Source organism: Diuraphis noxia, unplaced genomic scaffold (assembly GCF_037042655.1).
Source record: "Diuraphis noxia isolate RWA-SAM2 unplaced genomic scaffold, SU_Dnox_SAM2 contig0003, whole genome shotgun sequence".
Lineage (NCBI taxonomy): Eukaryota > Metazoa > Arthropoda > Insecta > Hemiptera > Aphididae > Diuraphis > Diuraphis noxia.
The window spans coordinates 16406003-16478091 of NW_028301713.1; the positions used below are offsets into that span (position 1 = coordinate 16406003).

The window sequence follows — 72089 nt, forward strand, 5'->3', positions numbered from 1 at the left end:
CGTTAATGTGAACATGATAAAAATTTTAAGCACAAGTGTTTACAGTTTGTTGTATTATATTTCTACTCTCTGCTATAATTTAAATTAATATCACATCCGTGAAAATATTTTTGAACTTCTAATAGGGGATGTCAATTTTCAAAACTGTCGTAATATTCAACTTTTTCCGATTTTTTTATACGCTACTCAATGCGTTCCTGTACCGTTTTCATTGTCCAAGTTAACAATTGCCGATTCTATTCGTTTAGAACGTGCGGGCAACTTGTCTTTACTAAATACGCTGATTAATTGAGGTATTTTCATTGAACGGGTGATTTTTATAAGTTCGGAATCCTACAACGCTCTACTGGGTAACGTAGATATTAGTTTTTTTTCATTTTGACACGCCCTCCACTTTTAATTGGAGCGATATATAAACCGGAACCAATTTTGTTTGAGTTCCCTTTATACGGTGTTAGATACAGTCCTTTCCCCAAATGAGATGGTGTTAAATTCATCAGCCACTTCATAACGTTGGCCACACCACCAGCCAGCGCTCCCAGAGCTGACAATAAACCGGCAAAAATTGGTATGAGCGGTAACACACCGCCTTTTTTCGGAATCGTTATTGTTCGTGGAACTTTGGTCTTCTTAATTTTGAATGTTTTTCGTGCGAAAGCTACGCATTTTTTACTTAATTTCATCAAGTTTTTTCTCCGACATTTTTCTTGATGACGTTTTTTAGCTGCTTTGATCGCTGCTTTGTATTCACAACCACCACCGATTTTTCGTTTTTCTTTCATGGCAGTAGTCACGCCCCAAACTACAGCTTTTTCTTTTAAACTAGAATCTTTTGACTTGAACCTATCCCAGGATCGCTGCTCTAATATATAATCCGCTTTGTTATGATCTGCGATAGAGTTACTCTGCTCGTACGAAATATCGTGATCTCTACAAGCAGAGTCCAGTGGGCTTATACCTTTATCACCTCGAGCTAATTGTTTTTTTAAATTTGTACCAGATCCACAGTATTTATAACCTACAAAGAAATATTATTATTATGATAATATCGGATTTATTATTCTAGACTTAACAGGCACGTGAACTTCCTTGGGTAATTTATTTACAAGCAACGTAAGATTATTGATAGAAAAATTAAATTTTACGTTGGTGATAACGTTCGTATTAGTACATCTAAAGGCATTTTTACAAAAGGTTATTTGCCTAGAAGGCCTACAGAAATATTTAAAATTGTAAAAATAAACGATACGTTACCCTTTACTTATAAGTCGTAAGATTATACCGGAAAACAATTTACGGGTTGTTTTTATTCGGAAAAAATAATGAAAACAAATTATACGAACGATTATTTAATAGAGAAAATTATACGTAAGAATGGGAATCTAATATTTGTGAAATGGCTCGGTTTAAATTATACATACAATAGCTGGATAAATACAGGTAACATTAGAAAATAACTTCAGTCAAGCTATGGCATGAACGTGTTCGGTAGTTCTCAGTTTGGTGAAACAAAAAAAACTACTTCAAATCTCGAACAGTCGATCAAATCGTATTCGATTAAAAAACAAATAACACTACGAACAATAAAGTAAAATAAAAACAAATAATATGACGTATTGACGTCGAGGAGTTGTTTACAAAATAGTAAAATTGTGTACGGCCTGATAAGGAAAGATTGATAACCACTGATGACTGATGATAACTGGTCGTACTGATGGTGATGTTGAGGTTGGCCTTAGATCATATAATATATTATGATCTAAGAATAATATTTATCTCACGCACGCGCACAACCGGGTGCGGTGGGTGATGAGCGGATCACTGCAGCTAGTTCCAAGTTCCGTACACGGATGCGCGAGCGCTCAAAATCCTACTATCGACATATCTTATCAATAACTGATAAGCAGTTGTCCGAAAACCTACTGCACAAATGCACAATCCGAAATTACAATTATTTACAACATTAATTTTTATTATATTTTTTAAAAAATGTCTCACTATTATTTATTAATTATTATCATTAAGATATTAATTATTAAATAAGTTAATCATCAATAGTTAATCTAGTCATACTAATATAAAACTCACAAAAACACAAATGTTTACAGAATACGATACAAATTCATATTATTATACAGTACTATGATAATAATAATAAATAATAATCTACTTCCACCAGCCCAGTTAAGTTCCTACAAGCTTTCACCGTATTGATTAGTAATACAATACTATAAAAAACTAAGCATTAACTTATTGACAATATAACAATGATTATTATTCATTAAAAGCACTTAATTAAAACTCCTTATTTAATATATTATTTAAAGGTAAAACATTATCAATAGCAACTCTTAAGCTTATTTTTGATTCATTGTAAATTTTTCCAGTGGTTTTTAGATTCTGAGCGGAGCGATGAATGTATTGATTTTACCATGATGTGTGTTTTTTTTTTTTTTTTTTGTGTCTGTCATCACGTTTTGGGGCAGTAAAAGTGCTTCGATTTTTTACATCAGTACCTCGTTCGATCAGAAAGTGAATCTAGTTGGTACTTTGGGGGGTCAAAAGTAAAAAATTCTTAATACTTTTTTAAATAATCGAGAAAAACAAACTAAAAATTAAGGGAAAAACGGGAAATTTTACGCACATTCATTTTTCGACAAAATCGATTTTGGTTTTTGATGTAACTTTAAAACAAATGCCCATGAATACATGACATTTTCACCGAATGCTTATATAAATATATTCTATTCACCATGCAATTTTCAAAAATTTTGGACTTAAGTTGAACTATTCATAGGCATTTGAAGTTTTCGATCATTATTAGTTTTTTTTAAATTAATATCGATAAAAATTTATTTGTTAGGCAGAAAAGCTTGAAAATTGAATACAAGGCTCTTAACTTATTGTTACAATAGCAGTTGAAAAATAAAATAAATTCATTGTCACAATTTTTTTTTATAAGCATTCAAAGTTTGAATTTTGACAAAATACGTAAAAATCACGAAAATTTACAAATTATTTTAAGCTAGAAATGCATTAAAAATTTTCTTTTTAAATCTAAGATTTGAAAATTTATTACAGGTTCCTTAAAAGTCTTTCAATCTTTATCACAAATAAAAAGTCCACCGAAAATTCAAATTAAATTTTTATGAGCATTTGAAATTTAAATGTTCACAACATTGGATTTTCACTTTTAGCGATTTTCTTATTTTGTTGTAACTCTAAAACAAATGACCGCAGATACTTGAAATTTTGGCTGAATGTTTATAGAGGCATTTTCTATATTTGATAAAATTTTCAAAATATTTAGATTTGTTTTGAGCTGTTAACTGACATTTTAATTTTTCAACTTTTTTAGTTTTTTTTTCTATAAATATCGATAAAAATTTATTTTTTAAGTAAAAAAACTTAAAAAAATTTATACAAGGCTTCTAACATATTTTAAAAATAGCAGTTGAAAAATAAAATAAATTCATGGGAATAATTTTTTTTTACAAGGATTCAAAGTTTGAATTTTGAAAACATACGTAAAAATCACGAAAATTCATAAATTATTTCAAACTAGAAGTTCATAAAAAATTTTTAATAATCTATAATATATTCTAGACAGATAAATCGTCTTCGCTCAGAATCGTTTTTCGTATGCAATGATATAATATCATTGGATTCAAGTTTAATTCCATCCGTTACAGTAACCCACTTGTAACCTACTGTGCAGCAGAGTGACATCCATGACTTACCCGCCTTTTTTAATTTGAAGGTCTATAATACAAATATAATAAATTATAAAAAATGTTTTATTAATATTATTTGATATTAATATGACTAGATTAACTATTGACGATTAACTTATTTAATATTTAATGTCTTAAAGATGATAATAAATAAATAACAGTGAGACAATTTTTAAAAATATAATAAAAATTAATATTGTAAATAATCGTAATTTTGGATTGTTCATTTGTGCAGTAAGTTTTTGGACGAGTGCTTATCAGTTATTGATAAGAGATGTTGATGGTAGGATTTTGAGCGCGCGCGCATGCGTGTACGGAACTTGGAACTAGCTGCAGTGAACTGCTCGTGGTGGATGCGGGTGCGGGTGCGGAGGGCCAGGGGGCCAGGGGCTAGGCACAAGAACATACATTTTTATCCTACTATTATATTATATCCAACATGATTTAAAGAAGTAGTGTGATTTTTTTTTTAAATCTGTATACAATTTTCCGAGTTTTATAAAAAAAAACTGTTAGTTATAAACTATTATAATTAAATATTAACCTTAAACTAGGTACGTATTTATAATGTTTAATTCTATGCATGGCCTGATAGTAGAAATATAAGTATAAATTTGTTATAACTAAGAATTCTTTTTCAATTTAAGTTCAAATGATTTTTCTACCCTATTTTTTATGTTTCGAAATTTATATCCTACAGAAAAACTTGAAAATTCATTGCAAACATTTCAAATCAATCACTAGATTTTCCACTTTAGTCATAACATTTGATGAATATTTTATAATTATAAAATGTATTCTACACTTATTAATTATAATCGGGTATTATCTGTCTATTATAGAGCAAAGTAAGTTGATTTAATTTTAAATAATTATATAATATTATACACGGTTTATAATATGCATCTTAAATATCTTTAAAGTTTAATCTTATGTTTATATAATACTAGCTGAAATATATATGACTTAACCTTTGTTAAATGTGTTATCTAATATTCAGTGTATGGTGTTCAAAACTTATCTTAACTTTTCCATTACCTGGAATAAAAATTATGATTTGCAAAAGTATAATATTATCAGATAGGCAATCTACTTGCGGTTGATCGCGGACCTCTGGCCATTACAAAACATTGAAGAATACTGTAACGCATCGTACTAACGATGAATTCACTTATCCGTGTTAATTTATCATTTCGAGCTCTTAATATAATATCTCTTTTAAAAAATTCTTGTCCGATTGAGTCATATTACTACTTCATCAGTTTGAGGAGTATTTTGTTTTTGGTTTTCTGTCAGGCCTATAATAACAATCTTAAATTCAGCTGCACGGCATCAAAACGATTGCACTCTTGAAACTACGAATGTACGAATTATTTCTATGCAACATGCATTGCAAATCATATATTATTTTTTTATCTGTATTGGGAGCAATAGACAAACGCCTTTTCACTTCATTCTCTTAGTCACCCATAAAATATATCTGTAAAAACTTTGGTTCTTCTGTACCAGTGGGTAATAAAGAACCAGCCAAATGATAAACTTTCCCTTGAACTTTAAATGTTGGCATAAAATGTCCATGTTTTATTTCCGTTGCACCAAACGATGTCATTTGGAAAGCCGAATTATAAACATGTATCATGTCAAAAAAATGCTTTGAATTTTCATGAGAAAAATTTAAGAGACTTTTTAATGGTTCGGGTGGATCAGCAATGTCTTCCAAAACAACTTTTCCTCCTGAACAGCAAAAACCTGTCGGCTCTTTGGACCATTTCAATGCACGACAATAATTACATATTAAATTCATATTTCCTATGATAGAGTGAGAATCATTTTTATAATCTATTTGTTTTTTTCATAAGTAAATGCTGAAATTTCACGACGTGGAACACGTGGTTCAACTAAATTTTCGTTGATAGGAAAATCGTGAATATTGTTAATAATATCGACTATATCACTATCATTAAATGCAAAGTTGTTATTAATATTGGTATCGTTAATACTACTAACAGTACTATACAACACTATTGTTAATAGATATATTATTTAAATAATCATCATTATATTTTATTAATACAGTTGAACTCGATTATCCGAACCTCCGTTATACGAACCCTCTATTATCCAAACTATAATTAGCGTATCCGAACGTTCTGTTATCCGAACATGAAAAGTAGGAGTACACCAAAAGTACCAACATCTACTGAAGCATTTCCTACATTTGAAACTGGTCTTAAGTGGTTTGAAAAACAGGCCGAATGTTGTCCAGGTATTTTCCTTTTCATTGTGATAAATTCTAACGCATGTCAGAATATATCGGTCAGTCGGTTCGTCCTTAGTAGCCGTCAGCCGCGGAATGGATTCACCACATACAACACTCGTTAATTTTTAATAATTGAATAATATGAACAATAACAAATAATCGATGTATTCTATTATAATAAATGGTTTGTTTGAAACGATTATAATTCGTGGCAACGATTTATAAACAAAAATTTCGATCTGAATTTTATGAAAATTTATGATAATTGATAACTCCTTTGTTTATTAAGTTAGAAATTCGATCAAATGCATAAACCTTCTACGCAATGAGCTCTTTAATTTAAAAAAAAAAAAAATCATAACGACCGCTTCAGCAGTTGCGGAGAACATATCACTCCAAGGTTTTCATTTTCACATTTCTATATGAAGATTCAACATAATTTAGATAAGAAGTGTGATTTTAGTTTTTAAATATATGCATTCTATTTTCCGAGTTTTTCAAAAAAAATAAGCTTTTAGTTATAATCTATTATAGTAAAATATTATCCTTTAACTACGTGTTTGTAATGTTTAATTCTATACATAGCCTGATATTAGACATATAAGTAAGAATATGTTATAACTAAGAACTATATTTGAAATAAGGTTCTAATGATTTTTCTAGGTACCCTAATTATTATGTTTCGAAATTTATATTCTACCGAAAACATTGAAAATTCATTGGAAACATTTCAAATCAATCACTAGATTTTTCACTTTAGTCATAACATTTGATGAATATTTTATAATAATAAAATATATAATAAACTTATTTATTATTATCGGGTATTCTCTGTCTAATATAGTATTACGTAAGTTGATTTAATTTTAAATGATTATTTAATTGTACACGATTTATATTAAAATGCATCTTAAAAATACCTATTTAAAGTTTAATTATATGTTTAAATTATACCCAACATGATTTAAATAATTAGTATGATTTTTTTTTTTTTTTTTTTAAATCTGTATTCAATTTTCCGAGTTTCTATAAAAAAAAACCTGTTATTTATAATCTATTATAATAAATATTAAACTACGTGTTTGTAATGTTTAATTCTATACATAGCCTGATATTAGACATATAAGTAAGAATATGTTATAACTAAGAACTATATTTCAAACAAGGTAGTAGGATAAAAAGACAGTTCAGAAACCACCGCCCGCATATAAGCATACCATACATTGCTAGAGACCCACAGGAAATCGAGCGCTCTCATTGGCCGTGTTACATTGTGATAACATTCTACAATTATCAATATTCAATGTTTTAAAATTATATGTTTTTTTTGAAACTATATTAATTTGAATATTTTTGATTTATTTAATAAAAAAATAAAAAATATGATTTAAATAAGCATCATTTAAACATGAAATTATCAAAAAAGACAATGTTAATATTATTTTAAGGTGTGATGCTAAATCTATGGAGAATATTAATGTGTGGGTTGCTGAGTTAGGTAAACTTAATTATATACATTGGATCGTTCGTTCAAATTTTCCAAATGGGCAGCGAATTATGTGTTCGTAAGTATTTTAAATTGAATTTACTGAATAATAAAGTATTTATGTCATAGGAATCCTAATTAAAATAAATTGAACATTTTTCAGTAAAAAATATCCATTTATTAAGGTGTTCGCATTATATAATTTAGCTTCAAAGCTAAAAATTCAAATTACTCTTAGAGGTATCTACATACAGTCAGTTTTAAAATTTATACCTATTACATATTATAAAAATAATCTTTTACTGAAAAATGTTCAATTTATTTTAGTTGGGATTCAAATGACATAAATACTTTACTATTCAGTAAATTCAATTTAAAATACTTACGAACACATAATTCGCTGCCCATTTGGAATATTTGAACGAACGATCCAATGTATATAATTAAGTTTACCTAACTCAGCAACCCACACATTAATATCATCCATAAATTTAGCATCACACCTTAAAAAAATATTAACATTTTCTTTTTTAATAATTTCATGTTTAAATGATGCTGGATAAATCGTATTTTTTATTTTTTTATTAAATAAATCAAAACTATTCAAATTAATATAGTTTCAAAAAAAACATATAATTTTAAAACATTGAATATTGATAATTGTAGAATGTTATCACAATGTAACACGGCCAATGAGAGCGCTGGATTTCCTGTTGGTCTCTAGCAATGTATGGTATGCTTATATGCCCACCGCCCGCCACCACCACCAGCGATCGATCGTGCGCGTGCGCGATTCATAATCAACAAATATATTAACATTTGTTATCAGTTATCAATTTCCAGTTATCATTTGTTATCAGATATCAGTTATCATTTGTTATATATTTATTTAACCCAGTGGATCACATGCGTGATTTTTATCATAGTTATACATTATTATTGAAATATGCCATAGCCGTTTCTTCTAGCAAATTAAGCACGTCGGGCGTTGTATTTACAATAAGAGACATTAAGTAGGTATATTTTAGCGCTGTTTCGATTATTTACAATAATAGATATATTAGCCATATTCAATTAAATATTCACACACACCGCCTGGACATTAGTGATTTTTCTTGCCAAATGGTAGTAATAATCACAAATAAATGTCTTCTTAATGTGCCATATCGGTCGCCTGGATCGCCACCGTATTGTCATTACCTGTCATCACTTAAAGGACAATTATTAAAGGATAAATATTCAATTAAATATTCACACACACCACCTGGACTTAGTGATTTTTTCCTGCCAAATGGCAGTAATAATCACAAATAAATGTCTTCTTAATGTGCCCTATCGGTCGTCTGGATGTCGCGGACTCTTAATAGCCGCTAATATATATTGTCCCCACCTATTATAGAGACTCCTGACTAAAAGAGTCGGTCACCGTTTAGTCCGTCTGCTGCCTTAAACTGGTGTACATGTATACGCTCCGTCTTTATAAATTTTAGTGAGTTTAAAAAGTGTTTTTAATATCAAAAATAATTTTTAACATGGCCGGTTCTATCACCAACAACGCTGCGCTATACAAGAAGAAGAACAATTTTACTAATGTACCTCCATCACCAACGACCGAACTTATCGAATCTACATATTTACACACTCGACTTCGTAGCCCGTAAGTTTGTGCATATCGGTATTGACCCGAGCGAACAATTCCAGGTCGTTGTACATTTTTTAACCCCATCGCGGCATGTCAAATTAACACCGGATTTTCTAAAACGTATATTTTCACTGATGGGTAATATGCTGTCATTCGTATTGGAGCAGACACTAACATATAAGCGCACGTTATTTTTGGAAACCGAACTTTATAAAATATCCAGTATGGTGTATGGCGGAGAAAAAGTGATAGTGATAGAATCAAAAACTCAGGACGGGTGCAGAGTACTGTTGAATCGGAAGGACGTTATACTAATTCAGTATTTGGAATGGTGCATATTTGAAACGATTACACAAAAATCAATTATGACACAACCAGTTGTCTTAAAACAATTCGAAATGTTTTTAAACTATATCGATGTTGAATTCACCAAAGTTGATTCACCACCGAAAAATCATGAAGAAATGGTCACATTTATCAAAAATCCACGCGACGAAAGTGTAATTTCAAAAATTCCGAAAAATGGTGTAAATTTCATCAGTCAACTTAAGATGTATGCTTCATCTCAATTAGCCGAACATTGGACGCAACGATGGAGCGGGGAAATGTCGCCAGAGGTAAATCTATATATTATATCACTTTTGAAAATATTTAATGTATAATTATTATTTTATAGTTATTCACCGAATCCGAAATGAGGCTCATATCACCATTGTCGCCTCCTCAATATATAAATATATATTGAAATAATTTAAGTGTTTTAATTTTATAGGCAGCTGACGAGGATCGTTGTATAGATGATTTTTTAAGGCAAATCAACCTTACACAGGCGACATGGGCACCAACCAAGTCATTGGTAACATTTAATTTTCAAAATAATATATATATATATATTAACAAATTATTATTTGTGTAGCCTATTGATGATCCTGGCAGCTTACCACCGGAGATCATAGATAATCATTCTAAAGAACATGATTCGGACAATTTTACGCAGCACCCCCTATGGTACAATAACCATATAAAATCTCCGACGACGAGCCTCGCAGTTGATGAGAACGACGGTCCGACGTCTTTCAACCACTCGCCATCTCATCTTCTCGGCTTAGGTTAGGTTAGGTCTCGACTTCAGAGTTCAAATGTACCTTAAGATTTTTTAGTTGACAGTGATCAAACCGCCCAGCGTCGGTTTCGATATTGTTTTTTCTACTTGTTTGTAATCCAAACAACACAAATCTTGGTTTTTCGAGTAAACTGCTAGACTTTACAGTCCACGAATGAGAAGTGTTTCTAGGGAGCACTGGATACTCACATAGATCCCAGGTCCTGAACGCACACGACAGTGTTTTACGAGAATCTAATACTTTCAATAACTTTAATTTTTCTTTATCATTGACTTTGATAATAGGCATCTTTCAAGTCACCTTAGTCAGTTCAATTGTAATTTTTTTTTTTATCGACGGCGGCTGTTGCGCCTTCGCCCAACACATGTATCGCATCGAGGTTGGTAGATGCGCGATTTAAAATCAATTGCTGATTGCAATTGAGTAATATTTTCTTATAATCTTCGCAAAACCCGAATAAATGTTTTAGTGGAATACATCTAGAAAATACATTGTTGGTCATAAAATTTTTATTATCTTCATTATCCATTGCCGAGTCCCAAGCCACGTTCTCTAGCGCATTCAAATCGTTTGGAGTATACGAGCAGTATGCTTTCAAATTAGACGACACTCCAGGTGATTTCAATTTTTGTATTTCTATTCCGTTTATTTCATATCGCATCTCGGAGAATAAAAATGCCAATCCGTTATTTGAAAAACGAACTTCCCCCGCTGCATCGGCCGGTTTGTTAACTTTACCCTCGATGTAAATATAATTCTCGCACGGCAAAGTGTAAGAATCCATGTTTTGAACATTAATTCTAATTTCCTCATTGTATGATAGAGCTGAGCTTGAATACTGATGGTGAACGAATGGTAACTCTTTTGAGTTATTTTACAATCGTCGACATAGTCGGCCGTCACGTCTAAATATGAGTCATCCATCATTGCAACGAACGGAGAAAATTTAAATTATTTTTCGTGAGCTTGATATTTTTCGGCTTAGGTGTTGATTTCTTAATAGCGGGCGGTATACTGTCAGGTTTTTTGATTGTAGCTCTTTTTATATTAAATTTGAGCGTCATATCCACGGGTTATTTGTAAACGAACTGTTATTGGCTCACCACGTAGATTAATCAGACAATCGTTCTGATCTTTTAGCGCGATATTCACTTTAGTTATTGAAGTCGTATTGATACCATAAAAAGCTAGATGCATAGGTACCTCAACGATTTTATATCCCGCAGGTACAGTAGGATAAAGCTCGTGTATGATCTGGCTCGGTTCTCCGTCACAGAATGAGCCGGTAATTAAATTACACTCTACTTTTATACAGTTTATTGTCATTATGTTGACAATATTTTCAGATTCGTGAGTAGCGCCAGTAGTGTATATCACATTTCTAAAACCTAGCAATTTCGCTATACTATTCTCGACCCCTAAATCGACTTCATGACTACACGATATACTACACTTTAATGTTCTGCTGTTTGCTTGTAACTCAAAAAATCTGACATAGTCAGGCATCATGTTTTGTATAATAGACTCTAACTGATGCAACTCATAAGTGCCTGTAGGTATAATAACGATAACGTTATATATTACGAAATCCGATAGTATTGCAACCAGTTTCTATGTTTGGTATAGAATTATTTTGTCTGTAAACTCAAAAGACATATCTGGGCAGTATTTTCTACTTCCAACGGTGGAAAGATCTCGCCTAACCTAACTCGCTCGAGTTTCCGTTTAACGTTAATGTGAACATGATAAAAACTTTAAACACAAGTGTCCGCAGTTTGTAGTATTATATTTCTGCTCTCTGCTGTAATTGAAATGTATGTCGCATCCGTGAAAATATTGTTGTACTTCAATTGGAGGTGGTAAATTCCCAAAGCTATCAAAGTATTTGACTTTTTTTCCGATTTTTTTATACGCTACCCAATGCGTTCCTGTACCACTTTCAGCGTCCAAGTTAACAATTTCCGATTCTTGACGTTTAGGGCGTTTAGACAACTTATCTCTGGTAAACACTCCGATGAAATGAGGTATTTTCATTAAGCGAGCGATTTTTATGAGTTCGAAATCGTACAACGCTCTTCTGGGTAACGTGGCTATCAGTTTTTTGACTTTATATATTTTTTTGCTTTTGGACCACTTTTATGCGGTGTTTCTATTTTATACGAGTTGCCTTTATATGGTGTGAGATATAGTCCTTTTCCCAAATGAGATGGTGTGTTTCTATTAAATTCATTAGCCACTTTCACAACGTTGGCCACACCACCAGTCATGGCTCCCAGAGCTGACAACCCTGCGAAAATCGGTATGAGTGGTAGCACACCGCCTTTTTTCGGAATATTTATTGTTCGTGGAACTTTGGTCTTCTTAATTTTGAATGTTTTTCGCGCGACGGCTACACATTTTTTACTTAATTTCATCAAGTTTTTTTCACCGACATTTTTCTTGATAACATTTTTAGTGGCTTTAAGTGCTGCTTTAAAACCACAACCACCACCTACTTTACGTTTTGCTTTCATGGCGGTAGTACATGCACACACAGTTGAAAACGTGGATCCTCCTACATCGTTTAAGAAACAAAGACATGGATCGCTTCTACCTAATACGATACGTGCGCTTATCGTGGGCCCTTCTGGCTGTGGGAAAACTAATTTATTATTTACGTTATTAACACATATAAACGGAATAAGATTTCGCAACGTATACATTTATTCAAAAACATTGGATAAACCTAAATATAAAATGCTAAGTGATATATTATCAGATATTGATGGTATAAAATTATTTACATTCTATGAAAACGAACAAGTTATTGAACCTAAGAAAGCTTTACCAAACTCAGTGTTTATCTTCGACGATATTATTACTGAAAACCAAAAGATTGCGAGAACTTACTTCTCTAGAGGTCGTCATAATTTAGTCGATGTTTTCTATCTGGCTCAGAGTTATTCAAAAGTACCAAAACAACTTTTGCGCGATAACGCTAGTTTTATTGTATTATTCAAACAAGATGAGACTACTTTAAAGCATGTATACAATGAGCATTGCTCTGGCGACATGTCATACTCGGAGTTTAAAGACTTTTGCACTTCGTGTTGGCGTCTGGGGAGATTTGAGTTTTTCGTGATAAACAAAGACTGTGAACGTGACAACGGTCGATATCGTCATGGATTCGACACATTCGTCAATATAGAAAGTGTTGTTATTGTGGAAATGCTTCATTCACAGTCATGGCTGCTAGTGGTGAAGTGCTCGGAGAACTGATAAAAGCCAAAGAAAATATCAAGCGAAAGTATACAGCATTAAAACAAGGAAAAGCCGATATTCATTCATTAGTATCAGAAACATTAAGTCCGATTATCGAACCATTAGAAAAAATATAACGTTTCGATCCATCAACATTTCGAGCTCCATCCGTATAACTTAATGAAGACAGCATAGAAAATAGTGTTGGGGATTCTTTCAAAATAAACGACTGGTATAAATCTTACGATAAAGACAAAACGTATGGGCCTTCCACGATACCATACGTGGATTTTTCTCGATTAGAACAATTACTGAACATCATACACAATGCTATATATTTTTTCAATTAATATATAGAGGTCGGAGAATAGCTGAAAGTGAGAGAATGGGTATTATTAACTCCGAAGAAGCCTGACATTCTCGAGTTGATTGGAAGATGAATGTAATTATGATTTTATCGTATTATGACTTGACAGATGATACATTCCAATTTATACTAGAGAGACTAGAACATTTAATTATGTTATAAAATGATTATATGTAAAGTTTTTTCTGAAATTATATTTTTATCTATGTGTATGTTTGTGTTTAAATTTATTATTGATAGCTGATAACAATGATAAAAATCACGCATGTGATCCACTGGGTTAAACATAGACCTATAAACTAATGGACTGCGTGTTCCTCACCACCCAGCCTACAAGATGTGGCGTCGATATAGAGTGAGTGAGAGAGAACTATCTTGGGGGAATCAGGGAATCATGGAGGAGAGTTAGTCATTAAAGTTATTTATTCCATGAAAATATTTAGTTATCACCACAATATAAAATTTAAAAAAACCATAGCTTTGTATCCACATTTTAGTTTTCTACTTTCTGCTTTATTTAATTATTTTAAGTTAACTTAAATAGTTATATTGTTTCAATTTCAAATGCATATTAATACTCACCTAGAAGCCAGGTATTATTGAATAGTCAATATTCTTTTCTCTATAATATAATATAAATATTTTATATATTTCAAAATAAGATTTTAATAGGTACATATTTTTAAATGAAAACAACAAATACATTGAGGTAATTAATTCTTTATTGATGTTGAAACAAAATTATTTTTGTTAATTTGGATCTCACTCTCTTTTTTGGTTGACATAACTGATTATTATAAAAGTGTAATCTAATTTTCATGTATTTTTTAATGATAAATTTAACAATTTGTAATAAATGATTGTTTGGTGGTGATTGTGATAAAATGTGACTATTTAAAGTAGGAAATATATTTTTTATGTTAATTTGAGTTTTTATTATTAAAAAATCTATTGGATTTTCCAAATGTTTAGGAACTCCTTTAATTCTGGAAATAAATACTTGTTCACTTGCCTTACAAAGTGTTATGACGTCAGTTGATGGTTTTATTAGTCCTCTTCTATTTTTTATGTCAATAAGTGCATGTTTTTTTGTCTGATCTACAAGAGCATCACAACAAATATGACAAGTAATAGTTTTTTTTTATTGTTTTACTACAAAACCAGATTTGTTGGGGTTTATTTACACAACAACAGTTTTTAATATTTAAAAAAATTAGAATCTGGCACAATAGTTTTTTTTTCAAATAATGGTCACACTGTATTTCCCCTACAGTCTCTTTTCTCTCTCATACTATATCGACGCCACGTTTCTCTGTCTAAGCGCAGTCCATTAGTTTATAAGTCTATGGAGTTAAATAAATATATAACAAATGATAACTGGAAATTGATAACTGATAACAAATGATAAAATATTTGTTGATTATAAATCGCGCACGCGCACGATCGGGCAGCGGTGGCGGTGGCGGCGGTGGTGGTGGTTTCTAAACTGTCTTTTTTATCCTACTCAAGGTTCTAATGATTTTTCTGCCCTAATTATAATGTTTCGAAATTTATATTCTACCGAAAACCTTGAAAATTCATAGCACGAATTTCAAGGAAATCCCTGGAAGATTATTCCAGTTTAATCATAACATTTGATAAATATTTTATAATTATAAAATATATTATACGCCTATTAATTATTATCGGATATTCTCTGTCTATTAGGTGATCGTAAGTTGATTTAATTTTAAATAATTATTTAATTTTAAACTATTTATAGTATAAATCTTAAATATGTTAAGTTAAATCTGATGTTTATATTATATCCAACATGATTTAAATATGAAGTGTAGTTTTTTTTAAATATCTGCATTCAATTTTCCGAGTTTCTAAAAAAAAAAATTGCTGTTAGTTATAATCTATTATGATTAAATATCAACCTTAAACTACATATTTATAAGGTTTAATTCTATGCATGGCCTTATAGTAGACATAAAGTATGAATATTTTATAACTAAGAACTTTTATTTCAAATTAAGCTCAAATGATATTTCTACACTAATGATTATATTTTGAAATTAAATTCTACCGAAAAACGTTAAAATTCATCGCAAACATTTCAAATAAATCACTTGATTTTTCACTTTAATCATAACATTTGATGAATATTTCATAATTATAAAATATATTATACACTTATTTAATATTATCGGGTATTTTCTGTCTATTATACCTAGTAATAAGTAAGTTTATTTAATTTTAAATCATTATTTAATTTTACACGATTTATAATAAGCATCTTAAATATGTTGAAAGTTTAATCTTATGTCTATATTATATCCAACATGATTTAAATAATTAGTGTGATTTTTTGGATTCTGAACACTCCGATCACTCCGATGAATGTATTGATTTTACAATAATGTTTTTTTTATTGTTTTTTTTTTTATTTGTTTTTGGGTCTGTGTACAGCATAACTAGTCGATATAATGCTTCAATTTCAAACTTTGGGGGTGGGAATTTTTACGCAAAACAAGTTTTTGTTTTTTTTTTATGGTTGTAATTCAAAAACTAATCACTGTAAATACTTGAAATATTCACCAAATGTTTATGTTAGTGTTATCTATATACAGTTTAAGTTTTAGTATAATTTAATTTTTCTGAACATTTTTTTTTTGAAGTGTTGATAAAAATGTTTTGACCATATCAAAATAATTTTTTTGGTAATAATACAAAGTTTATTATAAGTTATTCTTATGTGATTAAAAAATTATAAGAATACAAAGGTAAATTTTTTTTATTAGCATTAGAAGTTCAAATATTGAAAGATTACATTATAGATTACAAGATTCCATACAAATTTGTCAATCTTTATCACAAAAAAAAAAAGCGGGTAAGTCGTAGATGTCGCTCTGCTGTACAGTAGGTTACTGTAATGGTACCGCCGTTTTTCCCGAATCGAATTACCCGAATGAATTTTTTCCCGAATAGTATTTTGTCCGAAAGTCCGAAAACCCGAAACCTATTTTCCAGACGGTTATTGTTCCCGAATTAAAAAAATGTATAAATTTAAAAATTTTGTTACTACTGGCGTATTTTCTATGTGTTATATTTTAAGCCTATAACTATACTACTATAGATACTAAAATAAACCTTAGATACCTTAGATAAAGATAGTATTTACGAAAAAGTATGGGTATTTTGCCTTTATCGCAATTTACTGTCGTTACAACGACATATGTATACTATAATATATACCATTACTATCTTTGCCACAATATGAACATTTAATTGTTTGTATTTTATCATCGCACTCTTGTAATATTATTATGATTATTATCGTTTGTATCGAAATATAGCTAGTTTTTTTTTTTTGTAAAGGTTTTTTTATTATTGGTCAATTTATATGTATCATTACAATAGGTAGTACTTAAATTAATTAATGTTTATATTTTATACGTTTTATAATTTAATTATTTTAAAATATTTTAATATTACACTAGGTACTTGATTTATTATATCATTATTAATTTTATTAATTTTTATTTTTATTTTTATATGTATTATAATTTATATTCGGGAAAAAAAGGTTTCGGGTATTTGGATTTTCGGGTAAAATACCATTCGAGAATTTTGATTCGGGAAAAAATTCATTCGGGAAATTCGATTCAGGCGAAATACCGGTAACCTACTGTAATGGATGGGATTAAATTTAAATGCAATGATAGGTATCATTGTATACGAAAAACAATTCTGAACGGAGATGATTTGTCAGTCTAGGATATATCATATTTAAATATTGTCATATATTCTATTTTGAAACAAATATTTTATTTTTCAATTAAGAGGCATTTTGCATAAGGCATGGTTAATCAATTAGTGTAGTTATCATGTAGTTATCATAATTCATAATACCTTATATTATCATAGATATACGAATACCTGGTTTGAGGATAAATCGTTATCATTACGCGATTTCATACAAATTTAAAACTCAAACGCTCAAAACATTTTTCCTATAATGACGCTTTAAATTTTCTCTATAGCTATTGAAGCAAAACTTATGGAAAACTTGGTGTTAAATTTTATAACCTTAGATATAAATACAAACAATATTATGAATTTTGAACTACAAAATAATTTGCAAATATTTATGGTTTTGACGAATTTTTGTAAATATTTGAAATTCAAATGCTAATAAAAATTTAATTTGAATTTCCGGTGTACATTTTTTTGTGTGATAAACATTGAAAAATTTGTAAGGAATCTTGTATTAAATTTTCAAATCTTAGATATAAAAGGAAAATTTTTTACGAATTTCTAGGATAAAATAATTTACGAATTTTTGTGATTTTTACGTATGTTGTCAAAATTAAAATTTGAATACATGTAAAAAAAAATTGTGGCTATACATTTATTTTACTTTTCAACTGCTATTGTAAAAATATATTATGAGCCTTGTATTAAATTCTCAAATCTTAGAATTAAAAAGAAAAACTTTTATGAATTTCGATCTAAGATAATTTGAAAATTGCCGTAATTTTTACGTATTAAGTCAATATTTGAACTTCAAATATTAATAAAAAAAATCGTGCCTATGTATTTTTATAATTTTTTGATCACTATAAGAATAACTTATGAGGAACTTTGTGTTAAATTTTCAAGTATTTTGATAGGGCCATAAAATTGAAAATTTCAGTTGTTTAAATACCTCAAAAAAACTTATACTTTTTAGATAATAACAAATGTTTAAAATCGTTTGAGGATAAATCGTTATCGTTAAGCTATTTCGTAATAATTTAAAATTTAAATGCACTTAACATTTTTCCTATAATGATGCTTCGAGTTATCTCTATAGTTACTTGAAGAAAAACTTATGGAAAACTTATTTTTGTATTTTTAATCCTTAGTTATAAACGCAAAAAATTTTATGATTTTTCAACTTAAAACTAATTTGCAAATATTCATGGTTTTGACAAATTTCTTCACAATATTTGAACTTCAAATGCTAATAAAAAAATAATTGTGCCTATGTATTCTTATAATTTTTTAATCACTATAAGAATAACCTATAGTTATATAAAACTTAAAATTATATAAATTACATAAAACTTTGTATTAAATTTTCAAGTATTTTGATAGGGCCAAAAAATTGTTATCGACACTCCAAAAAAAAATTTCAGACAAATTGAAAATTTCAGTCGTCTATAAATATCTCAAAAAAATTCAAAATATTTTGAAAATTAAATCTTGTAAAGAAAATGCCAATCTAAATATCTGATAAAATTTTCAAGTATCTACGACTTATACATTTTGAATAATAACAAATATTTAAAATCGCTTGAGGATAAATCGTTATCGTTACGCTATTTCGTAAAAATTTAAAATTCAAACGCACTTAACATTTTTCTTATAATGATGCTTCGAGTTTTCTCTATAGCTACTTGAAGAAAACGTATGGAAAACTTAGTGTTGTGTGTTTAATCCTTAGTTATAAACGCAAAAAATTTTATGATTTTTCAACTTAAAAATTACTTGCAAATTTTCGCGTTTTCGACAGATTTCGTAAAATTTTGAACTGTAAACGCTTATTAAAAAAAAATTGTGACTTACGATTTTTAATTTTTTTTAGCTACATTAAGAAAAACTCATAAGGAACCTTGTATTTAATTTTCAAGTTTTTTTAGTCGTCCAACATCTTTTTACCGACACTTCAAAAAAAAATTCTCAAAAAAATCGAAAATTTCAGTGGTCTATAAATAACTCCAAAAGAGTCGAATATTTTGAAAATTTAACTGTATATAGATATCACTAACATTAACATTTGGTGGAAATTTCAAGTATTGACAGTGATTAGTTTTTGAATTACAAACATATAAATATATCAATTTGGTCGAAAACTGGTTTTGCGTAAAAATACCCGTTTTTCTGTCATTTTTTTGAAAACTGTTGGAAAATGTTTACTTTTGACCTCTATAATGCACCGAGAATATTCACTTTTACATCGGAAACCATCCCCAAAGTTTGAAATCGAAGCTTTATTTCGACTGCTGTACACAGACACAAAAAAAAAACACACATCATTGTAAAATCAATACATTCATCACTTCGTTTAGAATCTAAAAATGTTCACCGGAAATTCAAATTACATTTTTATTTCAAATATTGACAAAAATTCTTCAAAACCATGAATATTTGCAAATTATTTTGTAGTTCAAAATTCATAAAATTGTTTGTATTTATATCTAAGGTAAAAGATTCAACACTAAGTTTTCCATAGATGTTGCTTTAAATAGATATAGAGAAAATTTAAAGCGTCATTATAAGAAAAATGTTTTGACCTTTTGAGTTTTAAATTTTTAAATCGGGTAACGATAACGATTTATCCTCAAACCAGGTATATGAATATCTATGATAATATAAAGTATTATGAATTATAATAACTACTTGCAATATTTTTGGCAGAAAAATTAACGATGCCTTACTCAAAATGCGTCCTAACTAAAAAATAATATATTTGTTTCAAAATAGAATATATGACAATACTTAAATATAATATATCCTAGACTAACAAATCATCTCCGTTCAGAATCGTTTTTCATATACAATGATACCTATCATTGCATTCAAATCTAACCTACCCTAGTTAGAGGTCCACCCCCACCACCTTATGTACAGCAGAGTGACATCCACTTACCCGCTTTTTTTAAATTAAATATCTGTATTCAATTTTCCGAGTTTCTATAAAAAAAAAAAAACTGTTAGTTATAATCTATTTTAATAAATATTAATCTTAAACTATGTAATTATAATGTTTAATTCTATGCATGGCCTAATAGAAGACATATAAGTATGAATATGTAATATGTTATAACTAAGAACTCTTATTTCAATTTAAGTTCAAAAGATTTTTCTACCCTAATTAATATGTTTCGAAATTTATATTCTACCGAAAACTTTAAAAATGTATTGCAAACATTTCAAGTGAATTACTTGATCTTCCAGTTTAATCATACCATTTGATGAATATTTTACAACTATAAAATATATTATACACTTATTAATATTATTATCGGATATTCTCTGTCTATTAGATAATCGTAAGTTGATTTAATTTTACCCGATCTATAATATGCATCTTAAATATTTTTTAAAGTTTAATTTTATGATTATATTATATCCAACATGATTGAAATAAGAAGTGTGATTTTTTTATTTTAAATAACTGCCTTCAATTTTCTGAGATTCTAAAATAATAAAGCTGTTAGTGTTGGATACAAAGTATTTTTATTTTCGCGCGGTCATGCCGCAAGTAATTGCATGCCGTAATGTTGGCACACCAGAGCATTGTCGCCGCCGCGACGCGCAATCCAACCTTTGGACCCCCGATATCGCCGCGACCGAGCTAGCCGTCGCCGGTGCCCCGCCACCGTATGGTGTTGTTGCTTTTCTACCGTCAGCGGGACTGGTCTACAATCCGGTGTCTCGTCGCCGTTTTTACTCCGCCATTGTTTTTGGCCGTCTGAGCTCATCCGAGCTGATCGGCGTTTCGCGTCCTGTCGCGTTCGCGGTCGTAGTGTGGTTTTTGGCTCGCTTGCCACCCAGCATATTGTATTTTGTGTCGTCGCCCGTCCGTTTCTACGCAGCGCGACCCGTGTAGTGCACCCCTTTCAGTTTGTCGCCCGCGACGTCGAGTTCGCCGTGCGAACACGTTAAAACGTATTCAACCTTTTGTCACTTGTGCCGCGGTCTACGCCGTGACTACGGACGCCCACGCGCAACGGTTCGCGTCGTCGAGTTCGCGACCGTTATTTGCTATATGAGCACGCGTCGTCCGGAGGTTTGTATGCTGCTTTGTTCCGTCCATCCTGTTCGAGTGACCTAAGTCACATCCGGACATGTTGTCGTTGACCCGTTTTCGTCGGGATCAACATTGAAGCAATTGTCGCAGATCCAATCAACGTCACCGACGGTTATCATCGACCAGTTATCACGTCATCAACATCAACATCACTGGTTATCAGGTCGTACACGCGAATTATTATTTTGTTATTGTTTGGTCGTCGATTTATTATTCGACGTTGTAATTGTGTACTATTTTTTTTTGTGTATTTCATCGTTTTCCGCCGATCGACTTGTGATCGTGCGCCCCCCTTTTTACTAACCCTAGAATATAAGAGTACTTATTTGCAGAACCGACGCAATAAATTGTATATATATTATAAGTTGTCAAATTCTAGTTTTCTATTTATGTTTAGGGTGCCGTCGCTCATCATTGTTAATTATCTTATTGTCATAGGAGTAATCCAGCCTCCTCATCCTTATTGACCTTTAGTCTTTTTTTTTATTATCTCTTTATACAGTCCACTCTCTACCAGGTTATAGGATCGACAAGACAATCGAACGCACGGCGGGTTGTGTGTTATCACCCGTTCGCACACACACACACGCGTACGCGTATTCCGCCTGTCGGGCTTTCCTTGTGCAGCCCCTAACGCACATTGTTTGGTCCGTTCGAGCCGGATAGTTTTTGTTTTGTTTTGTTTGATTGTCGTTGATTCACATATTTCATCATGGCGCCAAAAGAGTTACCCGACGTAGCTCTTGCGCGAGCGCGCGTCAAGCGTGACTGCGCGTTGAAATCAATCGAAGGTATTCACGCGACAGCTTTGATCGCACTTTCCGATGCCAGCAAACTACCATCGCTAAATATTCGCGCTGAGGATCTCGACAATTTTGTTCGTCAGTTTATTCAACAACAAGATATTATTATTAATGCGTTAATCGACCTCGATCGCGTTACCGAATTTGAAGGGGGGTAAACCACTAGTCAATTTTGTGTACACCAGACTTCCAACCATGTGTACTTCCATGTATTTCCGTATACTTCCGTATACTTCCATGTACTTCCATGTACTTCCAAGTACTTCCATGTACTTCCAAGTACTTCCATGTATTTCCGTATACTTCCAAGTACTTCCATATACTTCCAAGTACTTCCATATAATTCCAAGTATTTCCATACATTACTTTCTAATACTTCTATGTATATTTCTAAATATTTAAATTTACCTATTATTACTTTTCTAAATACTTTCAACATGTTATACATAACATGTTAAAATATTTTAGTACAATTTAATAATTATTATATTAGAAGCTTAAGTAACTGTTTGAAGTATCTATAATTTTACATCAGATAACCCAAAAAACTCTTTAGATTTCATATATTATGTAATTAAAAAGTATTATACTTGATAGGGAAAAAAGCCAAAGAATATTATAGTGTACAAGTACTACTATACTAAAAATACATTGAACCAATGTTCATTGTTCAAGTATAGTTAATCAAAATGTATTTTTATCAGGTTTGAACAAATAAGTTTATTAGTGTTAAATGCAAGTTTTAAGTAAGTACAGATTTAACACTTATATTAAAATGAATAAAATGTAGTTCCTTAAATATTAACAGGTACATTCTTGTGCTATAACTATAACAAAAACAAATTTTGAATACAAAATATTTAGATTCTACAATTCTACATATAACTGAAATAAGAGTAAACAATATGTGCTAATTGAAATGATAATAATAATTATTATTATAGATGAAAGAAATGTATTTTGCCTTTAGTTGTATTTTTTAATACAAAATATAAAAATTCATTACTTGTAACTATATTACTTAATTTTATGTTTAGAACAAGGTATTGATTAATAATTAAATAATGTATAAAAAGAGAAAAACCAAAAACTATTTAAATGAAATAAAAATTATAAATACATATCGTATCAATTTAAAACAAATTTAAAAATTTAAAAATTAAAAATTAAAAAACATTGTAACTATAATAACAATTACTGTAACTAAACAATAATAATTATTTAAATTTTTTGTATAGTTTTATTATATTACATTTATCTGATCTTTTAATATCGAATGGATTACAACCTATCAAAGAAATTGGTCCATAAAATATGTATTTTTGAGGTACTAATTGTAAATCGTCGACTTTAGGCCATTTAAACTTATCCAACTCTGCTTTTAAAAATTTTATTTTACAATTCTTTTCAGTTATTTCGAGAATACGACCAATATACCATCCACTATCGTATATGATAGCATAATATTTTTCAGTTTGAAGTGATATTATACTATCATTTTGACTGCTTTCAGAAGATTCAGTGTCTGGAGAATCTGCATATTTTATTACTTCATTTTGTGAATCTTCTGAAGAATCTTCATCAGTAGTAACTTTTTTCTTTTTGGTCAGTGTATAGACAGGTGGTATTTTATTTTCAGGGCTAGTTTTCGATGATTTTTTGTTCATTCTACATTCGTAATTACTTATAAACCGCCGCAACCGATCACTGCTGACCCGATCTCTTGGTTTTTCTAAAAGCCAACAAAGTGAAGATTTTTTTATAATAGTTGACTTATCATTTGCTAAACTTATTTTCACAAAAGGTGAATCTATAGGAATATCGTTTTTGTTGTCACTGCATGAATATTTGTTTAAAATTTGTTCACTGAAATCTTGAAGATTTAGGGAATTACCACAATTCAATATCTCGCTTATATTATTAACATCTTCAGCAAAATCTAAGTAGTCTGTTTCATTAATTAAATTGCTATGTGATAAATCTGCATCAAGTTCTTCTTCAATTACTTTATCTTTTTCTCTGTTAGTTTTGTTAAAAAATAATGGCTTTTCAAAAACTAAATCTTTGTTTACAATCATTCCAATATGAGTTTCAGCGATTTCCTTTGCATCATTGAAACTTCTTTGTATAATATTTAAAATAGTATTATTAGAAAAATATGAGAAATCTGTTTCTACTGTTTTAGTTGATGTTTTCTCTCGAGTAAATTTAATGTCTATTTTTGAATTTAATAATTCAGCTTTAATCTCGTTTATTGATTCAATACGTTTAAGTCTTGACATAATATCTTTCATAGAAAAGTTAACAACAGTAGAGTAAGTACTTGTAAGTGACCGAGTTGCTCTGAAAAATTGCTCACACGTTTGGCTGCTAAAATTCCATATCGTATACATTTCTGGACTTAAGTTTTTATCTTCTCGAAATCGTATAATAAGGCGTATCAGCGAATGGGCATTTATTTCTATGCAATTCAGACAATTAGTAGTTATAAAATTATTTCCAACATTAAATTCACTTTTATTTTTCAGCCAAATTTTCCAAATTCGTAGAAAAAATACACTGAACCACATTTTATAAATTCGTTCTTCAGTACTTACTTCCTTATTTAAAAAAGCAGTTAAAATATAATTCATTATTTTTAGATAGGCAATTGTTGCATGTGTATTTGGAATATTTTCTAAAATGGTCAATACGTTAGTAGAACACATTTTTTCTGCAGACGAAAAATTCATTTTGTCCTCAGGTTTAAGATCCGACACTGTTAACAAATGCTTGTCTTTGGAAAATGTTCTAGTTAACTCCATAAGATGATCTACCGTTGCAAAATAATTACCCATTGGTATAATAATATTTGATTTAAGAAATCGCGTACGTAATTTTGTCAGAATATGAACTGTGTCTTGAATATATATTTCTTTATTTTGTTCTTGGTTAGGAATAATTGGTGGCTCTCCAATTATAAACCAAGACCAACTGCTTACCTCCGCATTATTCTCTAACATTTCATCATTCATTGTACTAATACTTGTACCAATGCTTTGGAGTAGCATTGCTTTAAGTAATCTAGGATCACCATCTGATGTAAATCCTAATATTTCAATACCTTGTTCAGAAGCAACAGTTTTCATTAACTCCCATCTATTTATTACGTCTTCGTTAGAAAAACGGTTATTAGTTCCAAAAATAGACAAACAAAAGGGCGCGGCAGTGTCGTTTAATGGTTTAGCCATTATAACATAAGCATAGTTGGCTCTACTTTCAGAATTAAAATACTGTGCAATAGTTTTTGCAGAGCTTGCTATGAATGCATTAGGCACTGGACAACCATTCATAAGGGGTAAAACAAAACCTACAATTTTATTTGATTTCACATCGTATTCAATTTTTCCCGTAATCCTAGTGGCATCTTCACTTATCCATATCTTAAGTGGTAGATTCTTCTTGATTAGATAAACTCTAAGTTCATTAAATCTAAAACTGCCTTCTATTACTTTACTTTGTGTATTGTCAAGATAACGAAATATTGTTGTTATTGATGGTAAAACTCGATCCATATTTGCATGTAATGTTTCATACAACAGTCTACCTCCAACAATAAATATATAAGTAGCAAATTTCTTTAACTCTTCGTCAAATCTGTTGCGGTGTTTATATTTACTGGATTTTTGATTTTTTTCGGCACATTCATATAAACATTTCAACAAAGAATTTGAATCAAGTACTGAAGAAGCTGATCGAACCGACAAAACATTATCACCCTCAGTTTCCTCTATGTTACGCACCAACATATTACGCAAGTTTTGATTATTTTCCATTAATTTACTAACTTCATCGAGCACAGGAATATAATTTGTAATAAGTGTTTGTTTAAATTCTCCAGTAACCAATGATCGCTCTCTTCGACGTTTTTCTCTTTCACTTCTCTGGTATTTTGTACTTTTCCACTTATTTTCATTTTTATTTGACAATACTTGAGACGTTTGAACATTTAAATCGCAAAAGTTATTCGTCTCAAACATAACTTTGCTATTCTGAAAATCCGGCTGACAATTGAGATCTTCTTGGTCGGCAGTTTTAGTAGGGGTTTTAGTTATTGTTTCTTTAATGATCTCTATACTTCGAGATGTTGAAGGTCCGTGTGTTTGTTGTGATGTTACACCATGTGTTATTTGTATATAATTATCAAGTGTAAGTGTTTGTTTATTTTTAATTTTATTAGGGACAGATTGAGCAGATTTCTTTTGGTGTAATTTTACATGTTTGTAATAATTGGAAAATGACCATCTTTTTGAATGTCCAGGGCTAAACACTTTGCATATATTAACTCGTACATTGCATTCAAAACATAAAACTTTAGCTACTACGTCGTTATCATCATTTAGTACAGAAAGTGTTATGTCTAGTTCTTGATCGTTGTAAATATCCATTGCATTTATTTTAAGCCATTCTTTTATCCTTTTTAGTACAATCGATCTTTCTGATGACAGATCAACATTTAAAGTATCTAATTTTTGTTTTTTTGATACTATCGTATCATCAGAGACATCTTCAATTTCTTTACTTACAGTATAAACTAATGATTGTTTTTTTTTTTTGTGATTTATCATCAGTTTTTTGTGCTGCAGTCAGTTTAACTATTGACTTCTTTTGAAGTTGTTCTTTATAGAAATCAGAAATACAAAGCAAGACTTTTTTATATCCAGATAAAATCTTAAATTTTTTAATATTATTTTTGAAGAAACCGTAATATTCAGGATATTCGCTTTCATCAATAATATCTGGCAATATTTCTATTGCAAACTGTTCAGTATTTTCTATATCTTTATCGTCAATTTTAGAAATAACAAATTTATTCGAAAATCCATTTGCAATAAATATCTTTTTAATTCCATCTGGCAAAAGTGTTTGAAAGTGCTGTTCAGCCTCAGCAAAAGGACAGTTTTCTATGCTTGGATCTTTCGCGATATCCATTTCAAGCTCCATTCGAATATTTTAATTTAACGCCCACACAAACTATCTGATTGAATAAAATACAAAATCTAATTTAAAACCAATCAATTAACTAATTATATAATTATATTAGTTAGCTTTTTTATTACGGCTAAATTTGTAAAAGTATATTGGTTTTTTTTTTAATGTTCGATGTAAGATCTTAAAATATTATTTACAAACAGAATGATACATATAACCTCATATAACCATAAGACGTAGCTTATCACGAATGTAATTTTTTTTTTGTTTTTTAATTTACGTTTAAATGTTTTTAAAACAATGGTATTTATAAATCGTTTGCGATTAATGTTTTTGAAAATTTTGTTATCGGCGGTGTATGAACGACCCTTATAATATACCCTTATTTAATTTATTATTATTATTGATATCTATTTAATATTAAATTTAAAAAAAATATAATATTGTAATTTTAGATTCTGAGCTGAGCAATGAATGTATTTTAGAACGATTTTTGTTTTGTGTGCCTATCACCTTTTAGGTCAGTAAAAATGCTTAAGAGGATGTTAAATATGCATGTGTTGTCTCCGTCTTACAAGTGCGTAACATATCAAATTTTACGCTCAGCAGATCACGCGAAGCTCCGTGAATTTAAAATTAAGAGTGAATTGACCTCTTATAAAAATTAAAGGTAACATTATTATCGAGGGCTTCTCGTTCGCTTTTTATTATATTTTAATTTTAAAGCGAGTTATGAGTATTTTAAGAGATACTTATAAATTTATAATTATTTATAATTTTATATTTTATATTTTATAGTTTTAAAATACTCATAACTCGCTTTAAAATTATACTGTAATATAAAGTGAATGAGAATTCCTCGATAATAATGTTACCTTTAATTTTTATAAGAGGTCAATTCACTCTAAATTTTAAATTCACGGAGCTTCGCGTGATCCTGCTGAGCGTAAAATTTGCTATGTTACACACTTGTAAAACGGAGACAACACATACGGGTATAACAACCTCTTAACTGAATTTTTTTGAGCTGGTTACAGTCAGTTGGACATAAATTATGATGGTACGCATTCGAAATAAACGGGAAAAACGATGTTATCATCGATTAAATAGGACAATTTTGTTCGTTCCCAATAAATTGTTTATTTTTCTATTAAAAACATTAAAAATCTGTAAAATTAAAAAAATCGAATACTTCATATTTAAAAAAAATCTGTAAAATTAGATATCTCTTAAATTTTATGTTTAAAAAAATTTGTTGTGAATTTTATTTTGCATATTTTCCAATTTTTAGTGCTATTTATAGCGCTTATATTAATGTTTTAATGGGCATATTTAAGCGCTAAAAATTAATTGTTTAAGTGCTATAACTTCCGAGCCCTGAAATGAGTAAGTAAAGGGCTGATAATAGTACTTAAACTATTAAATATAAAATTTAATGTCAGGAACGACAATTTGAAATATTTCGAGTTCAAGAGTAAAAACAAAAAATTGATTATTTTCGTAATATTTATTTCAATTTATGTCCCCATCACTAATTATTTTTATAAATATCTGGAAAATGAATACATTTGTTTGAAATAAAAGCATACAGTATAGTATAACCAGCACCACAAAGTATAATAAAGCAATGTGCACATTTATAAACAAAAACAGGCAAAAAGTGCTGAAAATAGACCTCGCAAAATTATTAAACATGTATTTTTTTTTAAGTTTCAAATAATAGTCTTTATTTCAATTTTTAAACTTATTTTAAATTATTCTAGATAATAATATGTAGTGTTGATTATTGTATCATACTGTTTTAAAATTTATTTTAATTATACTAAATCGAAATTCCATTACTATACAACTTATTTAAATTCTAAAATCTACCTATTACATATTTATAATATAATTATAGATTCTACTGACATATTATAGTTATTATATTTTATTTAAAACTTAACATTGAGTAAATAAATCTTAAAAACTTACCAATTGACATAGAATTATTTGAAAAACTGTGGAAAAATTAGGGAAAAATTAACTTGTGTGCTGTATGTGTGTAGACGTCATACAACGGACACGACTTCGATCGGACTGGAGACGACTAAGCAAATAATACTAAGCCAAACCCAACCATATTTATTTATAGCCAAGTTTAACCATATTTATTTAAAACTGGTATAGTTCAATTATTTTTAGAAATATTTTATTCAAAATGAAGAGTTATTATTAATTACTCAGGCCAAAATTATTTAATAATACAATAAACAGGGCAATATACACATCACACACATAATATTATTATTATGAGAGCATGGTAGCTGCAAAACACCGTTTCTTGTCATGTTTACTTTTATATTGAACAATATAGACCAATGGTTCCCAACCTTTTTTGGTTCACGGCACACTCACGCAATATTGACAACCACATTTCTCGCGGCACACCTAGAAAATCTCAGGGCACATTACTGTGCCGTGGCAGACATACGTTCTTTACTTGCTTCACTCCAAATAAAGTTAAATAATAATTATTTAATATCGGTACTTCCGCGTATTTCCATGTACTTCCACATATTTCCAAGTACTTCCGAGTACTTCCAAGTACTTCCATGTACTTCCACGTACTTCCAAGTACTTCCAAGTACTTCCACGGACTTCCGTGTACTTCCTAATACTTCCAAAGTATTTCCTAATATGTGTACACCTACTTCCACTAGTGGTTTACCCCCCTGAATTTGTTCAGGTCGACCGTCCCGTTACCACGAAGATGGAATCCATGCGATTCGAAATAAAAACAACAGTCGCGAGTGACACATCGAGTTGTAAATCGTCATCTTCGACGTCCACGTTAACAGTTCCGCAACACTTTGTTCCGTTACCTAAAATTCAACTACCTACGTTCGACAGAAATTTATTATCGTGGCGGTCGTTCCGCGATGTGTATATATCATTAGTGCATGATAACACCGGCATAGGCGACGCGGAACGTTTTCATTATTTACTGTCATGTTTATCGGGTTCGGCGTTGGCTATTATCAGATCTATACCGTTGTCCGCGAATAATTACGCGGTCGCGTGGGACGCCCTGTCCGAGCGTTTCGACAATAAACGTTTGCTAGCTTCCGCTCACCTAGACAAACTATTTGCTTTTAAACCAATCGCTCATGAATCGCTACCGGCGTTGATCGAGTTCGTCAATACATTTAAGGAAAATATATCAATAATTAAATCGCTCGGTGTCAATGACCTTTCAAGTTTTTTACTATTTCATATGGGATCTCGCGTTCTCGACTCGACGACTTTACAACTCTTCGAATCTAGTACATCGCCGTCAACTATTCCGAACTTCGACGAATTATTAAATTTTGTGCAACTTCGATGTAAGATTTTGGAAAATCTTACGAAATCTAATAAAGTCGGTCGCAATGATAAATCCTCGGATAAATCGTTCGACAAACCGGATATTCGCGGTAAATACACCAAATCGACCAAATCAGTGTTCGCCGCTACTACGTCTACGTCGATTAAATCTAAATCTCGACATTGTTTATGTTGTGATAAGCCTGATCACAAAATATATCATTGTCCGAAGCTCGCCGGCATGACTGTCGATAAACGTCGAGAAACTGTATTAGCGCGTAAATTATGTTTCGCGTGTATGAGTCCGAGTCATATGGTCAATACGTGTCCGTCAACGAAAGGTTGTTTTTCGTGCCACAGTAAACGTCATCACTCCTTGCTACATCGTGAACAAGGTCGTACGTCAACTGCAGATACTGGGACTCCGAATATTAACCCGACACCTCAACCAACCACGTCGAATGGCGGTCCTAGTTCGTTTGTCGGCACCGCCTGCACCAATTCTACCGTCGTATTAGGTACAGCGATTGTGGATATCAAAGAAGCTTGGGAACGAGTATATTGCGTACGGGTATTGCTCGATAGTGGTTCGCAGATTTCGGCCGTGACTAGTGAATGTGCAGCGCGGCTTGGACTTTTGAAACGTCGTTACAAGTCCGACATCGTCGGTTTCGCACAAAGTCCTGTGTCTCACGTGCAAGGGGTAACCAGCTGTCAATTTTCGTCGCATTTCAAATCAGATTATTTATTCCCGTCGGTCGAATTAGTTATTCTAAAACAAATTACCGCAGCCATGCCGTCCACACGGTTGCCGATAGCTGTGCGTCAGCAATACCAACACCTCCGTTTCGCGGACGAAACTTTCGACATTCCGTCGCGCATCGACGCTCTATTCGGCGCAGATATACTACCTAGTCTTATTCGCCCACACGCGGGCTTGGAGCATCATCCGGGTTTACCATCGGCCCTCGACACTCAGCTCGGCTGGATAATTTTTGGTTCAGTTTCTACTATGAGCAAGTCACCCCCAGCCACGCTGACCACCGCAATCGCTTCACCTTCAATCGGAGATTTGTTACAAAAGTTTTGGCTGGTCGAAGAACCCGCCGCACCAACGTCGCCCACCACGGAAGATCAATGGTGTGAAGAATATTTTACAAAATCTACCTCGCGTGATTCAACCGGTCGATTCTGTGTCGCCTTACCTTTTCGTCACTTGTTCATCGACTCAAGTCAACACCACGGTCTCGGCGATTCCCGCGCTATAGCGTTAAAACGTTTTCATAATTTAGAACGACGATTGGCTAAGGACTCCGAGCTGTACGCTGCTTACCGTAAGTTCATGTTCACCTACCAAGCCTTAGGACACATGGTACCTGCCTCCGAACCCGGTAAATATTTTATTCCGCACCACGCTGTGCTCAAGGCTGACGGTGACGTGTCCAAAATTCGCGTCGTGTTCGACGCATCGTCTGTTTCGTCTTCCGGTCGTTCGTTAAATGATGTATTGTGCACCGGACCCAAACTTCAAACTGATCTACGTGATATCCTTCTTCGTTGTCGTATGCATCGATATATATTGTCCGCCGACATCGTTAAGATGTACCGTCAAATTTTAATCCGTCCGGGAGATCGAAGTTTCCAACATATTTTTTGGCGCAACTCTCCTGACGACGACATCATCGAGTTTCAACTTTGTACTGTAACGTACGGTCTCAATTGTGCGCCGTATCTCGCCATACATTGTCTTCATGAGCTCGACCGACAAGACGGTCATCGCTTTCCGTTAGCAAAATACGTCCTTACTCAAGCTGCCTACGTCGACGACATTGTCATCGGAGCTGACACCGAAGAGCTCTTACTACGTCGGAAAGAAGATGTTGTCGGTTTACTACGCAACGGTGCCTGTACGTTGAGCAAGTGGACTAGCAACAGTACCACCGTCCTCGAGTCCGTTCCTCCCGATGACCGCGTACAATTTATATCTTTCGATCCACGAGAGGAGCATGCCGTGAAGGTTCTTGGTCTACATTGGGACACCCACACAGACAAATTTGCGTACCATACCAGTCTTTAACAAATTTCTTCGACGAAACGTCAAGTGTTATCTGTCATTGCGCGCTTGTTCGACCCTATCGGCGCCCTGGGCCCTATGCTCTTGTGGGCGAAATTTTTTATGCAATTATTATGGTGCAACAAACTTGGGTGGGACGATCCGATGTCTCCCGAGTTGCAGTCTATGTGGCAACAGTTTTGCACTGACTTACCGCTCGTATTCGACTTAAGCCTTCCGCGTCACATTGACGTCAGCTGTCATCAGGACATCCAGTTATTGCCGACGCATCAGTCAAAGGGTACGCGGCTACCATCTACCTTCGTCTCGTCGACGCCGCCGGTGACATCTCCGTCACATTCATCATCTGTAAAACCAAGGTTGCCCCACTGAAGAGTGCCGCCGACGAGTCGCTGTCCATACCTCGCTTGGAACTATGCGGCGCCCTGCTACTGGCTCAGACGCTTCACCACGTTCAGTCCGTGTTGTCCACTGAAGTGTCCATCTCATGTCTACGAGCGTGGTCCGACTCATCGGTTGGTTTGTCATGGTTAAACGCCGATCCAAAATACTTCAAAATTTTTGTGACCAACCGGGTTGCCAAAATACGTCAACTTCTACCTGGATGTAGGTGGAATTATGTACCAACGAACGACAACCCCGCAGATCCAGCGTCCCGCGGCCTTTTACCGAAATCTATGCTGTCATCGTCTATTTATTGGAACGGTCCGGAGTTCCTACGACTTCCCGAAGACCAGTGGCCCCAATCGAAATTTACCCCGCTCGCCCCGAGCCAGTTGCCCGACATTCGGCCTAATGTTGTCACGACGTTAACTGTCGCCGAAGTCAACGCTTATCCGTCTTCGCTGGAGTTTATCCGTCAATTTTCGTCGCTAGAGAAAATGTTGCGAGTAGTCTCCTACGTCTCTCGTTAATTATGTCATCGGGTACGCCGACAACCAGTCCGCGTTGGTCCAATCACATTCGCCGAGCGAGAAAAGTCGTTATCGATTACCATACAACGTACTCAACATTATTATTTCTCGGACTTAATAAAAATTTTAAATAGCCAATCAACGATTTCACTGCCGTCGCTGGCGCAACTAGCACCCTATATCGATGAAAAGGGTATTGTACGAGTGGGAGGCCGCCTGCGTTATTCCAACGCCAGCCATGACGCAAAACACCCGATTCTGTTGCCACGATCGTCGCACCTCACCGACCTGATCATTCGTCATTACCACCTATCCTTTCTGCACGGCGGATCAAAATTGATACTGTCTATGTTACGCCAAAAATATTGGATTTTGTCGGGTCGCGCGGCGGTCCGTCGTGTCGTATTTTCATGAGTGCCATGCACGCGCCATAAGGCTGTTCGCCCTCAGCCGATGATGGCTGACTTACCATCATACCGAGTTCAACCTCATCGTCCGTTTTCACATGTCGGTATGGATTACGGAGGGCCGTTCCTCGTTAAGGAACACCGTCGTCGAAACGCACATTCAGTCAAGGTTTATCTCGCGCTATTTATTTGCATGTCCGTCAAACCGATCCACCTCGAAATCGTGTCTGACCTCAGCACTGACGCCTTTCTCGCGGCCCTAGATCGTTTCGTCGCTCGACGAGGGATTCCGTCCAACATTTATTCGGACTGCGGTACGAACTACGTCGGCGCCGCGCGCCAGCTAAAAATGTTATTTCGCGACGCCCGGGCCCAAGATCGTTTATCGTTGACTACGAACACCACGACTCACAATGATTGTTGGCAACAATAATGACCACCCTAGACTGGAGAAATAAATATGAGAACATTGACAATATAAATTGTTCGAACGATATTTACCAACAACCAATTCACGAAATCACAGACAACGTGGTTTTCGACAGCAAACAATAAAATTGTGGACAAGCGTTGACGACACGGAGCTCTATACCTCACCAGCACGACAAAAAAAAAAGAACAACAGAGCGAGCTGTTCCGTCAAACGGTTTTAACGAACCGGTCCCGAAGACAACATGAAGTACGAAACGAAAGCTCAGTGCCACCTACACAAATGAAAACACGCGAACTTATGGAACTGTCGGAAACACTGAGGAGAATGACTTGAGAAGAATGAATACATGAAAACATAACCGAATTTATTTCGACCGCACACACACGATACGAAATAACGAAACATTTTAAACCAAAAAATGAGATAACAACTGCACGCACGCACCGGGCAGTTATCACACAACAGCTGTTGTCAACCGCACCACGGTGGCGCATGATACGAACCGATACCTCAACACGAAATTCACAAAACGAAAAAACCCACCAAACGACTACGATTCAAAAAAACTATGTTGGCGACAACAATTATAAACCAACATGATTTATATATTTAGTGTGATTTTTTGTTTTTTAATGTCTGCATTCAATTTTCCGAGTACCTAAAAAAAGAATCTGTTTGTTATAATCTAATATATTTATTATTATCCTTAAATTACGGGTTTATAATGTTTAATTCTAAGCATGGCCTGATATAAGACATATAAGTAAGAACTATATTTCAAAATAAGGTTCTAATGAGTATTCTACCATAATTATTATGTTTTGAAATTTATATTCTACTGAAAACCTTTAAAAATCATTGCCAACATTTCAAGTAAATCACTTGATTTTCCAGTTTAATCATAACATTTTATGAATATTTTATAATTATAAAATATATTATACACCTATTAATTATTATCGGGTATTTTCTGTCTATAATAGAGAAAAGTAAGTTTATTTAATATAAAATTATTATTTAATTTTAAACGATTAACAATTTGCATTTTAAATATGTTAAAGCTTAATCTAATGATATATTATATCCAACTTGATTTATATATTTAGTGTGATTTTTTGTTTTTTAATGTCTGCATTCAATTTTCCGAGTACCTAAAAAAAGAAGCAGTTAGTTATAATCTAATATAATTAATTATTATCTTTAAATTATGGGTTTATAATGTTTAATTCTATGCATGGCCTGATATTAGACATATAAGTAAGAATATGTTATGAATAAGAACTATATTTCGAAATAAGGTTCTAATGATTTTTCTACCCTAATTATTATGTTTCGAAATTTATATTCTACCAAAAACCTTGAAAAATCATTGCCAACATTTCAAGTAAATCACTTGATTTTTAAGTTTAATCATAACATTTGATGAATATTTCATAATTATAAAATATATTATACACTTTTGTATTATTATCGGTTATTCTCTGTGAATTATAGCATTAGGTAAGTTGAGTTAATTTTAAATAATTATATAATTACACACGACTTATAATATGCAACTTAAATATGTTTAAAGTTTAATATTATGTTTATATTATATTAAAAATGATTAAAGCAGTAGTGTGATTTTTTTTTTGATTTTTATATCTGTATTCAATTTTCCGATTTTTTATTTAAAAAATAACTGTTAGTTATAACTTATAACCTATTATAATTAAATTTTAAACTTAAACTACGTATTTATTTACCGCACCGGTTACGTAATAATAATTTAATACAATGAAAAATGACAGCCGCGTACGCGATTAGCTGGCCACAGCCACCAACGATGAATTCAACCACAAAAAGAAACACAGACAGACGTGAACACAGCAGGAATGGATGACTACGAACACCACGACTCACAATGATTGTTGGCAACAATAATGACCACCCTAGACTGGAGAAATAAATATGAGAACATTGACAATATAAATTGTTCGAACGATATTTACCAACAACCAATTCACGAAATCACAGACAACGTGGTTTTCGACAGCAAACAATAAAATTGTGGACAAGCGTTGACGACACGGAGCTCTATACCTCACCAGCACGACAAAAAAAAAGAACAACAGAGCGAGCTGTTCCGTCAAACGGTTTTAACGAACCGGTCCCGAAGACAACATGAAGTACGAAACGAAAGCTCAGTGCCACCTACACAAATGAAAACACGCGAACTTATGGAACTGTCGGAAACACTGAGGAGAATGACTTGAGAAGAATGAATACATGAAAACATAACCGAATTTATTTCGACCGCACACACACGATACGAAATAACGAAACATTTTAAACCAAAAAATGAGATAACAACTGCACGCACGCACCGGGCAGTTATCACACAACAGCTGTTGTCAACCGCACCACGGTGGCGCATGATACGAACCGATACCTCAACACGAAATTCACAAAACGAAAAAACCCGCCAAACGACTACGATTCAAAAAAACTATGTTGGCGACAACAATTATAAACCAACATGATTTATATATTTAGTGTGATTTTTTGTTTTTTAATGTCTGCATTCAATTTTCCGAGTACCTAAAAAAAGAATCTGTTTGTTATAATCTAATATATTTATTATTATCCTTAAATTACGGGTTTATAATGTTTAATTCTAAGCATGGCCTGATATAAGACATATAAGTAAGAACTATATTTCAAAATAAGGTTCTAATGAGTATTCTACCATAATTATTATGTTTTGAAATTTATATTCTACTGAAAACCTTTAAAAATCATTGCCAACATTTCAAGTAAATCACTTGATTTTCCAGTTTAATCATAACATTTTATGAATATTTTATAATTATAAAATATATTATACACCTATTAATTATTATCGGGTATTTTCTGTCTATAATAGAGAAAAGTAAGTTTATTTAATATAAAATTATTATTTAATTTTAAACGATTAACAATTTGCATTTTAAATATGTTAAAGCATAATCTAATGATATATTATATCCAACTTGATTTATATATTTAGTGTGATTTTTTGTTTTTTAATGTCTGCATTCAATTTTCCGAGTACCTAAAAAAAGAAGCAGTTTGTTATAATCTAATATATTTATTATTATCCTTAAATTACGGGTTTATAATGTTTAATTCTAAGCATGGCCTGATATAAGACATATAAGTAAGAACTATATTTCAAAATAAGGTTCTAATGAGTATTCTACCATAATTATTATGTTTTGAAATTTATATTCTACTGAAAACCTTTAAAAATCATTGCCAACATTTCAAGTAAATCACTTGATTTTCCAGTTTAATCATAACATTTTATGAATATTTTATAATTATAAAATATATTATACACCTATTAATTATTATCGGGTATTTTCTGTCTATAATAGAGAAAAGTAAGTTTATTTAATATAAAATTATTATTTAATTTTAAACGATTAACAATTTGCATTTTAAATATGTTAAAGCTTAATCTAATGATATATTATATCCAACTTGATTTATATATTTAGTGTGATTTTTTGTTTTTTAATGTCTGCATTCAATTTTCCGAGTACCTAAAAAAAGAAGCAGTTAGTTATAATCTAATATAATTAATTATTATCTTTAAATTATGGGTTTATAATGTTTAATTCTATGCATGGCCTGATATTAGACATATAAGTAAGAATATGTTATGAATAAGAACTATTTTTCGAAATAAGGTTCTAATGATTTTTCTACCCTAATTATTATGTTTCGAAATTTATATTCTACCGAAAACCTTGAAAAATCATTGCCAACATTTCAAGTAAATCACTTGATTTTCCAGTTTAATCATAACATTTGATGAATATTTTATAATTATAAAATATATTATACACTTATTAATTATTATCGGATATTCTCTGTCTATAATAGAGGAAAGTAAGTTGATTCAATTTAAAATAATTATTTAATTTTGATCGATTAACAATTTGAATTTTAAATATGTTAACCCAAGTATAATCTTATGTTTATATTATATCCAACATGATTGAAATAAGAAGTGTGATTGTTTTATTTTAAATAACTGCCTTCAATTTTCCGAGATTCTAAAATAATAAAGCTGTTAGTTATAATCTATTATAATTAAATATTAACTTTAAACTACGTGTTTATAATGTTTAATTCTTTGCAAGTCGCGATAGTAGACATATAAGTAAGAATATGTTATAACTTAGAACTCTTATTTCAATTTAAGTTCAAAAGATTTTGCTACCCTAATTATTATGTTTCGAAATTTATATTCTACCGAAATTCTTGAAAAATCATTGCAATCATTTCAAGTAAATCACTTAATTTTCCAGTTTAATCATAAGATTTGCTGAATATTTTATAATCATAAAATATATTATACACCTATTAATTAGTATCGGGTATGCTCTGTCTATAATAGAGGAAGGTAAGTTGATTTAATTTTAAATAATTATTTAATTTTAAACGAGTTATAATATGCATCTTAAATATGTTAAAGTCTTATGTGTATATTATATCCAACATGATTTAAATAAGTAGAGTGAGGTATTAGCACAAAGGAAATCTTTAGTAGCTTGAACTTTTAGTTTAGAGGTGGGGTGCTAGGAAATTGCATTTTTTTAAATTTTTATTTTGTAAACTAAGTGCGACCAACCTATATCCTAAAAAAGAAAAAGAACCTATATCCTTATATGTTATATAGTGGTCATTGATGTTTATCTTTTAATTGAATATGAGTTTTTGTGAAAGAAATACTATTATGAACTAAGTATTTTAATTTAATTCATATTTATTTGCTATAATTAACTATTAAATTATGAATAACCTAATCTTAATTGTTTATATCAATATAATACTTATGTATAATATATATAATACTTATAGCGTAAACGTAAATTTAAATCATGCGTTTGATTGACTTCCATCGTTTGATCGTTGTAAAATTCTATGAAATTAAATATTTTGTAGAATGTCATATTAGGTCATCCATATAATATATTTCTTGGTAGATTGTGGATCATAATATGGTACCTGTATTAAGATTTATAAAATAATATGTTTATTATTTTCTTTCTAGCACCTCAAAATGTAATAGATGGTATGTGAATATTGTAGTATTTTTTTTAAATTTTAATTCTGAAATTCAATTTATGTGATTTGTGTCTCATAACTTTTCTAAAGATTACTACCCTCAAATCTTTACTTAGTTGATGTGTACTACTGTAGTTATGAATCCATTCAGTTAGGCTATTCACCTTATTTAACAATATTTTGACTCTGGATTCATGAATTATAAAAAACTATCTTTCGTTTGATTTCAAATAAATCAATTAACTTTATATTTTAATAGCGTTTATATGTTATAATCGATCCGTATCTAAGATAAACGGTAGGTCAACTAATAATATCCTATAAATAACAAATAATTCTTTTTTTCTTTTTTAGAGATCATTAATCGTATGTGTAATATATTCAATTTAAATTATATGTAAAATTTATTGAGTTTAATTTTTTAATTTTATTAATGTTTAATGTACTTATCTATGATTTATTTAGGTTTTTAAATTTATTAAAAACCAATATAAATTATATTTTATAATTTATAATAGTATAGTATATAGTTTATTATAATATAATACAGCTTAATATCGGTATGATAGATTATACCGATATATATGAACATAATTTGATATGTTGGATTAAATAATAGTGACTACTTAATACATGCTTATGGCGTATTAAATATTGAAGTAGCTAAATTAAGGATAGTTAAAATAAATACAATTAAATTCCATTAAGAAAGTTACCTTGCTATGTTAAAAAACCAAACTGTCTAGTTTGTGGATGAAATGTAGAAGCATATTTTTTTTCTATTTTTCTATTGTTCATTATTAGCATCTTATTTATACTTGAATATTAAAAAAGTATACGCAGCTTATTCATACGGTCTGCAGGATTCAAATAGATATGGAGATTTAATTAAAATGTTTCATAAATGATGAATAAATTGTTAAATTTATTGAAGAGATTAAATTCTAAATAGTTACTGATGTATACGATGTAGAATTGGAAATTGTCACAATTTTTATTATTACAGATCTAGGAAATAAATACCTTGGGTTTATAAAAAGTATGTACCATTAGTGAAATAATAATCTGGTGTTAGAATGATGTTTTAATTTTTCTTATATAATACAATATACAGGGTGTCCCACAGAGATCTGACATTCTGACAAATGAAATAACTTTTGTTCTAATCAATATTTTAAAAAAATTTCTTTTAAATATAATTCATAGACACTTGCGCTACATTTTTTTATTTTTTAATACTGAAAATAAAAAATTTAAAAATTGATAAAAAATTTTTTCGAAATATTCAATATAGCCAATTTGTAAATCTGATTTTTAGAAAAATTTATATGGTAAAAACACTTATTTAAGTCAAATGTCTGATTTTTTACAATTTTTTTTAATATCAATATTTTCTTTGGGTTAATTATAGTAATTAGTATAGTTTATATACATCACATATTATTAAAATAAATACAATAAAAAAAAAATTAGACTTTAACATGCACTTATTTAAAAATGTTCTTATAAAATATTTTAAAAAAACTTTATTATTATTTGAAATTACAAGGTTCTAACATAAACTAGATCGTAATTTACTTAACGAAAATATTGATATTTAAAAAAATTGTAAAAAATCAGCCATTTGACTTAAATAAGTGTTTTTACCATATAAATTTTTCTAAAAATCAGATTTACAAATTGGCTATATTGAATATTTCGAAAAAAATTTTTATCAATTTTTATGTTTTTTATTTTCAGTAGGTATTAAAAAATAAAAAATGTATTCTAAAAATGTAGCTCAAGTGTCTATGAATTATATTTAAAAGAATTTTTTTTTTAAATATTGTTTAGAACAAAAGTTATTTCATTTGTCAGAATGTCAGATCTCTGTGGGACACCCTGTATACCCAATGATAAATAAATAAGTATGGGAGTGTAGTGGCCGGGCGGATTAATGCGTCGGTTGCGATGCGCACGGTCACCGATTCGAATCCCGGTCAAGGGCGTCATCGCTTTCCAGGCAGTTACGCTGTCTGGAAAAAGAGGCCACCGTCCCCAACCCAGGCATGGCAGAAACCTACGAGTGTCCATTTGAATTTTTGCCAAAAACATTCACGAGTTTCAAACCAACAGTTCCACAGTCTAACGACCTTTGCTTTCAAAGCCTCAACACCAATAAAAAAAAAAAAAACTAAATAAATAAAAAAGTACTAACAAATTTGGATAAGTGATGCTAGTTCAAGTTACCAATAGAAGGCATCAATCCAGTAAAAACTGTGCTGGGATGAGCCATACTTTGCAATTATTTAAATAAAAGTGTAATGTTTTAACTTAAGGGGATTCCACACTAACACTTTTTAGAGTAAAATAGACCTATAAGCGTTCCAAACGTACTAACTTGAGTTTTACTCCTATAATAATTTTGAAAACATATTTGAATTTATTATGAAGTATATTTTGAATCCTTCGAATCATAATAGTAAAAAAAAAAATTAAAACTATTTATCTCCATTATAATTTTTAAGAAAACAAGTTTTTTTTTTCTAAATTTCAAGTGAGGTTTTTTCTTTTTAAGAATAATAAATTAAAAATGTGGCTCGAAGGATTCAAAGTTGATTGAACAACAAAACAAAATTTGTTTTCAAAATTATTATCGGAGTAAAACTCAAGTCGGTATGTTGGAATTCGTTTAGGTCTATGATTTACAACATTTCGCGACGAAATAAATTTGTTGTTAGGCATAATGTGACATGTGCATGCGAGTGCGAGTGCGCAACGCTTATCTAGCTCGCTGTCGGTCGCACTATCGGAAATCTAAATATAATATAACCCGAATTTTACCGATAATGATCGAAGATAATTATTGTTGCCATCGCGCGTCGCTGACTATAATATTATAATAATATATAATATTATATTACATTGCACACGCGCATTCACGCTCAAACCGTCACGGCGATTATCAGATATTCAGATCTTTATTCTTTAGTGCACATATAATAGTAGCATAATATACTTTTATAGTTTTATAGTTGTAGTTGCACTTAGTTTTTGTAAGTCTAGAAATTTTCCAATTTTTGAAAAATGGGAAAATTTAAAAATAAGTGTTTGTCAAAACGAAAAAAAATGAAAGGCAATGGATTTAATTTCATAAAAAAAAATAGTGGAGATATCAAACGACGGCTTAGTTGATTTGTAAGTTAATTTGTATTGAACTATTTATTTTAAGTTATGAGTGAAGCAAGTTATGTGTATCATTGTATGCGAAAAACAATTCTGAACGAAGACGATTTGTCAGTCTAGGATATTTTATTCATTTATTTTATATCTAAAACAGTTTGATAGTAAATCGCAATTCCACTAGCGAATTTTTAATTTAGACGCTCGTAAAAATGTTTGAATTGACTTATGCTCGATTTTTTTATAATTATTATAATCAAAACTTATGGACAACCTTGTATTAAATTTTCAATTCTTAGCTATGAATCCAAGAAAATTTATACATTTTGAACTACAGAATAATCCGCAAATATGCGCGATTTTGACGAATTTTCTCAATATTTGAACTTCAAACGCTTATAAAAAAATTGTAATAGGAACAACTTATGAGAAACCTTGTACTTAATTTTCAAAAAGGTTTGGCCAAAAATATTGAGAATTTTTCCCTTTTGACCCCCCGAAGTTTTAGCCTCAAACGATTTTTGATATTTATTTTTATTCAAAAAGTCTTAGCTGTAAAAATGTGATACTTCCACCAGCTGTTTAAAGTGACATTTTATTCACAGGATTTTTTTTTCAAAATATTTCGTTAATTGTTCAGCTTTATATGTCGGTTATTTTGTAGTTGAAAATTCATAATTTTTTTTGTATTCATATGAAAATTTAATACAAGGTTGTCCATTAGTTAATTTCGCCCTCCGACACAAAAACACACTTCATTGTAAAATCAATATATTCATCACTCCGTTCAGAATCTAAAAACAAATTTTGAAATTAGGTTAAAATTAATCTAGTAGCAGATCGTAAAGTGTTTGATTTTTTAAAAAAAATACAAAAACAGATAACATTTATCTAAATCAAACGCCAATTTATTCATAAAATTTCAAGAATGTATTTTAGATTATTCATAAGCTTTATATATTTTTATCGTTACAACTAGAATCTCAATTCAGCTTCGAATAATTCCATCCCAACTGCTGTAAAAGAAAACATCCATGGAAAATATTCAAATTCGTTTACTCCAGACGATATGACATTAGCTGTACCGTTGAACAATGTACATGATGTTTCAAATTTAACTGTTGATGGAAATAATATATTCGGCACTTTCTCACCCAAAGAAAAAAGATTAATAGATTCTTCATCTTTTCTTAACTCAGATGCACATTTATCGCCAATTTATGTAAAAAGTAGTACATCATCACTCCAAAATAATAGTATGGAAATAGAAATTTGTGGAAGAAGAGTAGTAAATATATCACACTTATTTCAAGAAATCAAAAGTATTGATAACCACAAACCACTTGACTGTGGATTTAAAAATATGATATTAATTGGTGAAAGAAATCTTGGTCTAAAATCATTTTTTAGCTTCAAATGTTGCTTGTGTAATATTTAAAAAACTATATCGTCCGAAAATGAAGATCTTATGGCTATAAATACTTCGGCAGTAATAGGTACATTGAATATTGGATGTGGTTTCAGTCAATTACAAGAAATTATGTCTGCAATGGAAATAACTACTTTAAATCACAAAACGTACCAAATGAGCATGATCGGATTTGTAAAGGATACGAAATAGCTGCGTTAAAAGCAATGGATAATGCGGCTAAAGATGAAGCAGAATTGGCTATAAAAAATGGAGAAGTAGACACCGATGGAATGCCATTAATTACAGTAGTAGCTGTTGGGAGTTGGTGTAAGGGGTAAAACACGTTTGCGTACGTTCGTTATCGGCGATACCTTTTTAAGCAACACGATTCCGTACGATTTTACCTATTTTTTAACTACACGATTGCGTACGATGTTTTAAGCGTTGTTGCCAATTTTCATACCGGTATACAGAGCCCCCACAAGTGGGTCAGATGGACCTTGAGTACAGGGGCCCGAATACTTTAAGGGCCGGTGGGCCCGTTGAAATTTATTTGTAATCTTTTTTAATTTAGATAATATTGTAATAAAAAAAATAGAAAAGACATTATTAACGTTGGATTGTTTATGAACGAAATAAAAATGATTTTTGTAATTTTTAGTGCTATTTTTGGATTTTGAGACTTGTTTGGACTTTTAACTGTTTCTGAATTAAAATCGGTCTTATTTTATGAAATTATATTTTTTTGTCAATTGAATTATCAAGTAAGTTGTAACTGTATAGATTAAGTAAATAGAACGATTACGTTGATGCAACGTCCATTTTTCACATATTTATTTATTTATTTATTTATTTACCATAATTTTATTAAAATAATAATTGATGATTTATTTATTTATTAATTACTTTATATAATTAAGTTAATCTCATTTTATTTATTATTTTTTTTATGTATTATTATAGAACTGTAAATTTATTCGATATTTATTATATTATTATTACATATTATATTATATTATTATTTATTTTATATACGATGAAATTGGTAAATTTGACAACGTTGCATACAATTTCATACGCAATCGTGTTTATTTATTTTTTCTGAAAGGTACTTTTAACCCATCTACAAACATACGCAATCGTGTTGCCAAAAAGGCCAAACGTACGTAATCGTGTTCTACCCGGTGTAAGAGATCGTACCGAACAATGTACAATTCACCATCTGGAATGGTAATTACAATTATATAAGTTTTACAGTAGTTTTTAGTAATAGTATACTTTTTGATGAGGACATAAACAAAAATAAACATTGTTACTAGTAGGGTATAATCTATTATTAGAATGATTAAAAATTAATAATAAGTTTTTTAGTAAAAATATAGTATTATTCAAGTCATATCTCTCTCTAAATATATATAATATATTATGTATATAATCGAATCACGATTACTCGAAAAACTTGACAACTCGAAATTTTTTTATCGTTTGTATATATTGTATTTATGTGGTTATTTGAATTAATTTTTATCAAAAAAATTGCATTTAAAAATGTCATTATGTGCAAAAAATTATAGTAATAAACATAAAAGTTTTGAATTACAACTAAATAACTACCTAACTAAAATCGTTGTATTTCGTATTTAATGTCATCCAAGTTTGAAAACGCATCATTGTGAAATTAATAAATTCATTACTTTTTTAAATTCATTCAAAAATAATTGTTAATTTATTAAACAAATAATTTATTTGTTTTCGTATTGTGTTTATTTGTGTAGGCAGCCATCATTATTCATTGGGTATCGAACTAAAAAAGTGTTGTTCATGGGCGTAAAGAATAAATTTTGTTCGACATGTGCCAGAACTAAAAATGGAGATAAGCCAAAAAATCATACATGTTTCAAAAACTGGAAAACGTCAGATGGACCGTCAGGAATGGAAGCATCAATAATAGTAGAAGGATTCAAAGAAAGTGAACAAGTACGTGGAATACGATATCATAAATTTATTGCTGATGGAGATAGTAATGTTTATAAGCGCATTTTAGATTCACGCCCGTATAAAAATCTTACAATTCAAAAAGTTGAATGTAGAAATCACCTTATAAGAAATTTGTGTAAAAAATTAAGAGATATGTGTCCTAAAAGAAATGCTGGAAAATTAGTTCACAGAAAGCTACTTCAAAATAATATATTACGTATAAGAAAAGGTATAGTTACAGCAATTAAGTATAGAAAAGAAAATAAACATTCAAAAATAGATTTACAAAATGATATTTTAAATTGTGTCGACCACGTATTTGATCAGCATACTAAATGTGCGGCTTATTTTTGTGAAACGGTCAATGATACAAATATTAAAAACGCTCAATGTACAAATTTCACTGAAAAAATGAAAGCTACAGATCCTAATTTTTACTCAACAATAATGAAACATATCCGTTATTTAGCCAGGCATAGTCGTAGTTTGATTGAAAACGTTGATAGTAACGTTGTCGAGTCACTAAATGGAATTATTGCGAAATTAATAGGAGGGAAAAGGGTAAATTGTGCAATGTCTGGGTCTTATCAAGGTCGATGCTCTGCAGCGACTGTAATAAAAAATATCAAACGTCCTTTATACACGTTGCATAAAGTTTTATTACATCGCAGTCCAAATATTAGAATTAAATCGCCTTAAAAAACGCAACAGACAAAATGAACTGAGACAAAAAAAATATCGCAAAAAATTAAAATATGTAAATTACTCTGCAGATCCATCATACGGAAATAATGCCCAAAAACCGGATATGACTGAAAATGAGTATGAAGAAGAAAAAAAATTTTTTTTAAATAACTTAAAAATAATAGCTGATAATCGCATAAATATTGAAAGAGAAACAGTCGATCAAACAAATTCCACTAAATGGTTTGAATTAAGGAGGAATATAATTACAGCCTCAAACTTTGGAAGAATTATTGCATTACGCCCAGCCACTGGATGCGAAGGAATGTTAAAAAGTTTACTTTACTCTACAAAGCCCTGGAATATGGTAGGGAACATGAATATCAAGCCAAACGAGATTTAGAATTAGCTTTAGAAGTTGAAATTAACGATTGTGGATTGTTTATTGATTCAATTGATGTTTTCTTAGGAGCTACTCCTGATGGTTTAATCGGGGAAGACACTTTAGTCGAAATAAAATGTGCGTATTCAGCAGAAAATTTAGATCCCGACGAAGCAATAATTCAAAAAAAAATTACTATTTGGAAAACTAACAAAAACAAAGAAATAACAGGTATAGATAGAAATCACAAATATTACTACCAAGTTCAGGGACAGTTACACATTACTAAGCGAAAATATGGAATAATAGCTCGTTGGACTAGAAAAGGAATCAAGTATGAAAAAATTGAAAGAGATGATACTTTGTGGCAGACAAAAATGTTTCCTAAACTAAATGATTTTTTTTTTCAATTGTTTATTACCGGAGTTAGTAGATCCAAGACACCCAAGATCAATGCCTATTCGAAATCCAAACAATATACTGGAAGCGAAACGGAGAAAGAACGAACAGAAAATGAATAAACAAAGTTAAAAAAAAGTTTAACAATTTAAATAATTTAAAACCAAATTATTATAAATAACAAAATAACGTATCTTATTTGTATTGACATTATTATTAATATTTTTAATTTAAAAATCTCAATACAAATACATAATAATATGTAAACAATATAATCTTGCATTGTACATTTTATAACAAAATATAAATAATAAATATATCTATATATTATAATCTTATGATTGAAAAAGTAGAGTGTAGGAATCACATAGTTAAAAACGTCTAATATAATATATATTTCATAACTACGTATTTTAAAAAGTTGGTAATACGTTTATAAATATAAATCAAGCTGTATTATATTAAATTTGTTGTGTGCTACATATTGGTACACATATTAAAGTAAAGAGGAGCATTAGTCAATAAGTAGGCTGTGAGCGTAAATTGAAGAGCGAGCTCGCTGTGCTGCTTCCTTAGGTTAGGTTAGCCTAACCTTAGAAGTAGGTACATAAATATATAACTGTCAACTGCATCGACGCGAATTGTTCAATAATAAAAAAATTTTAAAAAAATATGTTGAAACTAGTTTAAATTCTACTTATCAGTACGGTCTAAATACTTCTATTCATAATATTATAATTTATCATATTAAGATCATCGAAGACGTATCATAATTCATAAAATATTGTTTAGTATGAAATACAGAATGAACCTTTGGCAAACAATTTTTGTATTTTATATTATTATTTTTTCACATTCATTTCATTTTATTATAATAAATTACTTTTGAGAGTTTATATAGTATTATAATTTATAATAAATAATACATAAATATTAATTATTCATAATTAATATGACCAATACGTAGGTAATAGCGGAATAAGTAATAACGACCGGTAATAGACCAGCACATTCAGTTTTAAATAGTCATTAGAGCGCTGGACAATAAAAATAATATTAGACGCGACACGCTGCACGTCGGGTATACGGCGGTGGAACGATAGATGGGCCGCGGTACAGGGAAGTCACTCACACTAATGATCATTTACTACACGCACACATGCACACCACAACGCACGTACTTTACAGATTGTCTGAAAATTGCCTATACTCAACTCCTTAAAAACGGTCGGTATGGAATCCCCTTAAAAGAAAAAAATTGAGAAAAATCTTCTCAGTTTTTACAGCTCAATTAAATGTATTAAATTTAACAGGTTACCCCGTGGGATATAATGTACTGATTACTAAATCCAAAGTGTTATATGATATGCATAATATATTTTTTTCTTTTTTCAAATATTTTTTCATAAAATTAATCCGTCTTGATAAAATGTGTGGACAGGATTTAACAAAATCGGGTCATAAAATATATTTTATAATTATTAATAATTACATTTTTTTAGATAAAGCTCGTACGTATCATTTATTTATTTTATTTTGTAAAATGTATGTTGTTTGTTTTATGATTTTTATTCTTAAAAAATGTTACATGATAAGAAGTGTAGACAGTAGGTATCCAATACAAGCTCCAAGGAACTAACATTATTAACATCTAAGTGAGCATCGGGAATCGATCAAACACAACTAAAAACAAATATTGGTGGAGCGGGGTTGACTAATAGGATAATTTGAAAAATATTTTAGTATATTCTATTAGATATTTCTAATATGGTTTATAATTAATATTAAATATTAAACGTGTAGATGTAAGTGATCTGAATCATAAATACATTATTCCATAGAATATAACAGAATAATAAAAATAATTTTGAAAAATTCCAAAACCCAGTGGCGTTTCCTGACTTTCGGCGTTAGGCGTTAATGTGTGAGGAAAACAATTAGGAAAACCCCCCTTATGGAAAATAAATTCGTATCAACTATTAACAATCAACATATTATTAAAATTATTTATTTTAAATACTTTTAAATTTTTAAAAATACATTCAATATCTATAAAATTAAATATAATATAAAACTGAAAATGTACAAATGAATATAATAATGAATATATTATAGACTGATTTTTATTTGAATTCAAATTCTATTCTTCTCTCCTTCTCAATAAATTTGTTTATAACATCTTCATAAAATTTACTTCTATTTGCTCTTAATTTGAAAACCAATTCTTTTTCTATTGATATTATGCTTAAGTTGTTCATCCTTTCTTGAGTTTGAGTTGAACGACAATACATATGGATTCTTTTTAAAGATGAAAATGATCTCTCCACTGAAGCGGTGGTGGTTGGTATAGTAGATATTAATTGTGCCAATTTATACACCTCGGAAAATCCACTAATTAAGCTCATTTCAGAAAGATAATTCATAATTTCAATAGGGCTTTTATCAGATGATTCGTTTAAGGTGTACCATACATGAAGTTCATTTTGTAGTTTACCATAGTTGAAAAAATCGCCATAAAAGACTTGTAAATTTTTAAGTAAATTAGATGGAAAATTATCTTTTTTTGCAAAACATTTAATTTTTGAAGGATTAAGTAAATTAAAATATTGCAATTTTTCAAACGATTTAAAACGGATATTAATTTGAGTTTGTATATTGTCGATTATTTCAAAATAGAGACGTTTATAATAATCTTTTTTGTCAGTTTCTGTTTGTCTAACCCTGCGATTACTTACAAGTTCGTTTGAATTTTCAGTAAACGATGCCCATATAGTATCAAAATTTTCCCTTTCTTGGTTTAATTGTTTTTTAAAATCAAGTATTTTTTTACTACAAAATAAAATATCAAAATTTTTTGATTGTAAAATATTGAACAATTCGTCAGTAAAAATAAGAAGATTAGATAATATTTGTATAATAAAAATGTTTTTATTTTCTTGAAGAAAGTTTGCAAATCCTTTTGCTGTCATTCCAGAACATGATCAAAATCACCACTTTCATAGACAAACATAAAAAAATCAATCAATGATGTTCGATGATTATGAACTGTATGAACTAATCGTGAAGTAAAGTTCCAACGAGTAGTAGCCAATGTAGGTAATTTTTTAGTCATAAATTCTGAAAGTGCTTTTAGTCTTTTGGGAGAATGAGAAAAAAAACAGGTAAAGAGTTAAGACCTCGAAAAAATATTTTAAGTTCCTTGTTGCATTCTAATGATTGTTGAAGTATTAAATTAATAACATGCGCATAACAATGAGTAAACATAGCTTTAGGATATTTCTCTAAAACTTTACTTTGCAAACCATTTAAATGACCAGACATTACTGCTGCACCGTCATATGTTTGTGCCACTAATTTGCTTTAAATTTTAAATTTTTCTACTACTTGATTTACGTGATTAAATAATGAGGCTGCTGTTTTGTCAGCACTCATGTCATCAAATCCAAGAAAACGTTCAACAATTTTGTTTTCGTTTTGTGAAAAATATCTCAGTACTGTCGATAATTGCGATTTATTACTAATATCAGTCGTTTCGTCAAGTATAATTGCCACGTATTGTGTATTTTGAATTTCATTAAAAATCTCATGTTTAATAACATCAGCAACAGAATTTATTAAATCGTTTTGTATGGAAACAGAAGTGCCTCGAAAAATAGTAGATGTATCTAAATGTTCTTGTAACAATGGATCAAATTCTTGGCTAGAAATCAATAACTCCATATAGTTTCCCCTATTAACTGAATATTTGTTTTCATTATGTCCCCTAAAAGGTAATTCCTGCTTAGCTAAAAAACATACTGCATTTATTAATCTTTTTAATATTTCTCTATTTTTAGCAGCTTTTTCATTATGTAATTGAATATCTATTTTTCTTTGTTTATCTAATGATATATCAATTCTAGCAGTTGAAGATGATAAAAATGTTTTAAGTTTAAAATATGCAGCTATATGAATTTCTGATTCAGTATGTTTTTTAACAGCTGTATTTAAATGATTTAAATCATCATAACCTTGATTGTTACAAACAGTTTTTTTTTGTAGAAAATACTAAACAAGACCAACAAAAAAATTTATTCGATACTTCACAACCGCATAACCAATCAGATATATTATAAAGTTCTTTACGAAAATGCCGAGTACATGACGTATTATCAACTGCAGTCTTTTTAATTTTTACTGTTGTTAAAATGTCAAGATCTGGACACGGTCTACTATTTTCAACTAAAACTTTTTTTTCAGCAAATGAAAGCCTTGAAAAACATTTTTGTTTTAATTGATTTACAACTTCGCTATGGTTATACATATTGTTAATATGGAATAAGTTGGTTTATGATTGTTGAAAATGTCAATATTGTAATTTATAAAATAATAACAATCAGTGTGTTGAACCTAATACACTCAATCACAAAATGTAATATGAATTTATGTTCCAGCACCCCCTCAAAATAAACCAGTTACATACTTCTGTGAACACATGGTTACCGATGAAGATTTCAATTCTTTTTTTAGAAAAATATTTAATCCTTAAAACTTATTTAACGATTAACTTAATATATTGTTATATATATAAATTAAATCAATGAAGAAATATTTAAACTTGATTCTTGTTAAATTGTTAAGTTTTTGTAAACTCTCTGAGTTATTTTAAGTTATGGCTAAAATTAATTTATACGTTTATAGCATTAATATTTTGAATTTTAATAATTCCACAATGTTTTACAACAAAATATATACATTTATAACGAGGGAGAAAAACTTTTTTATTTTTTCCTGATAATTATCATTTATGTCCAGGTCTTAATCTATATTTATATTACTCTTTAAAATATTTCTTAACAATGTACGTTTTCTTAATTTAATAAATAAGATTTAAATAAAATTTATAAAATTCAATCTTTAAAATCTATCAAATTTATATAATAAAATCAAATTTAACATTTAAAATGTTTAAAAAAGTAGAACTATTTTATAATTTTCAAATTCTATAACGATTAATGAATATATCGGGTTTTAAATTTAAATAATATTATATGATATAATATTTTACACCTATTTTCAGTTAATATTTTAGCTTCTATGACATAATTTAAAAATTTCACACATATCAGTGTTCCATTACATAATGCTGGGATAGTATTACTTTAAATCATGATAGGTGCTGTATTATGTGAAGATAAACTGATACTATCAATTAATTTAAAAATTCTATGGGATAGTGTATTGCATCATCGGGATAACATACAGTTTCAATCAATTTATATATTTCCTCTTCCTCAAAAAAGAGAGTAATATATTTTGATTAACATCATCTGCTCTATTATTTTGTTGGGAAAATATGGCTCTTTCGCATAACCATTTGTAATAGATTATATAATTTGTCTATACATAAAATACTTGCATTTTAAGATGCAATTTAAGCGATCTAGGACAAATGGACGTAGCCGTTTGGACGTGGGAACAATTGGACAAAAAAAAATTCTAAATTAGTAAATAAAATTATAAGTTATTTATATTTATTAAAATACTTAAATGTAAATATATTATATTATATAATATATAAGAATAGAAAATGTAAAAATTAAAAATATATCTAAAACAAATTATATTAGTTAGTTATAATATATCAAAAATATCTAAGAAGTTTTTCATGTCAAAACTATTAAGTCATTTAAATTAACTATAAAGTATCGTGTGTTATAATAATACTAAAAAATTATATTATTTTAATGCAGAGAAATATTTTGAGCGATTCCGTGTAAAAACGATATTTCAGTTCTATTTTCTTAACTTTGAACAATTTTTAAAATTCGTTTATCGGCATCAATAAATTTCTTTAATTTTTTAGCGGGACTTTTACCTGCTTCGAGTTGGCTGTAAAATACATCTCGCCCAGCTTGTACTTTTCGCAAATAGTTGATGAAAGACCACAAACTAGGATGTTGAACTCCCATTTCGACATTTATTCGTCTATTAGGTTTATTCATTCATGAGTGTTGAAAAAAAAAAAATTAGTTGCAAAAAAATTTTTTATTTTATCGATAACTGTGGTTACCAAATAAATTTCACCACATTTTATTTGATTACAATGATTACTGATTATATTATCAAGTGTCAAATAATAATAAATAGTAAAAAAGTATTCAAAATTTCAAAACACTCGTATTAGTCGTATTTGAATTGTAAACCAAATTTAATATTTATCGTCGATGATGGCTACCAAACGTGTGAGGAATAAAAATTTCACCGAAAAAGAAAAGGCGATGTTAATGGAATTGATAATCTGTATATATAAAACTGTAAGCTGATTGACTGCTATCAACGCACAGCTCAAACCATTGGACGGATTTGGCTGAAATTTGGCATACAGATAGCTATTATGATGTAGACGTGCGCTAAGAAAGGATTTTTGGAAATTCAACCCCTAAAGGTAAAATTAAGTGGTTGTAAGTATACAACAGTGGCGCTATCTATCAAGCAATATCTAATATTATTAATATTATATTTGTTTATTTATATTATTAAATTATTATTATTATTATTAGTGATTAGAGGTTTTAATTGGCAATACCAAAATATGGGCATAAGACATTATTTATTATTCAGTTATTTTTTTCACTTTCATTTATAAAAAATGTCATCTATTGAAGATTTCCTTTAATTTATATAAGACTCAAGAAAGATGCCAGGAGATCCGAAGTACAATTGTTGCGTATGTCTCTGATAATTGGAATACCTACCTTTGTAATAATATGTCTTACAACTCATATGGTGACAACTTTTCTACTCCTGAGGATTATGTTTGTGATATGGAAAATCCTATAATACTGTCTACGGTGGTTACTGTGAATTGTTAGCAGCTGGTTATATTTTCCATATGTATATGAAATTTATCTGTATATATAAAACAGTAAGCTGATTGACTGCTATCAACGCACAGCTCAAACCATTGGACGGATCTGGCTGAAATTTGGCATACAGATAGCCAGGATTTTTACAAGGGGGGGAGGGGCCAAAAAAAATTTTTATAAATAACATTAAAATTCAATATATTTCAAATAACATTAAAATTCAATATAGGTAATTCAAATAACATTAAAATTCAATATAGGTAATTCAAATAACATTCAAGTGTTTTTAATTTTTCAAATATTTTTATTTTGTCCAGTCCAATGTTTGTATTCTTATTGGAGATCTCTTTAAAAAAGCTGGTAAAATGTATTTTTCGATATCTTCAAAGTCTACATCATCTTTATTTATATTAGATAGAGCTAAGCCGTTTAATCTTTCTCCAGTCATAGTTGCTCTTAAATAAGTTTTAAGTCGTTTTAACTTAAAACATTCATATTCAATATAGTAATTATTTTTGTAATTAATTAATAATTACTTCATTCTGTTCATTCTTATTGATGCAACCATCTTCAAGATTTCTATCTTCGTCGTCCTCATCATAATTAGTGAAAGATTTCTTACCAAAATAGTTTAATAATGAATTTTGTTTTTTCATTTTAAAACAATTTATTACAAATAAAAAAATTAAAAAACTACACACAATTTTAAACTTTTAACTGAAATTTGCAAAACAACATCATTTTGATAAAAAAAAGTCTGTATCACAAGAACTAAAAATTATGATAAGCTGTAGTCAGTGCAGCCACTGTCACAATGTTACAATATTCATATCATCATTATATTATGTAATTTTATTATTAACAATGTTCTCGAATCTCGGATATATTATTCTGTAAACATGATTTGGGAAATTCAAATCTCAATCTTTTCAATGGGGGCTGAGCCCTGACTCCATCTTTTCAATGGGGGCTGCGGCCCCCGAGCCCCCATGCAGTCGGCGCCTATGGTTTTAAGACTGAAAATGTACGCTCAGGCGTAGCTGACGTTACAGGCAATGTAGCAAACAATTGTAGAAGTTTCTTTACGTTTGGCAAGAGCTCTGTAGAATGTTGAAGTGCTTCAACAGCAGAATTTGGAAGATTTGTTTCTGATTCCCACTGTTTTTTCCAAATAAATATTTCTGCTTTTAAACATGATTTCATGCTAACTGGAAAATCATTTTCATAAACAGAAGCAGCTGCTAAAATAGATTCATCCTCATAATGCCCAAAATTAGTTGGTATTAATCCTTCTAGTGGCATAATTTGTTGAAGTCTTTTATCAAATCTAAAATATAACTGATTTATTAAGTTATCAAGAAATGGTATAAAAATTGATATTTAAAATACTCTTCAGGGTCCTTAGCATTAACATTAACTCTTTTAGTTTGTCTCCCACAAATTCTAGGCATGTTATTTCTTCACCAACTTATAAAGCTAATTCAGTGATTAAATTTTAAACAGTTTACAATTTCAGAATACTTTAAAGCATGATCTACTACAAAATTAGCAATATCATGCAAATGCTGTTGTTGTGAAACTTGTGATTCATCTTCCTATAAGAAGAACAACTAAAACTCAGACCATGCAATAGTAAAGAAGGATAGTAAATTTCTAAACAAGCTATAAGCTATTATAAACTATAATAAGTATATTATTATAATTTGTTGTCGACAGCAAAGAATATAACTAAATTAGGTAGCTTGATGATCAATGAACATACATACCAAAATGTGTGTATCCTTTGCAATCAAAGAATGAAGGGTATCAGGCAAGTCATATTGATTAACAGAACTAACATTAGTAGAGTTTAATTTGTTTGTCATTAAAGCATTCAGAGCAGTGTTATTTGATGAACTTATATCCTATTATTTAAACAAAAACTAATTACCAATATTAAAAAAAATAATAATAACAAATGTAAACAGTATTAAGGTACCACATTTATTTTTTTACCGAAATTAGAATTGAATCATTGGAACTCACATCATCTTGTTTCTGTTTTTTAGAGTTATTAGAATTATTAAAAATTGAAAATAATTTCCGTTTTGAATTTGAACTAGCCATTTCTAATACTTTACTTAACGTTTGACCGGCAAGGTATACGAATCTAACATTCTAACGTCCGTCGTTATCTTTGTGTTTTGTAATCTCTCTAATTTGCTGTTATCAACTTCTACCGTGGTTGGGGCTTATAAAGGTTATTAAGTTATAGGCATCGACGGGTTGCCCCGGTATGGTATCGACATAGAACAATAGTATCATTATATCAGTAGAATCATTTCAACAAAACAATATATATATATATTTTTTTTATTGTAACTCCAAACCAGTATAATATAGCCAAAATTAATTAATTTACATATTATTATTATGTATTATATGATACGGCCAATGGGGGGGCATGGACCCTGTGCCCCCCCCCTGGCTACGCCACTGCAGATAGCTATTATGATGTAGACGTGCGCTAAGAAAGGATTTTTCGAAATTTTGAATTTAGAGGGTTGAAATCGGTAAAAGAAAATTTTTACATGTAATTTGTATAAACATAAGTTTGCTTACAATCACATTATTACAAGTGTTAATAATAATGAGGGTCGAATATACTTTTTAGATGCTCCAGGTGAAACTGGAAAAACTTTCTTAATCAATTTGATTTTAGTGAAAGTTAGAAGTACTCCCGACATTGCCTTAGCTAAAGATGCTACTTCTGGAATCGCAGCTACACTGCTTGAGGGTGGTCGAACGGCCCATGCTATCTTCAAATTACCACTCAATCTAACAACTTCGGTCACTCCCTTTTGTAATATATCAAAATAAAGTAATTTTGCGGAAGTTTTAAAATATACAAAATTAATAGTGTGGGACGAAATTACAATGGTGCATAAGGGTTGTGTTGAGGCTCTAAATAAATGGGACCAGGCTTAAAGTCAAAGCTTTACATCGCAATATAGTAGAAGCCACAATTTTAACAGGATGTGCAAAAGGGGAAACTGTGTTTGTACCACGAATCCCTTTAATTCCGAATGATCATCCGTTCGAATTTAAACGATTAAAATTTCCCCTGAAAGTCTGTTTTGCAATGACTATAAACAAGTCTCAAGGCCAAACTCTTAAATTTGCAGGAATAGATTTGCGAGAAAACTGTTTTTGACATGGGCAGTTCTACGTAGCTTGCTCACGCGTAAGCTCACCCAATAGCTTGGTGATTTTGTCGCCTACTAATAGATCAGTGAAGAACATGTCTACAAAGAAGTTTTGTAGATAACATATTGAAAAACTATTAGTAAAACATTTATTTTGAACCTTTAGTGCTAAAATTTATCGTGAACAAAGCTTCTGCCGCCAAAACCTATAACTTATAGAATAGGTTATGATAATAATCATATGTATAAAATATTATTTCAAAATCTTAATTAATTTAAATTTCAATAGATTTAACAAAATTTAATCTTGGCAGGTTACATTCATTTATATACTTAAACCCGGCAACGACGGGTAATTCAGCTAGTTCCCCATAAGAATATAATTGAAAATATTAAGGTATGTTTTACTAGTTAACTACCTTACTATGTTATTATAAATTGCAATTTGCTAGGCATAGTAAAAATTAATATGCGTTTTAGACTGATTCTATTAACATAAGAAGAAAAAACTAGTCGTGGGAGGATATTACTAATCAGTACAATGGTAATAATTCTGAAACAGGAAATATAACAGTTGTACAATTAAAAAATGTTTATGATATGGCAAAGAGAAGAGCCAAAAAGGAACTGATTTACGATAAAGTAAATTTATATCAGTAGAGTATATATGCCGGTCCTGGCACAGTCCTTAAATCCATCAGTAAAAGATCACAAAGAAAACAATGTGCAAAAACATCAGACAATTGAAATGCAATAATTATTAAAATATTTTTCGCAAAACTTATAATATTAATAATTAAAAATTGAATTAATAATTAAAATTGAAATGCAAAATATGTATTAAAAATAAATTGAATACCTTAGTTAAAGGAATTGAAATGTATAATAAAACAATGGATACAACTATCAAAGATTTTAATAAATTACAAGAAAATGAAATGCAAAATGAAATAGAAAAATCAATATTAAATAATAAAATATTTGTTAAGTTTTGTAAATATGAATACTATATTACTAATAATAAAAATATTAAAATCATGAAATATAATCTAAATACAATTCCTATTAAAGGAAATATTATAATTGTCGATCATGGACACAATATTTCTGGAAATGGAAAGCCTTATGCTTCTAAAATACTAGAATCACCAACTTGGCTTGAAATTTTGTAAGATAGCTAATGATTTAATAATTACAACAGATACTTTTTTATTCAAATATCTTCATGATATTTGTGCTTTTCAAGATTTAGGAAATATTAAAATTTGTTGTCTTGGCATGGGAGGTACAGATTCCGATCACAAATTGCTTAGAATATAACTAAATAATCGTCATTTTTTTAATAGAAATATTTCTATTAAAAATATCTTAATATATTATATTTAAATAAATTTTTTATAATTGTCAATAAATTCTAAACATAAATTTCCACATATAGGAGGATCATTATAGTTTTGAAACTTGTCATTGTTATACCACAGATTATCATCACCTAAATAATTTAAAATTTCAGGAGAAGGAGTACTCGAAAATGAATCAAAATATATTTTATAATTTTTTATTTTTTTCCATGCAACCCAATGAGAACCAATTTGAGTAGAATTATTTAAATTAAATATCCCACATTCATTTAACCAAGGTTTTTCAGGTAATTTATTTATCATGAAACAACCTCTAAAATTTTTTATATTATTTCCAAATTTTATTATATCAAAATTACTTAACGGTTCGATATTTATGTTTTTTATTTTACTCCAAAAAATTGTATAACAACCTGGATAATTTTTAATGTTTTTTCTAAATGTTGATATATCGAAATTAATCATTTTTTCGATTTTTTTTTTTATTTGTCTTCAATCCAGAACCTTTATTTTTTTCCATTTCTTTATTGTGTCGAATTATTTCCTCTTCTATTTTTATCTTATGTTTAGTATCTTTATAACTATCATACAATGCAATTAAAGCTGGAGTAGCTACTGCTGCAGTTTCTAGAAAAGGTAAAATTAATGGTAAAAATCCACCTTTAATTTGCTTCGGTGTAATCTCCAACCTTACTCCAGAATTTTTTTTCTTGGCATTTTTTAATTTATCTATTTGATTTTGATCTAAATAATATTTATTTTCTCCTTTATATATTTTATCACTAGCAATATGAATTGTTGCATTAGAATTTTTTTTTATGAGCTTCAGCCAACTTTTTTTTATGGTTTTCAGTTAGTTTAAAATGCATTTTATTATACAAAATATTAAATTTTATTCAAATATTAAATTCATTCCTAAATATCTTTTTGTTTTCATTACATTTGCAGTTGTCAAAGCAGCAATTTTTTCATTCAAAGAACTATCAGAAGCATAAAATCTTTCCATTGCTTTTTGTTGTAAATTTTTATCAGCGATATGTCTTGTTTTAGTATCTTTATGATCTTTATAAAAATAATCATGTTCTCTTGCATATTCGTCTAACTTGTTAATCGGGGGAATATTTTCATCTAAATTTGTAAATGGTCCTAGATAATTATATCCAGGCCAATGTATCGGAGGTAATTTTGAACAATTTAAAAAATCATTAAAAAACCCTGAACCTTTTATAATATCCTTTGGTAAATGTGAAATATACGACATTAAGTATTCTACACCTTTAACGGGAATATCAATTATCTTTTCTATTTTTTTAATACAAAAATTAAGAATTTCAAGTTTTTCATCATGATAAGTGTTTTTTCCCGATCTTTCTGCAGATGATATAACATGTAGTCTGTCAATTAATTGTTTAATATTATATTCTAACTTATTTGTTGTTTCTTTTGGTAAATTTAACAAAGATTGTAGTAAATATTCAACACCTTTTTTGGGAGTTTCAATCAGTGTTTCCATGTTTCGTTTAAACAAATGAACAATACCAAGTTTTTCATTATGAAAACCATAATTTCCCGCTATTTCTTCTGCTAATATAAAATATAGTCTGTCAATTATTTTTATTATATTATCGATATAAATAAATTCAATAGGATTATTTGTATATTTTATTAAACCTTCTCCTTTGGGTAAACTTTGTGATTCTTTCAGTGTTGGTGATTTATCTTTTTTTGATGTTTTTGGTTTACTTTCTTTAGTTTTTGTTGATGTTAGTTTAATTTTTTCCCAAATAGGTTTAATCATTTCATTATATTTAGCACTTCCACTTGATTTAGGTTTTCCTGTGTTAATATCATTATTTTGGTATATTGAATCTGTTTCAATTAATATTTTTTCATAATTTTCAAAATCTTCTTTTGTATAAAATTCTGATTTTGTAACATCTGTATGAGTTAATAATCTCCACATACCTGGGGTTAGTATATGTTTTTTTCCATTTAAAATTATATCATCAAAGTCAAATATTATAGGGTATTTTCCGATCATGAATTCATCAGTTTTACTTATATAATATATTCCAAATGGATTAACACCTTTAGCTTCATTTGGTAAAGTTGGTAAATATTTTTGCGCATTTTCACCTAATATTATTATATTTTTAGGCATAGGAGATTTATTTGTTGTTATTAGTGGAGAACTTTTAGGTGTTTTCATATTATCTTGATCTTCTGTTAATCGTAATAATTCTGGATTACGAGGTTTATAAGGAGTAGGTATTATCATCTTTTGAATATCATGATCGGTTTTAATAGCAACCTCTTTAACATCATTAACAGATGATTCAACATTTGATAAGGCTTTTAATATTGGTTCATAATGTTTTACTTTTTCTTCTGATGTATATTTATCGTTTAAAACTGTTTTTCTATAGTTATTTTGTAAATTTTTTTTAAGATTAATTATTTTTTGGATATTTTTTGGTGTATATTCAACGTGTCCGAGAATAGGGGACGCGTTATTGTTGTCACCTTCATCTTCATCTTCATCTTTTTTTATAAAATTTAAATTTTTTTCGGATTGTTCTAAATCTGATTTTTTAAAAGTTTTTTGTAAATTTTGTCTAAGATGAATTAATTGTTTCATTTTTTCTGTTTCGTTTTCTAAGTTATTTCTGACCTTGGAATTGTTTTGGTCTTCAAATGTTATATTTTTTTTAATTTTATTTTTTAATTCATTTTGAATTTGTTTGATATCCATTTATTATATAACAAATAATTTTCATCGTTCATCAATACTTAAAATATCATTACCTTTATTGTCATAGATAAAATTTTTTATTATGTCTATTGTTATGAAACAATATGTTTTTATTTTATTTTTTTTATCATATGTTTTACAATAAGTTCTAAAAATGTCTTTAAATTTGTCTAATAGTATAATTTTGCTAATAAAATCGGACCATATTTTTTAAATATAATAATTTGACTGATTAAAAACAATTATAACAGTTAAATTATTTCTTATTGTTTTTATATCTACTGAAGTATAGCTTTGTGTTAAATAAATAACACTAATATTCTTTGATCTCGATCTTATAAAATATTCCATTATCAACTTTTGATCTTCTAAAAGAAAATCATCAATAACCACTACACTATTAGGTTCACAATCATCAACAGATATTATATCACCATCAGAAAAATGAATGTTTATAGAAGATATTCCATCAAATATTTTTTTTAATTTTTTATAAACTGGCTGATCAATATTTTTTGTAAAAATATATAGATTTTTATATGGAATCCAATAACTTATAATCATATTATACAACAAAGTTGTTTTACCACAGCCAGATGCTCCTACCACTAAAACTCGTGAAGGTATTTCAAATAAAGATTTTTCTTTACTATCATCTTCAATATATTTTTTTACCATTAATTTATCCATTTATATACAAAAAAAATATATATATATATATTTGCTATCATAAATAATAATGTATAATATTTTTAAAAAATACGATCAATATATTGAAAGATCTCAATATAAAACTTTTTTACCTGTGAATAATTCACAACTTAATACACCTAATAAAACTACAATTTTTAGAATAGATAATATGGATGATTTTCTGAGCATTAGAGATGCAAAGTTTTATATTTATGGTAGATATTTGCAAAAAGATGGAAAAGATTATCCTAAAGAATCAAAAATACAACTAATTGATAATTTTCCTGCATTTTTATTTACTAGAATTGAAGTTAAAAAACATGGTAAAGTCTTGGATGAAATCGAAAATCCAGGAGTTGCTAGTACAATTAAAGGTGTGTTAGATTTTTCTGTGGATCCAAACGGACCAATTATAAACTCAGGATTTTCAAGCAAATATAAAAGTGGAGGTCGTTTTAATGTTATGGGTAAATTATCACAATTCGGATTAGGATGGTTTAAAGACCAAATATATCCTGTTTTCCAAGGTGATATGGAAATAATTTTTACGAGAAATACAGATGATGATGCATTGTTAAAAAAAGTTGTTATAGGAACAGAAGATGGAAAAATTATTATTGATGAATTTACACTTAGAATTCCAGTTTTAGAATTCAATCCTATGTATAAAGTTTTATTGTTAAATGATTTAAAAACAATTTCTCAAGAAAAAAAATATATTTTTAATTTTAAATCATGGCAATGTATTGAAGAAAGAAATATATCAGGAAAAACCATAAAACTCGATTTAACAACTCAATATCGAAGTCTTAATAGTCCTTTGTTTGCGGGTGTGGTATTTCAAACAAACAAGTTAAATACTCAAGAACATGATCCTTGTGAATTTGATCATTGTAATGTGAAAAATTTTAGGTTTGAAATAAATGGAAGACGTTATCCTGAAGAAACTCAAGATCTAGATTTTAAGAATGAAAAATATTGTGAGGCTTATGATAGTTTGATGGATTATAAAAAAACTTTTCATAAAACTCATCAAGACCTTCCTTTGATGTATAATGATCCAAACGATTTTAAAACATTTAGAACAATATATCTTGTAAACATGACTAGACAACCAACAAATATTTCAGCAACTAAACAAAATATTATTTTACATGTGGATTTCAATGAAGATTTACCTAAAAGTACAATTTGCTATGTATTTTTCGTTAGAAATGATGAATTTTTATTTGATATTGAAAAAGGAACAATTGAAGAATCTTTTACTAATTAAATTAGATAATAGATTTACACTTCTTTTAAGAGAATTATTTTCATGTCTTTCTGACAACAATAATAATACTCCACCTCTTTCTGGAATAAATTTTTGTGTTTTCAATAGAAATATTTCTATTGAAAAATAATTTTAATATTTATTTTGTTTTTTTTAGTAGGAAATGAGGGGTGGGTGGGTCCAATACACCCAGCCCTTTCTTTCTATTGAAAAATAATTTTAATATTTATTTTGTTTTTTTTAGTAGGAAATGAGGGGTGGGTGGGTCCAATACACCCAGCCCTTTCTTTCTATTGAAAAATAATTTTAATATTTATTTTGTTTTTCTTCAATTAGATCAAGATAAACAATAAAATCATCACCAAAATTAACAATATCACCATTTTGATCAAGAATATATATTTTTATCTTTTGAATTGTTCTTACATTTACTTGTCTGTACATTATTGGATTACATCTTATAAAAGGATTATTTGAATCATAATAAAAAACAAACAAAAGTTCCTCTTCGATAACTTTTTCATCAATAGATGAAACAGACTTTTCAATTATGTTGCAATGTACTTCTAATAATTGTTTATTTATATTATTATCTAATTTTTCAGAATCTCCTACATGTTTATATAAAAAATTATTATCAATCCCTAAACTTAATTTTAAATTTTCGTCTATCAAACAAGTATTTTTTGAAGTTAATTTAATAAAATTATTATCATTTAGTAATTTGATATTTGAAGGTAATATACTATTCAATTGATCAATTGAATAGTTACCTTCAATTTTAGTTTTATATATTTTATCAGATTTTTTTGTTTGGCTAAATATAACACCGTTTATATTTTTTAAAAAACATTGTGTATAAAAAATTGGTTTGTTTGATCCTGTTATTGTATATTCAATATCAGGACCTAGTTTCCATGAATCAGGCCATACCCTATTTATAGGGATTAAATATCCCATATAATCAAAACCTAAACAATTTGATAAATATTCATCAAAACTTAGACCGATTGAGGCTGTAATATTTAAAAAATCATCAATTAATTCAAGACTTATTTTAGGAAAATCATAACAATTCATTAAATTTTCAATTTCATTTATTGTGTATATTCCTATTGGAATTTCAATCTTCAGTATTTCACCATTTCTACCTAATCTAATTGTACATTCTTGATCTATATTTATATATTTTTCTTCAGAAGTAGGACAATACATTAAAGTATTGACAACTAATGAAAAATCAAATTCTGTATTTTCAAATCCTAAATTTTTTTTAAATTTTTCATCTAATTTATAATAACAAGGTGATTCAATTTGAATTTTTTTATCATTATAAGATAAGAATACCGGTTCAATTAATTTATTTAAATATGAAATGCTATATAAACCTTTTTTTATATATATTTCTTTATGTTAAATTTCTATTTTACAATCTGATTCAAGATTAATCAAATTTAAACTTTTTAAATATATTGATTCGAGACCTATTTTAAATTTATTATTATCATTGAATTCTGGTTGTGGTAAATGAATATAACCATTTTTTTTTTACTTTTATAAATACCATTTATAAAAGTTTATATATTTTTTTTTCTAATTTATTCAAAATCAATCAAATGCATTGATTTTCCTTTGTTTAATTTTTTCATTCCTTTATAAATAAGATTAAATTTTGTTTTCGAATTTTTATATAACGATATATTTTCATCTGCCATTTCATCATTATCTAAATATCTATTTGGTAAAAATACTCTAATTTTATTATCTAATACAACAGTTATTGTTTTACCATGCTCTGTATCAAAATATTCGAAAAAAGTCACCTCATATTTTTTTCCTTGTTCTAATGTATCTAATTTTACAAAATCATATTGAGTGTTGCCGCATTTATTTAAAGATGCTTTAAAATTTTCCATTTCTATTATTTATTATAATAAAAATAAAAATTTTTAAACATCGAAACATTAAAACATACATTTAAGCATAACAACATAACTACGTAAATCAATTAATTATGTTCACGTCGACGTTTAGTGTTTTTACGTTGTCGTTGTTGATTTTCACGTTCACGTTCACATTCACGTAGACATTGTTGATTTTCATGTTTACATTCGATGATCAAATTAGTAGAACTATCACTATAACTTTCAACTTTTTCATTTCCCATTTCTATTATTTATTATAATAAAAATAAAAATTTTTAAACATATATCAAAGCATAACTACGTTGAATAATTACGTATAACTGTATAAGTATAAGCTGAATAATTACGTATAATATTAATAATAATAATAATATATAATATATCAACGTTTGTGTAGCTAGACTGATTATTTTTTTTTAACATCCGTTATTGCAGTGTTATCTAATATATAGGGTGACAATAATACTTATTGTATACATTTACAGAATGTTATCATTTGTCGAATACAAAAATTATATTATTTAAATAGAGTGTTTTATACTATTACACATACTTGAGTAGTGTGGCTCAGTTGGTAAGGCGTTAGGCTTTGAATGCATTCATAGTAGGTTCGATACTGGCTGGGGGGAATTTAGTCCTGATAATTACAATGCTACAACATGTGGCTTGTTCAACTATATGTTAAGTATAGTTGGATTTAAGGCGCTGCAGCTTGTAATATCATTACAAATGTTCTCCTCACTGGTCCCTGGAGTCTACAAATAACGACTTCTCATTGTGTTGTGCTACAATGATGGTGAAAGTAGTCCCTGCTGTACAGAAGTTTGAAAAAAAAAATAATAATAATAACAATAATAAAAAAGTGTGAGGTTCGGATGTCTGTACAGCAGGGACAACTTTTGTAAATTTTTTGCATTTTTTTTTCAATTGAAAATATTTGTTATTATTATTATTATTATTAAATATTTTAAAGTCTGATAATTTATTTAATAATTGATATTATCAAGTCGGAACAACACAGATATTATTTATATACTTATCTACACTACATACTAAAAGTTTACCCCTCACTTCATATTTTTGATTTAAGTATAACTCCGGTAATATTTATGTTAGAAAGTTCATTTTTGCTTTAAACATTTTTAATTTTAATTCTCTTTAAGTCCCCCTCATAGTCTGATAGTCTAAAATTATTTCCAAAGATTTTTGGAAAAATCAAAAAAAAAAAATTTTGCAATATAAAATGAGCGATGAATTATTAGAAACTATACATTGTCTTAAATGTAAAAAAGAACAAAAAATTTAAATCCTATTAAAATGGTCGATGGAGAATTTCAACAAAATGTTTGGATTGTAAAACAAATAAAAGTAAATTTACAACATCATCTGAAATTGAACAACCCGTCACCAATAAAGAACTTCATAAACCAGCCAGATTAAGATTTCCTAAAAGAAGGATTAACACTAAAGGTATTGATGATTTATGGGTTGCTGATTTAGTGATAATGAGAAATTATTCAAATGAAAATGAAGGTTATTGTTATATAATTACTGTTATAGATACTTTTTCAAAATTTGTATGGGCATTACCACTCAAAAATAAAGATGGTATTAGTGTTTCAAAAACATTTGAAAAAATAATAAAACAAGCTAAATCACAAAAACATCGACCACCAAAATTACTACATGTTGATAAAGGCTTGGAGTTTGTAAATAAACATTTTAAACAAACTTTGGAAAAATATAATATTCATATTATGTATCATACTCAAAACAAAGAAAAATCTGCAATTATTGAGCGATTTAATAGAACATTAAACGGAAAAATGAGAATATATTTTGAAGTTCAAAAATCTAAAAAATGGTTTAACATTTTACAATCTTTAATAGATAAATATAATTTTGATGATATACATAGATCTATTGGTATGAAACCTTGTGAAGTAAATTAATCTAACGAAGACCTTGTTCTACGCAAATTATTTTATACAAAAAACAAACCTAAATTAAAAATAAAATTTAGCGTGGGTGATAGAGTCAGAATAAAAGCTTATAAAAAAACATTTGGTAATAAATACAGTAATAATTGGACAAGATAAATATTTATAGTTAATGAAATTTTAAACACAAATCCTATAACCTATAAAATTATAGATTTAAACAATGAAGCGGTTGAAAGGAGTTTTTATAACGAAGAGATGCAAAAAACAAAATTTTAATTGTTATTTAATTTTTCTATATTTAACGCGTGCCCCATTCGGGCACGCGTTATTATTGTCTCCAGATATTATGAATTGTTATTTTTAATCGAAATTATTCTATTAATAAATTGAATCTAAAAAATAATAATATTTTTTATAATAAATAATGAATATATTAAATATTACTGAACCCTTAGTTAAAGAAATTGATAACAATAATAAAATGAATATATTAAATATTACTGAACCCTTAGTTAAAGAAATTGATAATAATAATAAAATGAATAACAAAAAAACATATCCTCCCAAAATTTGTGATAAATGTAACTTAACAGTTGATAGCAAAAATTGGGCTGCTCATTTGAAAACTATTCGTCATCAATCAAATGATATAGATCAAACAATTGTACCTTTTAGATATAATAAAACATACAAAGGATTACCAATTAATCAAGAAAAACAAAACAAATATAATTATTTGAAATTAATGAAAAATGATATAAAAAAATATATGAAAAAATTTTCAAAAAAAGATAATTTATATGTTGAATTTTGTGCTATTGAATATCATGATAATACTGAAATAATTAAATATAATTTACATAAAATTCCAATTTATGGAAATATTTTCATTATTGATCAAGAAGATGATAATACTAGAAATCCTTATATTTCTAAACTATTACATTCACCAAGTTGGTTATAACTTTGTAGAATAGCCAATGATATGATAATTACAACAGGTAATTATAGACATCGTTTTCTAGAAGATGTTAAGGTTGTTCAAGATTTAGGAAATATTAAAATGTGTAAATTTTTTATGGGATCTTAATATTAAAATAATATTAAATTAAATAAATCGACTATATGTTTCACATTGTTTTTAAATGACATGAGTTAAAGGAAATGATATCTATAATACAACAGACGAGAGGTGGAATAGTAAGTAGGTCAACTCTTATCTGTTTTTAAAAAATGTATTTTTAATAGAATAATTTCTATTAAAAATTTGAATGTAAAAAAAAAAAATAATATCCTCTATAATAAAGAATGGAAAGTTTAAATAAAATTGATTCCTTAGTTAAAGGAAATGTTAATATTAATAAAATGGATAACAAAAAAACATATCCTAACAAAACTTGTGATAAATGTAACTTAACAGTTACTTACAAAAATTGGTCTAGACATTTGAAATCTATTCGTCATCAAACAAATGATGTAGATCAAACAATTAAACCTAAGTTTAATAAAACATACAAAGGTAGAACAACAAAACAAATAAGACAAAAAAAAGAGAAAATACCAAAAACAAATAACAAACAAATAAGAACAAAAAAAGAGATAATACCCAAACCACATAGAGTTTTCAATTTTAGTGCAAAAATGTTTGAAAAGAACAACATGATTCGCCCTATTTTAAAAAATGAAGAAACAGCATTTCAAAGTAGATTGAAAACTTATGTTATTAAAAATAATAATATGGGTATTAAAGATCCACAAGTGTTTTTAAATCGTTTAGATAACCCAGTAATAGGACGCATTAAACATGAATTAAAAAAGAAAGATTTAAAAGTAAATATTATGATGTTTGCTATATATAAGAAAGGTAAATCTGAAGAAGATATGATATATAAAGAATGTAATTTTAAAGAAGATATGATATATAAAAAATGTAATTTTAAAACACAAAATGAAATTTTAACAAAAAATTCTAACTTAAATGAGTTTTATACAAATGTAAATATTACAATTGTAAATGAAATAGAAGATTTTGTAATGAAAGAATCTCAATGGAGACTTGATCATATTTTAAGTTTGGGAATAAATATAAATAAATATGTTCCTTTTAAAGGTTCTTCATAATATATTCCATTACCTGAAGATATTCAAAATAAACACGCTGTTATAAATGTTCAAAATGAAGATGATAAATGTTTTCTTTGGTCAATACTCTCTGCTCTACACCCTGCTGAACAAAATGCACAAAGAGTTACAAACTATAAAAAATGGGAAAAGGAATTTGATGAAGAATTAAAAGGTATTTATTTTCCAGTAAAAACTACAAACGTTCCAAAATTTGTTAAAAGAACAAAAGATATTTCTATTAATATTTACTATCTAGAAGAACAAGGACAATATATAATTTTACCACTAGAAATAACTAAAATTGAAAAAACTAATCATATAGATTTGTTGTATTTAAGAGAGGATAATGAGAATAAAGGTCATTATTGTTGGATTAAGGATTTATGGAAACTTGTTGGGAGTCAAATTACAAAAGATGGTCATAAAATAAAGTTATGTAAAATGTATTTAAATAGTTTTGATACGAAAATAAGTTAAATGAACATAAACATTATTGTGGTAATAATAAAGCTGCTAAAATGATTCTACCAGAATCTTTTAATAAAACTTTAGAATTTGAGAAGTATAATCATTCTTTTAGAATCCCTTTTGAGATTATTGTTGACTATGAATGTACACTCGTACCAATATACACTTGTCAACCAAATGATAAAGAGTGTTTTACAAAATGTTATCAGAAACATATACCTAATAATTTTTGTTACTATATTAAATATAAGTATTTCTGATGATATAAAAATATAGTACTCAAAAATGAACATTACAAAAAAAAAAAAAAAAAAAAAATTATAATTTAATACAATAACCTTAATCTATAAATAATTTGAATATTGTTGGTTCTTTTAGGTTGATTAACCCAGCTAAATTGGTGTTTGACATCTGCTATATCTGAAACTCGACTTTTATGTTAACATTATAAAGAGAAAAAAAAATTAATATATATATATAAATGTATAAGTATTACATAATTTAGTTAATTATAAACCGGTACCAAGTTGCACTGATTTTTACTATAATTTTTCGTCTATCAATTATCACGTAGTATATTTAAGTTTCGACAATTTCTTCAACTGTTATATTGTTATCTTTTTGTATTTTATTCTTATCCACGTGATATACTACATTGACTTTATCCTTGGTTTTGCTATTAGTTTTTTTACCCCTATTTTTTACATATCTAATTATTTTATATGTTATTACCACTATTGTTATTATTATTAATGCTGTAATTCCGGTAGAGTGAATATTTGTTGTTTTTTCTTTAGCATTATCTCTTAAAAGATTTTCTATTTCTCTATTTAAAACTGAAAGTGATTTAGCATGAAGTTTTAAGTCATTGAATTTTCTGGGTATTTCAATCGTATCTACGTTATCGTGTGGTACATTTTGTTTCATGATTATCTTATTTAAGTTTTTGGTAAAGTTAGGTAGATGGAAAGGAGGTTAGTAGTCTTTTGAAAAATGACTTTGGTTTTTATATTTTGAAATTATGAGAGTGTTTTTTGTAAATGCTTTGCAATTAGTTTTTAGGGACAATAGGCCTGTTTGATTAATAATCGTGTTTTCCGTTTCTTCTCCACAACTAATAACTATTTCCATCGGTTCGGGAGTGGCATATAACCATTGGTTATTATTTTTTAAGTGGTACCAAATATCGTGGACCATGTTGATCGTCTTAACCTCACAGTTGGATGGTATAATGTTACCCTTTTTAAACATTTGGAATTCACAATTCGGCTTAATTGCGTTAGATAACGGGATGCTTACACTGCAAATCGTATTCATTCTAATATATTTACACTTGTCCACCTGATCTTGAGAAAAAAATGTATAGTATTGTTTATTATTTTCTACGACTAAATATTCTTCAGGGGATTGTATAAAAATAAACCTATTCTTATTGATGTTTACCGGTAAGCTAATAATACGATATAAATTAAAATTTAGATTTTCTATTAGTGGTACATTTATTGAATAAATAATTAAATTATTCTGATAAAATATATTTAAATCTATAATTTTCATATAATCAAAGTAATTTTTAATGTTTATTTCAATTGGCATGTTTAAATTTGAAGGTAAATTTATTTTTACGTCTTTAAATTGATCTAATAACTCAGTTGGTTTTAATATCTGTGGATTTATCTGCCCTCTGTGGGCTGTTATTACTGTGTTTAATAAAATTGAAGTTTCTTTTGAAAATTGATTGATGAGCTCATTGTATATTGAG

At 29.0% G+C, this 72089-nt stretch overlaps 2 protein-coding genes and 3 pseudogenes across 2 annotated transcripts; 4 read left to right on the top strand and 1 right to left on the bottom strand.

The window, feature by feature from the left end:
* Nucleotides 1-9012: 9012 nt before the first annotated feature.
* On the top strand, nt 9013-10236 carry LOC149056826 (uncharacterized; annotated as a pseudogene).
* Nucleotides 10237-30014: 19778 nt separating this feature from the next.
* LOC149056827 (uncharacterized) lies at nt 30015-33803 on the top strand. The gene is made up of 3 exons (XM_089223193.1): nt 30015-30137; nt 30199-32832; nt 33126-33803. The coding sequence occupies exons 1-3, from the start codon at nt 30015-30017 to the stop codon at nt 33801-33803; spliced, it is 3435 nt and encodes a 1144-aa protein (XP_089079319.1).
* A 10168-nt stretch (nt 33804-43971) lies between these two features.
* On the top strand, nt 43972-46245 carry LOC149056828 (uncharacterized; annotated as a pseudogene).
* LOC149056829 (uncharacterized) lies at nt 46246-47887 on the top strand (annotated as a pseudogene).
* A 3228-nt stretch (nt 47888-51115) lies between these two features.
* On the bottom strand, nt 51116-53714 carry LOC107171617 (zinc finger MYM-type protein 1-like). The gene is made up of 2 exons (XM_089223194.1): nt 53613-53714; nt 51116-51802 (listed from the first exon to the last, which is right to left on the bottom strand). The coding sequence occupies exons 1-2, from the start codon at nt 53712-53714 to the stop codon at nt 51116-51118; spliced, it is 789 nt and encodes a 262-aa protein (XP_089079320.1).
* Nucleotides 53715-72089: the final 18375 nt, after the last annotated feature.

Coding starts and splice junctions, on each gene's coding strand:
- LOC149056827 (XM_089223193.1), top strand. CDS start 30,015: ATGTACTTCCACATATTTCCAAGTACTTCCGAGTACTTCCAAGTACTT. Junction 30,138..30,198: donor TACTTCCTAATACTTCCAAA/GTATTTCCTAAT, acceptor GAATTTGTTCAG/GTCGACCGTCCCGTTACCAC. Junction 32,833..33,125: donor GAGAGGAGCATGCCGTGAAG/GTTCTTGGTCTA, acceptor CATTGACGTCAG/CTGTCATCAGGACATCCAGT.
- LOC107171617 (XM_089223194.1), bottom strand. CDS start 53,714: ATGTCGAAATGGGAGTTCAACATCCTAGTTTGTGGTCTTTCATCAACT. Junction 51,803..53,612: donor TTACAGCCAACTCGAAGCAG/GTAAAAGTCCCG, acceptor GGTCTTGTTTAG/TATTTTCTACAAAAAAAAAC.